Below are 72,089 nucleotides of genomic sequence, written 5' to 3'. Positions count from 1 at the left end.
ACAGAGCCAAGTGACTTGGTGTATAGGGAGAATAGGAGAGGGCCTAGAACTGAGCCCTGGGGGACACCAGTGGTGAGAGCACGTGGTGCGGAGACAGCTTCTCGCCACGCCACTTGGTAGGAGCGACCGGTCAGGTAGGACGCAATCCAAGAGTGAGCCGCGCCGGAGATGCCCAGCTCGGAGAGGGTGGAGAGGAGGATCTGATGGTTCACAGTATCAAAGGCAACAGACAGGTCTAGAAGGACAAGAGCAGAGGAGAGAGAGTTAGCTTTAGCAATGCGGAGAGCCTCCGTGACACAGAGAAGAGCAGTCTCAGTTGAATGACCAGTCTTGAAACCTGACTGGTTTGGATCAAGAAGGTCATTCTGAGAGAGATAGCAAGAGAGTTGGCTAAAGACGGCACGCTCAATAGTTTTGGAGAGAAAAGAAAGAAGGGATACTGGTCTGTAGTTGTTGACATCAGAGGGATCGAGTGTTGGTTTTTTGAGAAGGGGTGCAACTCTTGCTCTCTTGAAGAGCTAGAATAGTTAGCAAACTAGCTAGCCATTGCTTTCAGACAAAGAAGAACCCCTCCTTTCACGGCACGAACACACAGAGAGAGCCAAACTAACGTTAACTAGTCACCCATGTTCCGAATTCCTTGAACGACTCGGGCTATCAATATGTAAAAAACAAAACACAAATGTATGTTATGACTTACCCCTAGCAGCTACTGTTAGCTAGCCAAGTGCAAAACTAGCCACTGAATAGCCAGTTCGCATCTGTTCGCTCGGTCGTTCCAGCTATTGTTTACTAGTAGCTATCCAGGTAGCAACAAGCTAGCTAAATTTCAAGCACAGTAGCCACTTGCTACCTAACGTTAACGGTTCAGACAATGAGGTTAGAAAACAGCTGAATGGTAGGCAATTATTGTATGTAATTATTGTAGGCAGCCAGCTGGCGTAATTACAGGCACTCTCAGGCGTGAAACAACTATACCGTTGCTAATAGCTACTCGCCAGCTAGTCCAGGTGGTGAGTTAGCTAGCTAGCTAGCTTCGTGCTACACCCGGCACAGCCGAATACAATACTAACCTACAATAATTACATACAACAACCCACGATACCTACCTACAATACCTAACTACAATCTAAATACATAGTTTAAGCCTTACTCGACAAAGCCCAAGCTATGTATAAAGCCAAGCTTACCTGACGCCAAGCTTACCCGACGACCCCCCGACGATAACCTGCCTAAATGACTACCAACCCGTAGCACTGAAGTCTGTAGCCATGAAGTGCTTTGAAAGGCTGGTCATGGCTCACATCAACACCATTATCCCAGAAACCCTAGACCCACTCCAATTTGCATACCGCTCCAACAGATCCACAGATGATGCAACCTTTATTGCACTCCACACTGCCCTTTCCCACCTGGACAAGAGGAACACCTACGTGAGAATGCTATTCATTGACTACAGCTCAGCATTCAACACCATAGTGCCCTCAAAGCTCATCACTAAGCTAAGGATCCTGGGACTAAACACCTCCCTCTGCAACTGGATCCTGGACTTGCTGACGGGCCGCCCCCAGGTGGTAAGGGTAGGTAACAACACATCGGCCACACTGATCCTCAACACGGGGGCCCCTCAGGGGTGCGTGCTCAGTCCCCTCCTGTACTCCCTGTTCACCCATGACTGCATGGCCAGGCACGACTCCAACACCATCATTAAGTTTGCAGGCGAAACAACAGTGGTAGGCCTGATCACCGACAACGATGAGACAGCCTATAGGGAGGAGGTCAGAGACCTGGCCGTGTGGTGCCAGGATAACAACCTCTCCCTCAACGTGACCAAGACAAAGGAGATGATTGTGGACTACAGGAAAAAAAAGAGGACTGAGCACGCCCCCATTCTCATCGACGGGGCTGTAGTGGAACAGGTTGAGAGCTTCAAGTTCCTTGGTGTCCACATCACCAACGAACTATCATGGTCCAAACACACCAAGACAGTCGTGAAGAGGGCACGACAAAGCCTATTCCCCCTCAGGAGACTGAAAGGATTCGGCATGGGTCCTCAGATCCTCAAAAAATTATACAGCTGCACCGTCGAGAGCATCCTGACTGGTTGCCTCACCGCCTGGTATGGCAACTGCTTGGCATCCGACCGCAAGGCACTACAGAAGGTAGTGCGTACGGCCCAGTACATCACTGGGGCCAAGCTTCCTGCCATCCAGGACCTCTATACCAGGCGGTGTCAGAGGAAGGCCCTCAAAATTGTCAAAGACTCCAGCCACCCTAGTCATAGACTGTTCTCTCTGCTACCGCACGGCAAGCGGTACCGGAGTGCCAAGTCTAGGTCCAAAAGACTTCTCAACAGCTTCTACCCCCAAGCCATAAGACTCCTGAACAGCTAATCATGGCTACCCGGACTATTTGCACTGCCCCCCCACCCCACCTTTTTACGCTTCTGCTACTCTGTTAATTATTTATGCATAGTCACTTTAACTCTACCCACATGTACATATTCCTTCAACTACCTCAACTAGCCGGTGCCCCCGCACATTGACTCTGCACCGGTACCCCCCTGTATATATAGCCTCCCTACTGTTATTTTATTTTACTTCTGCTCTTTTTTTTCTCAACACTTTTTTGTTGTTGTTTTATTTTACTTTTTTATTTAAAATAAATGCACTGTTGGTTAAGGGCTGTAAGTAAGCATTTCACTGTAATGTCTGCACATGTTGTATTCGGCGCATGTGGCCAATAAAATTTCATTTGATTTGATCTGGAGCATCAGCAACCAAAATGGCCAGAAACAAATAACTTTCTTCTGAAACTCGTCAGTCTTCTTGTTCTGAGAAATGAACACCGGACTGATGGTTGCTGATAATGGGCCTCTGTACGCCTATGTAGATATTCCATTAAAAATCAGCCGTTTCCAGCTACAGTAGCCATTTACAACATGAACAATGTCTACACTGTATTTCTGATAAATTTGATGTTATTTTAATGGATAAAAAAATTGCTTTTCTTTCGAAAACAATGACATTTCTAAGTGACCCCAAACTTTTGAACGGTAGTGTATATATATATATATATATATATATATATATATATATATATATATATATATATATATATATATATATATATATATATATATATATATATATATATATATATATATATTTACATAAAACTAAATCAAGAAATGTCAGAACGAATTCAATTAACAACCCAAACAGCACTGTAACAGTAGTCCAAAATGAAATCTATACGTATGTAGACTGGATTAATTTACACAAGATGTAGGAAGAATCACTGTACAGGCCCGTCTGCAGTTTGCCAATGAACATCTGAATGATTCAGAGGAGAACTGGGTGAAAGTGTTGTGGCATCAAAGGGACGATGGACGGGGCCATGTACCGTCACATCTTGGGTGAGAACCTCCTTCCCTCAGCCAGAGCATTGAGAATGGGTCGTGGATGGGTATTCCAGCATGACAATGACCCAAAACACACGGCCAAGGCAACAAAGGAGTGGCTCAAGAAGAAGCACATTAAGGTCCTGGAGTGGCCTAGCCAGTCTCCAGACCTTAATCACATAGAAAATCTGTGGAGGGAGCTGAAGGTTCGAGTTGCCAAACGTCAGCCACGAAACCTTAATGACTTGGAGAAGATCTGCAAAGAGGAGTGGGAAAAAATCCCTCCTGAGATGTGTGCAAACCTGATGGCCAACTACAAGAAACGTCTGACCTCTGTGATTGCCAACAAGGGTTTTGCCACCAAGTAGTAAGTCATGTTTTGCAGAGGGGTCAAATACTTATTTCCCTCATTAAAATGCAAATCAAATCATACAATTTTTGACATGCGTTTTTCTGGATTTTGTTGTTGTTATTCTGTCTCTCACTCTTCAAATAAACCTACCATTACAATTATAGACTGATCATGTCTTTGTCAGTGGGAAAACGTACAAAATCAGCAGGGGATCAAATAGTTTTTTCCCTCACTGTATGTATGTATATATATATACATATACAGTGGGGGAAAAAAGTATTTAGTCAGCCACCAATTGTGCAAGTTCTCCCACTTAAAAAGATGAGAGAGGCCTGTAATTGTCATCATAGGTACACGTCAACTATGACAGACAAATTGAGAAAAAAAATCCAGAAAATCACATTGTAGGATTTTTTATGAATTTATTTGCAAATTATGGTGGAAAATAAGTATTTGGTCACCTACAAACAAGCAAGATTTCTGGCTCTCACAGACCTGTAACTTCTTCTTTAAGAGGCTCCTCTGTCCTCCACTCGTTACCTGTATTAATGGCACCTGTTTGAACTTGTTATCAGTATAAAAGACACCTGTCCACAACCTCAAACAGTCACACTCCAAACTCCACTATGGCCAAGACCAAAGAGCTGTCAAAGGACACCAGAAACAAAATTGTAGACCTGCACCAGGCTGGGAAGACTGAATCTGCAATAGGTAAGCAGCTTGGTTTGAAGAAATCAACTGTGGGAGCAATTATTAGGAAATGGAAGACATACAAGACCACTGATAATCACCCTCGATCTGGGGCTCCACGCAAGATCTCACCCCGTGGGGTCAAAATGATCACAAGAATGGTGAGCAAAAATCCCAGAACCACACGGGGGGACCTAGTGAATGACCTGCAGAGAGCTGGGACCAAAGTAACAAAGTCTACCATCAGTAACACACTACGCTGCCAGGGACTCAAATCCTGCAGTGCCAGACGTGTCCCCCTGCTTAAGCCAGTACATGTCCAGGCCCGTCTGAAGTTTGCTAGAGTGCATTTGGATGATCCAGAAGAGGATTGGGAGAATGTCATATGGTCAGATGAAACCAAAACAGAACCTTTTGGTAAAAACTCAACTCGTCGTGTTTGGAGGACAAAGAATGCTGAGTTGCATCCAAAGAACACCATACCTACTGTGAAGCATGGGGGTGGAAACATCATGCTTTGGGGCTGTTTTTCTGCAAAGGGACCAGGACGACTGATCCGTGTAAAGGAAAGAATGAATGGGGCCATGTATCGTGAGATTTTGAGTGAAAACCTCCTTCCATCAGCAAGGGCATTGAAGATGAAACGTGGCTGGGTCTTTCAGCATGACAATGATCCCAAACACACCGCCCGGCCAACGAAGGAGTGGCTTCGTAAGAAGCATTTCAAGGTCCTGGAGTAGCCTAGCCAGTCTCCAGATCTCAACCCCATAGAAAATCTTTGGAGGGAGTTGAAAGTCCGTGTTGCCCAGCGACAGCCCCAAAACATCACTGCTCTAGAGGAGATCTGCATGGAGGAATGGGCCAAAATACCAGCAACAGTGTGTGAAAACCTTGTGAAGACTTACAGAAAACGTTTGACCTGTGTCATTGCCAACAAAGGGTATATAACAAAGTATTGAGAAACTTTTGTTATTGACCAAATACTTATTTTCCACCATAATTTGCAAATAAATTCATTAAAAATCCTACAATGTGATTTTCTGGATTTTTTTTCCTCATTTTGTCTGTCATAGTTGACGTGTACCTATGATGAAGATTACAGGCCTCTTTCATCTTTTTAAGTGGGAGAACTTGCACAATTGGTGGCTGACTAAATACTTTTTTTCCCCACTGCATATATGTCAAAGAATACAGTATTTAAAAACACAGTACAAAACCCCATGGCAAAATTAGAGGTGAACAACTACTAGCGCATGTCAGAGGACATTACTCATATTGACACATCTGTATTTAAGAGGTTAACAGGAGAGTTTCTGCCTTCATGTAGCCTACCATATGTCGTGAGACGTATGTACAGGTACTTGAGAAGTGTTCTCCCTGTTTCATTGTTGTTTCAGTCGTAGTTAGTATTTCGTATTTATGCGGTCACCCTGTTTTTGGAGACTAATTTGCTCCTCCTTTATTTTATCGTGACAAGTCCGTTATTTTGTATCCTGGCTTTGGGACCACCAGTAAAGATCCTTGTTTCACCATCTCTGCCTACTGCCTACTGTCTATCCTGCACCGCACCTGGGTCACACCTCACACAAACCCTTACAGAGAATATTGGTTTATGATGTAAGTGGGCTGCCCAACACTGCCAACACTCCAGCCTTGAGGGAGAGATATCTGTCCCACTTGTGTACTTCACAACACAGCTGTAAAATAAATAATACTTTGCTCATAATGGGCGGTACTGGGTCAAAAGGTCCCTTAAACAAAACAAGGAACATTGCAGCAATAGCAATATGCTGTTGACAGCATGTTCCTTTGACCAAAGAGTACTCAAAATAGTATTCATCTGATTTTCTTTTTTTCTTTGTGTTTGGAAAAGGGGTGTTTATCTCCTCATCTCTGATTGGCCATTGCTGTTGAGAGAGACCATTTACTGTAAGTGTGTGATGTCATGTCTGGCATGACCCCATCTATTGACTACTGACGTATAGGCATATGCTGTTAATGCTATGGAATAATTGCTTTCTGAAATCAACATGCACTTACAGTGTCTTCAGAATGTATTCATACCCCTTGAATTATTCCACATGTTGTTGTTACAGCCTGAATTTAAAATACCCCATAATGACAAAGTGAAAACATGTTTTTGAAATGTTTGCTAATTTATTGAAAATTAAATAGAGAAATATCTAATTTACATAAGTATTCACACCCCTGAGTCAATACTTTGTGGAAACACCTTTGGCAGCGATTACAGCTGTGAGTCTTTCTAGGTAAGTCTCTAAGAGCATTCCACACTTGGATTGTGCAACACTTTTCAAAACTCTTCAAGCTCTGTCAAATTGGTTGTTGATCATTGCTTGACAACCATTTTCAGGTCTTGCCATAGATTTCCAAGTAGATTTAAGTCAAAACTAACTTGGCCACTCCGGAACATTCACTGTCTTCTATGCAAGCAACTCCAGTGTAGATTTGGCCTTGTGTTTTAGGTTATTTTCCTGCTGAAAGATGAATTCATCTCCCAGTGTCTGTTGGAAAGCAGACTGAACCAGGTTTTCTCTTGGATTTTGCCTGTGCTTAGTGTAACAGGGTTGGTTATGTTTCCGCTTGACACTGCAGAAATATGTATTTTATGTTTATGTATTCTAATTGGTTGATTCAAGTCAGATGTCAATAAGGTGTTATGCCATTGGTCATGCTTGTAGATAGGGGGAGATCGTGAACGTAATTCTTCCCAGTCTGATATTGACATGCAAGCGGTAGGTCACATACTGAAATACTGTATTCTATTTTCATATTTACAATGTGTATGAGTTCACTATGTACATATCCCAATGTGTCTATATATGTGTATGTTACCTGTTAGATATTGGAGGCATCCTGGGATGTGCTTTTGTATGTTATTGCTGTAAGAGCGAGTTAGCTAGCATGATCTAATTGTTATGGCCACATTAGCTCCCTGCTAATTCAGTTATTTCCATGCTAACAGACAAATCCCGAATCTACAGCCATAAACATACTGTTGTACTGCACATCTAATGTCCTTCCTTGTGTCTATCGTCAGAATAAACTCCAATCAACTGGGATCGCTTGCTGGACAGTCATTTCTTTAAAAACACAACGCAAGAAGTTACGAAGTACGATTACATCTGTTACACTGGTGCCGAGACCAGTGTACTTGTCTTCGCTGGACAGCTGTTACATTAGCTCCATTCCGTTTCTTTTTTATCCTGAAAAACTCACCAGTCCTTAATGATTACAGCATACCCATAACATGATGCAGCCACCACTATGCTTGAAAATATGGAGAGTGGTACTCAGTAATATGTTTGGGGTAAATCCAATACAACACAGCACTTTGTATTCAGGACAAAAAGTGAATTGCTTTGCCACATATTTTGCAGTATTACTTTATAATAATAATAATATGCCATTTAGCAGACGCTTTTATCCAAAGCGACTTACAGTCATGCGTGCATACATTTTTTTTTTTTTAGTGCCTTGTTGCAAACAGGATGCATGTTTTGGCATTTTTTAAAATTATGTACAGGCTTCCTTCTTTTCCCTCTGTCAATTGGGTTAGTATTGTGGAGTAACTACACAGCCATTCAACTCTGTAGCTGTTTTAAAGTCACCATTGGCCTCATGGTGAAATCCCTGAGCGGTTTTCTTCCTCTCGGCAACTGAGTTAGGGAGGACAATTGTATCTTTGTAGTGGCTGGGTGTATTGATACACCATCCAAAGTGTTCACCATGCTCAAAGGTATATTCAATGTTTGCTTTTTTTATTTTTACACATCTACCAATAGGTGCCCTTCTTTGCGAGGCAAAACCTCCCTGGTCTTTGTGGTTGAATCTGTGTTTGAAATTCACTGCTCAACTGAGGGACCTTACAGATAAGTGTATGTGTGGGTACAGAAATGAGGTAGTCATTAAAAAATCGTGTTAAACACTATTATTGCACATTGAGTGAGTCCATACAAATGTGACTTGTTAAGCAAATTCTTACTCCTGAGTTTATGTAGGCTTGCCATAACAATGGGGTTGAATACTTATTGGCTCAAGACACTTCAGCTGTACATTTTTAATTAATCTGAAAAAAGAATCGAAAAACATAATTCCACTTTGACATTATGGGGTATCGTGTGTAGGCCAGTAACAAAAACATCTCAATTTAATCAATTTTAAATTTTGGCAGTAACACAACAAAATGTGGAAAAAGTCAAGTGGTGCGAATACTTTTTGAAGGCACTGTATATGAATAAACATGACTGGCAGTGGGGGGAAATTGGAAACCATGACAAAGGGGAGAGGAGACAAAAATATTTAATTTGCTATGAAGTCTAGTTCATTAATCACTAGTTTGTTCTATGGAATGCTTTGTTGATCCAAATATAGTTCTGTCCAACACTAAGTGTGTACAAACGATTGGCATAATATTAAAAGCAGTTTGGTTCTGTACAATTCTTGACTTGTGAGTGAAGGACCACCACTGAGAATTACATCTCCTCTCCATTTAATTATGAATGAAATTGCCCTCCTCAGCATGAATGAATAATAATATGACAATCTTAAGGAATACATCCAGCATCCAGTTCATAGTTACATCCAGCATCTAGGGACAATACCTTTCAAATTGTCCCTAGGTGAGCCCCCCTTACCCTTACTCGATGAGTACACACACACACAAACAAATGTAGTGCATCACTATTAAATTGAACAAGGTGCAGTATGGCTGTGATGGTGACCCCTGTCGTGCCTGCCCCTCTGCCCCTCTTCAGAACGAGCCTGTGGAGGTGGCGAGGCTGCTATTGGACAGTGGGACACAGATCAACATGCCTGCTGACTCATTTGTGTCTCCGCTGACGCTAACGGCCTGTGGGGGACACAGAGCTGGCTGCCCTGCTGGAGGAGGTCAACGATGAGGGATACACTCCATTCATAGTCTTGCTCTCTCTCGCTCTTAATTAAACCAGTGCTTCCGTTCAGAGATTTTACCTACCATATTAACTGTCCAAGCTCAGTGTTGAGGCAAAATGCAAAACCTCTCTTTTGGAAAAATGATGAAGTGATATGATTATATTCTGATACCTTTTTAAGCTCGTGATCTTATTGAATTGATGCAAAACAAGTCATTTTTCTGAGGTCAATAACCAACAGTGGGAATAGATTAGTACTCCTTTAAAAATGTGTTCCCAGCAAAGCTATCTTGAATCCTCCCTCTGTTGTCTCTGTTTTCTGCAGGTGCCAACATCAATGCTCAGACAGAGGAGACGGCCCTGCTAGGGCCAACATCGAGCTGGGCTGCTCAACACCCTGAGCTGAATACCTGCTGGCTGCAGGTGAGCAGAACCTCTCCTAACTGGACAGCCTCTCTGTTTGGCTCTCAAACCAAACTTTACCAACCTCTATTTGAGATTCTCATCCTCAATTCATACATTATCGAAATTCACTTGGCTATCACCAAAACCAACATTTCCTCAAGTTTGTTATCTTGATCATACACACAAACCTCAGTATGTATTTTGACACCTGTGTTCTTGTCCTCAGCAGTAGTGGTGCGTGGGTAAAATGACTGGGGAAGCCAAAAAATACATATTTCAACCTATGTGTTTTGATAATTGCGTTGTTTGCTCTATAACCTGTTAATTAATATGCCTTGCGACCGTGATACTGTAAATAGGCCTAAAGGCCGAGACAATAAGAAGACAGTGGCAGAATAAATTCAACCACATATTTGTTTTATCACAAAACTGGATAGCAACCTCTGTCCAGTGGAGTCCACAAAACATATTGCATGTACAGTAACAGACAGTTACATGACCTACAGCATGGTCAAGCGAGTTAATGTTTCCGACATTTTCGGACCACTAAACAACTATTGCTTTAGAACCACAGAGAGTTACCGCAAGTTGCAAAGAAAACAGTAGCTGCCTCCACTATTCCAGGACCATTTCAACTTCATCCAATCACCTCTGCTAAGTCTAATACAGTGACAAAACAATTTAGTCCAATCAACGTAAGCTAAATATGATGTGGCTGTCCATGGTTCTGATTTCTGTGTGCGTGCGCGTTCGTGCAAGTAGAAAAACATGTTGACTCACATTTACATTTACATTTACGTCACCCTACTTGTAGCGAAACGCCAATGCCATCTTTCATGTTGATGAAATGGCCTATCACTCTGTCATATAGTGCACGCTTTTATTTTTTGTTGTCCTAGGGTACCTGGCTAAAATGCTTGCTCACTAGCCTAACTTCCATTCATGGGCTACGTTAGCTAGTTAACATCAGCCTTCTGCATCTAGCTATTGAACTTCCATCCTCTCAGGTCAGGGGCACAATAATGTATGAATTAATGGTTGGATCAGAATCGCTGTTATAATCATTGGCCAGTACGGAGAATTAAGTAAAACCACAAGTCGAAATCCCTATCTCCATCCATGGCTAATAAAGGACCAATTTTAGCTAGCTGGATACCTAGCCACCGGAGGACAGCAAAACAACGAGATGCAACAATTCAAGTTTTTCTGTCAATGACCTATGCTCTCAATGGGATTTGATAGGAGTGACACCAAATCCAAGCTGGCTTCCCTTGACACTTTTTTGGGGTGTGCCAAGACCATTCACAGTTGAGCTTGCTCCGTTTAGCTCAACGCTGATTGGCTAATTTTTTATACTTTTTTTGTCATGGGAGGCCAGATGCTCGCTTGCTTCCTTTGCCTTCAATGCTAAAGGCGGCAACAATGTCATACTCGTTTTGGAACAGACAGCATCAGATAGATGGCCTACACGTAGAGAGACAGAGGGGCGCTGTTTCGCTCGCTCGGATGCTTTCTCCTGTGAGATCCATTCAGCCTCTTGCGAATTGAAAGAAAATTACGAAACACAGAGAGACGAAAGATTCATTATTTGATTTATTAATTAATGTTTTTTGTCATTTTCTGGGGGGGAAGCCTGGCTTCCCTTGGCATCCATGAATACACACCACTGGTCCTCAGGAGCCAATGTCCACACCACCACGGCCACTGGAGACACGACGCTGACGTAGGCCTGTAAGAACAGACACAAGTGGCTGACGTGCTGCTGCAGACAGGGGGCTGACCTGGTGATACCTCACCCTCTGGCCTGGCCTCATCTCTGGGGAAACACAGTTCATGTCAATACACAGCCTTTTTGCATGAATTGTTCACACGTTTGCATAAGTGTGGGTGTGCTTCCCGAATGGCACCATATTCCCTTTATAGTGCACTACTTTTAAAAATGTCCCATAGGTCTCTGGACAAAGGTATTGCACTTTATATCGAATAGGGTGCCATTTTGGAAGCAGCCTGGGTGTTTCCATGTGTCCGTTTTACTCACTCCTGTCTTTCTGTTTGTCTTGCAGGAACATGAATCAGAGGGAGACAGAACCCCTCTAATGAAAGTCAAGAAGGACCAATGTTTAGTGATAATTTGCATCCGACTTTTGTGCTGTATAAGGAAATTCTGGTCAGTTTACAAATATTATAGTTTGATTTTTGCCCTGTCATACATGTTCTAGCCAAGGGCAATGTAAATAGGCATGTCTTTTAGCTTATACGGTCTTCTCATAATTGGTTAAATTTTTAGCTGATTTCGCATGCATTTAGATGTTTTTGCGTTGTTTTTCCAGTCACACTGTGGCAAGAAAGGAGATCCATTAAGTGAACATGTACAGCATCTCTAAGCCTGAGTTGTCATCGAGTAAAGGTAAGAGTGGCTCACCAAGGGAGCTCTACACTCACAAATCCACCTAGTTCAGGAACTAAATGGGCATTCTTATTGAGAAATCAAATGTCTTACTCAACTGAATTGAGATTAAATGTATCTGTAACCCAGGGTTGGATGGGGCTGTGCATTTCCTCAATCTCAAGGTGGTCTCTGACAGTTAGAAGATGAGTGAGATCTTAGAATGGTCCAGCTGCAACGAGGATGACACAGAAGGAAAGGAGAGTGAAGAGGACAAGGGTGATCAGACCATCGTGGTGTCCTACCCGCTCAACTACCCCAACAATATCCTGTCGGTCCACGCACCAGACCTATCTCAGCTCACACACCCCTCCCATGATACCTCTCAGGTAGGGACCACTGGTTTACTAACAGACAAACAACTGCTGTACTTCTACAAACATGTTTGTTTATTTGTCTGGATGGAGTTGTATTGACACCAAGTTGATAACAAATATTGATACTAAATATACTTTTGTAATATCTCCATACATCTTACCTAACCCAAACAAGCACGAAGAGTTCCTTTCCAAGCCCTGGCCATGGTGGTTCCTCCCAAAGAGCCAACAGAGTACCCTCCAACATCACAACACCTCCACCTGTCATCACAAAAGATCAGTCCAACAGTAAATATAAGTCTAACTTTGTTAATTCCCTGACCAAAAAGACAACTAGACACCAGTTGTCTGCACAAGGCATCAAAGCGTTATAGGTAATGATTAACGCAGTGTCCCCACCCTCCATGGCCCCCCTCTACCCCTCTGTGGACATCGATGCACATACGTCACACCACGTAGCTATATTTTTATATTTATGTCAATTTTTCTGGGAACTTGATACATTAAAAGTGGGAGTCTGTATCTGTGTATGTTGGTGTTGGAGAGTAATCTAACGGTTGCCCCCAGGTTTCACTCCTTTAAGCCTGGCTGCCACAGTGGGTCATGTTGGCGTGGTGGAGATCCTGCTGGATAAAGGAGGGGACATCGAAGCCCAGTCTGAGAGAACCCAGACTGAGAGAACCAAAAACACACCTCTCTCCCTGGCCTGCTCTGTTGGAAGACAAGAGGTGCTGCTCTTCACTAAACCAGATTTTCTTTCCTGAACACCACATCAGTGACTTTTTAACTTTTTGGTAAAACACTAGGGAAATTCCCCAAAGGTGTTTTGTGGATTGACTAACCTGTGGTCCATTCCTTCCAGGTGGTAAAGCTGTTGCTGCTGTGTGGGGCCAACAAGGAGCACTGTAACATTTCAGACTACACTCCTCTCATACTGGCTGCCTCAGGGGGCTGCATCAGCATCCTCCTAAATGCTGGCGCTGAAATCAACTCCAGGTACGGTAGTTTATCAACCCCTGAAACCCACAACCGTCCTTGTCAGTCACAAAGATTTGTCCCACTCTTAACTGTGTATAATCACCCCTGTCTACATGCTTCCCCCTCTGTTCCTCTCTCACTGTCAGGACTAGAAGTACACTGGGTATCTCTCCTCTGTTTTTTCTGCCTCTTTCACATCCAAACAGAGAGTTGGAGACCTGTTGTTTGAATACAGATTTATTTGGCGTAGGCTATGGTCAAACAGTAGCCTATGTGAGTTCTGGTTAATAAACAGTTCAATTCACAGGAGATTGGTGGCACCTTAATTGGGGAGGTGTTTGTGGTAATGGCTGGAGCGGAATAGGTGGAATGGTATCAAATACATCAAACAGTTGGTTTGTTGCCATTCCATTTGTACCGTTCCAGACATTATTATGAGTCGTCCTCCCCTCAGCATCTTCCATTGGTTCAATTCGAGAACTCGATCCTCAACTGCTGCTGGCTCACCATTATGACAGTTAATCGAAAGTGCTTTCCCTTAAATTTTTTAAAACAGGCCTAAAAACAGGTAATGCTAGCTGAAGTGGTTGGTGACTGCATTTGACCAGTAGTGAATAGATGTGTAAAGACAAAATACATGTCATGAAATCTCATTTTGTCTTAGCTTTTAACTTATAAAATAATAAACTTTATTTAATTTTGGATCACAGGTAAAATGCAGGAATTACATTAACTTTATTACTGATCAAGAGAAGGAAAGGAGGTAGGAGGAAAGGGAGTTCCGTCAACCAAACCCATCTAGACCCATCTATCCACTCTCTCCCCCCACGCCTACATCCTTCCATACAAGTGCCATTGTCAACTTTCAGTAAAAAACACACTTTAAGCCAATTTAAACATTGAATTAAACCAATTTAATCAAAGATCAGTTGAACATGAGTGAGTTTAGGATGAGGGGGATAAAGTAGTTTGCATTTGTATTTATTAGGATCCCTATTAGTTGCTGCCAAGACAGCAGTTACTGTTCCTGGGGTCCAGAAAGTTGACGGTCTTAGTTGGCAGCATGGGATTGGTGCCAACAGCAAAACCATTTCCCCTAATGTATCCTGGAGAGAAAGAGAGAGCGAAAGCATGGAGCAGTTGAGGGATCATTCAAATTCTGTGAGGGATGCAGTATTTAAACACACAGGTAACAAGTAAATAGCCTGATGTGGACAACCATTCACAGGAAAACAATTTGAAAGTGTCTAGGGGTCATCTATAGGTAACACCACACGACATGAGAGAGCTGGAGAGACACACCTTGAGAGCATCATGCCTAACAGGAAGAGTGAAGAAGGGGCTTTCCTTGAAGGACAGGGAAGGAGAGGAGGGTGTCAGCTGATGTCAAACCATTCACCCTCATCAGGGTGTTGTAGGAGGCGGTAGTGCAGGTCCTTGAGAGCATCATGTCCACACTGGATAGGGCTGAGTGACTGAACTGTGTGAATGGTCCTGTGTGTGTGTGTTTTAACTTAATGCATTGGCTGATGTAACTACATAAAGTTCATGATGATCTGCTCAGATGCCATACTGTGCCCTTCTCTTTTCATTTATGCCATTATTAGGTGGAGGGAAGGACCAGATATAGCTACCTACACCATATAGTGATGATAATAACTTCCTACTCACCTGATGGCAGAGGTAGAGTAATGGTCAAAACTTGGTAGATATGTCAAGCTGTGTTTGCGGAGTCTTGATCTATCGTTGGACAGTGTAAGTACAGACAGATGCACACGCACCTGTTTGGTATGATAGCTAGTTTCTATCTAAATTAGCTTTAGCCTTTAGCTCAATGCTTTTAATATAAGCTCTCTGTCTTGTCTGTCAGTAAAGGCACCAAGCATTGTAGGAAATCAGCTAGCTAGTTAGGAGGCGGTAGGACAGGCAAGACAGAAAGCTTATATTAAAAGCATTGAGCCAAAGGCTGAAGCGATCTAGCTATCATATCAAACAGGTGTGCGTGCATCTGTCTGTCTGTACGTACACTGTGTAGCTAACTTAATAACATTTCTTGTTGGTGGCCCTTATTACTAACCTCTCGAAGGCTAGCTAACTGGAGCGATGGTCAGGTAACGTTAGCTAGAGTCACACGGCTTTTACTTTAACAACCGCTAGCACACGTATCCTGTTGCAGCCCCTCCTATCAAAAATATATATCTGCGGACTGCAGTAACTATACGCCGCACCCACTACATGCCGCGCCCACTGCCATTGAGGGTACTTGTAACAGTACAATGCTCATTAGCATTACGTCACTACATGCCACACCCACTAGCATTACATCACTACAAGCATTACGTCAATACATACAATTTTTAGGGACTTCCTCTGGATGTCCTGGATGGCAAGGAGCTCGGCCCCAGAGATGTACTGGGCAATGTTCCCTTTAATTTTGTTTGGCACTGAGCAAATTTCAGGTCTGCTGAGCGCAAACTTGAACGTTGTGAAAATTCTGTGCAACTTCCAGCGCGGGTTTACTGTGAACATTGAGGCTGTACCCGCTTTAAGTTACAGTTTTAACAGTGGCCAAATAGGAAACTGTGGCTATTTGATCAAAATGTAGGCCTACCAGTGGCCTACCATCAAAAACAATGGAGCAAATGCATCCCATAACATTTTAACATGGAAATAGCTGTTCTACCATTCAGCCAACAGTAGCAGCCAATGTGTGGTGTTCAATGTAGGCCTACATTCCATGAGTCTTAAAAAAAAAAAAAATACATGCAGGGCTTGACATTAACCTGTCCTTCAGACAAGGAGGTGACTGAAAATGTTGTTCTGTTGTTTGATGCATGAAACCACTTCACAAAATAAAATGCATTATTATTCCCAAACCATTATTACAGAGAATCAGTCAAATTATGCTACCCTCTGCCTATTGGCTACTTAGTTTATTCAAGCATGTCTCAAAATACAACACTGCCTCTTTAAGACAAAAAAAAAGCACTTTACCTGACTTGTTTTTCAAAGATGTCCAGAAATGTACATGTTTTGTGCTCTTGTAGGAAGTAATCACTTCCCTATTGCTGACTACCAATGATCTATAACTGGGCTGATAATTCACTAACTAGCAAAGGATATAAACAAAATGTGCACACGTGGCTACATGCAGCTCTTGCTTTGATCTCAAAACAAGCATATCTACTCACGACCACAGCTGCCAACAAAGTCCAGTTCAAAGTAAATGGCACAGATCCATATATGGCAATGGTCTATTTGCATATAGGCCTATTGCAGCTCTGATTGGTTATGCCGCACCAGTATGTCTGTGTAGAGTTCGGCTGTCTTAGTCGTGCGCAATAGAATCCTACTCCAATGCGTTATGTCTACAACAAAATCTCTTGCATAGTTTGTTTTGTTTCGGTTTGTTGCATTGAAAGTGGCTAACGGCAGTCCGGGGAAGCTGCGTGGCATTCTTGGCTACTGCATGCCCGCCAACACGCATGTTGCTTGCCTCGAAGCGAGCATAGAAGGCATTTACCTCGTCTGGTAGGCTCGCGTCACTGGGCAGCTTGTGGCTGGGTTTCCCTTTGTAATCCGTGATAGTTCGCAAGCCCTGCCACATCCGATGAGTGCCCTGTGTCCTGATTAATTGTGTGTCTGAGGAACGGAGGAAGAGGGCAGCGGGCCTCACAAGAATTTAGTCACACGAAGTATCGTACTTCGAACTCCGGAGTAGGGCACCTGTTAAAGAGTAATATCCGGGGTGTCGATAACCTTGCGACAGGAATCCCAGGTGTTGTTAGTGCTGTTCGCTTGACCCGCATGGTGGATGGAAGAAAGTTTGTCGGTTTTATTGTTTTTTGATATTGAGCACCTCCCAACGCATGTAAAGCTGGGGTATATGAGGTACGCAGTAAGAGCTTTCGTCCCCAAACCATTACATTGTTAACATTTTAAAGGATTTGGCCATGTTTCATGTGTGTGCAGACGGTTGGAGGACTATACAGAAGATCAGAGTGAAGAAAGCAATTGTGGTGGGGATCATGACCCAGAGTTCGTGGAGTGCCCTGTAAGAGTGAAGGAGGTTGAGGTGGCAAAAGTTAGGAGATCCGATTGACCGCCCAATGTGGAGGCAATCAAAATAATTGAGAGAGCAAGTGAAGTTGAAGAAATGGTAATGTGCATCAATGCCCATAGTGAATAGGCCTATTTGTCAACCAAGAGAACCGGACATGCTGTATGTAAAGAAAGTGAATCTTGTGGTGTTCATTGCAACTATCATAAATGCACAGCTCAAGTGGAAAGGAAATCAAAGAAATTGGACATCATTGTAGCTGTGGCAGGAAAGTATATGGGGCTTCAGGAATTCACAGCGGAAGATTTACAAGGGTTATTGGTGATGAAAGATGTTCCGCCCTCCCAGGCTCCTGAGCCTGTGTAGGGATCAGACATGGATTATTGATGAAGCAAGGAGCATGTTGATGAGTGATTTTTTGGCTAGTCAGTATGAGTATTTTTATCCACATCAATTTAGTCTTTTGGGATCTTTTATTTTCATCCCGCACAGTTGGTGGCGACAATGACCTTTTTGCGTGTAGTTCGCCATAAAACCCAAAGAAGAAAAAGCTCCTCCACTCTGTTAGATTAGCTATCTAGCTAGCTTTTTTATTTAGCTATCTTACAATAGTTATTTCTAACATCACTGGCTAATAAACTTATTCACTTTATCAATTTTAGGTAATGCATCGCCTGGCCCAGGGCAAGGTCTGACAGGACCACCCAGAAGACAAATTAGTTTAAGAAGCAGCCGTAAGTATTAGGCTATAACAATGTATACTGTGTAATTTAAACCTCAACATACAGCTCCACACCACAAAGGGGGGTATGTGTTTATTGTTTATTCAATCTCCACAGGAAAAACATTCCCCTCAATAACAAATATTTTGTGTTTTCAGCATTCTGCCCTAGGTTGTCCAGCAGACTGACTCAGTACATTATTCAAGATCATATGGTTTCCCACTACAAAAAGGTGTATTCAGCTAATGGTAAAATAGCCTAACTCATGTGGGTCCCTTTCAATTTGAACCATAAGCTGACTTTGGTTATTAATATCATAATTGTCTTCCAATGTACAGTATTACAGTTGCCATTGATGCATCAGTACGCAAAAGTATGCTAAGCAGTGCAAAATGTAAGTTAATTTTTTACCATCTGAAATTGATCAAAAATCTGAAAAAATCGCACATGGGCTATATGACCTGATTTAGTTATTTATCGTTGTGTACATTCACAGACAATGACCAGTTAAGGTGGGAACAGTTGAGGAAAGATGCCAGCTCTGAGAGAAGTCCTCAATCAGCCCGCTCACATTCACAGAGGAGCAGCAGAACCAACACCAGGGCCTCCTGCCCATCACAAAATGCCAGTGTAAGAAGGCACTGCAGTGTTTTCTGCCCTATTACTGTTTGTCATGTAGTTATCTTATTCACCTAATTTTAAATAATTCTTGAAGTGTACACTGGCAGTCACACGTCATTATAAAAGGGTGCAATGCTACATAGAAATAGATGGTAAAGATGATTGTGTTGATTTTTAAGGATTTGTCTCTCTTGCCTTCCAGAGCAGGTGAAGAAGCTCTACCTGGGAAGCTCCATGATTTCCACTCCCAAGACTCAAACCTCCTTTCACGCCAAGCAAATAGTTTACCGTCCCAAACATTCGGTGAGTCTGGGAGCCCCCCACACTTCCTCCACTCTGCATCAGAGTACAGCTACAGGAGCCCAAACTTCCAGAGGCAGCAGTCAGCCCACTCCTGCGCCACCACAGGTACCCAGAGTGGCTACAGGGCCCTCCAGAACCCTGTCCAGAAGACCTACAGTGGCGACCTGAATCAGAAACATGCCCACAGCTTTACCCTGGACAAACCCTTCACTCCCAGGACCATGAAGTCAGACAGGAGAGGAGCAGCCTACCACGGCAGGAGACCTATCATGGAAGGTAACGTGTTGCCTAATCTTTCATAGCACAGGGGTCTTATTGAATGAGGTGAGAGAAAGGTTTAATTACTGATTTAAAAGCTTCTATAAATATAGGAGAAGATGGTAAAGTGTGAAATAGGCAGCTAAATATAATACATTCATGATCACTGCAGAACCCTAGCAGCTCCTAGCAGTCTCACCTACATAGTTTCCCTGTAAAGTAACCATTCCGGCTTACCATTATTTTCTCTACAGTGAGAAATAATTAATGTGCCTTGAATGTATTGCTAATGTAACAAATTAGATATTGTCCAGGGGTCTGTACTCTAACAGGGACACTACAAGACCAAATGTATGTGGACACCTGCTCGTCGAAGAAATCTCATTCCAATATCGTGGGCATTAATATGGAGTTGGTCCCCCCCTTGCTGCTATAACAGCCTCCACTCTTCTGGACTTTCCACTAGATGTTGTAACATTGCTGCAGGGACTTCCATTCAGCCACGAGCATTAGTGAGGTCGGGCACTAATGTTGGGCGATTAGGCCTGGCTCACAGTCTGCGTTCCAATTCATCCCAAAGGTGTTCGATGGGTTTGAGGTCAGGGCTCTGTGCAGGCCAGTCAAGTTCTTCAACACCGATCTCGTCAAACCATTTCTGTATGGACCTTGCTTTGTGCATGGGGGCATTGTCATGCTGAAACAGGAAAGGGCCTTCCCCAAACTGTTGCCACAAAGTTGGAAGCACAGAATCGTCTAGAATGTCATTGTATGCTGTAGCGTTACGATTTCCCTTCACTGGAACTAAGGAGCCTAGCCCAACCATGAAAAACAGCCCCAAACCATTATTCCTCCTCCACCAAACTTTACAGTTGGCACTATGCATTGGGGCAGGTACTGTTCTCCTGGCATCCGCCAAACCCAGATTTGTCCGTTGGACTGCCAGATGGTGAAGCGTGGTTCATCACTCCAGAGAAGGTGTTTCCACTGCTCCAGAGTCCAATGGCGGAGAGCTTTAGATTTGTACGCATTGCTCGCTTCAGCACTCGGCAGTCCCGTTCTGTGAGCTTTTGTGGCCTACCGCTTCGTGGCTGAGCCGTTGTTGCTCCTAGACGTTTCCACTTCACAATAACAGCACTTGCAGTTGACCGGGGCAGCTTTAGCAGGGCAGAAATCTGATGAACTGACTTGTTGGAAAGGTGGCATCCAGTGACGGTGCCATGTTGAAAGTCACTGAACTCTTCAGTAAGGCCATTCTACTGCCAATGTTTGTCTATGGAGATTGCATGGCTGTGTGCTCGATTTTATACACCTGTCAGCAACGGGTGTGACTGAAATAGCCGAATCCACTAATTTGAAGGGATGTCCACATACTCTTGTATATACAGTGCATTCGGAAAGTATTCAGACCCCTTGACTTTTTCCGTATTTTGTTATATTACAGCCTTATTCTAAAATGGATTCAATTGTTTTTTCCCCCCTCATCAATCTACATACAATACCCCATAATGACAAACCAAAAACAGGTTTTTAGAAATGTTTGCCCAATTTATACAAAAATAAAACAACTGAAATATGACATTTACATAACTATTCAGACCCTTTACTCAGTACTTTGTTGAAGCACCATTGGCAGCGATTACAGCCTCGAGCCTTCTTGGGTATGACGCTACCAGCTTGGCACACCTGTATTTGGGGAGTTTCTCCCGTTCTTCTCAGCAGATCCTCTCAAGCTCTGTCAGGTTGGGTGGGGAGGGTCGCTGCACAGCTATTTTCAGGTCTCTCCAGATGTGTTCGATCGGGTTCAAGTCCAGGCTCTGGCTGGGCCACTCAAGGACATTCAGAGACTTGTCCCAAAGCCACTCCTGCATTGTCTTGGCTGTGTGCTTAGGGTCGTTGTCCTGTTGGAAGGTGAACCTTCGCCACAGTCTGAGGTCCTGAGCGCTCTGGAGCAGGTTTTCATCAAGGATCTCTCTGTACTTTGCTCCGCTCATGTTTCCCTCGATCCTGACCAGTCCCTGCCGCTGAAAAACATCCCCACAGCATGATGCTGCCGCCACCATGCTTCACCGTAGGGATGGTGCCAGGTTTCCTCCAGATGTGACGCTTGGCATTCAGGCCAAAGAGTTCAATCTAGGTTTCATCATACCAGAGAATCTTGTTTCTCATGGTCTGAGAGTCCTTTAGGTGCCTTTTGGCAAACTCAAAGTGGGCTGTCATGTGCCTTTTACTGAGGAGTGGCTTCCGTCTGGCCACTCTACCATAAAGGCCTGATTGGTGGAGTACTGCAGAGATGGTTGTCCTTCTGGAAGGTTCTCCCATCTCCACAGAGGAGCTCTGTCAGAGTGACCATCGGGTTCTTGGTCACCTCCCTGACCAAGGCCCTTCTCCACCGAAAGCTCAGTTTGGCCGGGCGGTCAGCTCTAGGAAGAGTCTTGGTGGTTCCAAACTTCTTCCATTTAAGAATGACGGAGGCCACTGTTTTCTTGGGGACCTTCAAAGCTGCAGAAATGTTGTACCCTTCCCTAGATCTGATCCTCGACACAATCCTGTCTCTGAGCTCTACGGACAATTCCTTCGACCTCATGGCTTGGTTTTTGCTCTGAAATGCGCTGTCAACTGTGAGACCTTTATATAGACAGGTGTGTGCCTTTTCAAAATCATGTCCAATCAATTGAATTTACCGCAGGTGGACTCAAATGAAGTTGTAGAAACATCTCAAGGATGATCAATGGAAACAGGATGCACCCGAGCTCAATTTCAAGTCTCATAGTAAAGGGTCTGAATACTTATGTAAATAAGGTATTTCTGTTTTTTCTCGTTGTCATTATGGGGTATTGGGTGTAGATTGATGAGGAATTTTGATTGATTTAATCCATTTTAGAAAAAGGCGGTAACGTAATAAAATGTGGAAAAAGGGAAGGGGTCTGAATATTTTAACTGTTTTTCTCAGGACATGAGACCTTGTAGCCAGCACCTCATCTAGTATTAATGCTTGGCTATAAATCACAGGTGATGATCCTCGTAGTAATCCCACCTCATGAAACCTGTAATAGTTCTTTAAACAGGGGCATGATGATGTTGATTAACTTGTCTCTGTGTCCGTGTGAATCTGAATGTGTTGTTACCACGTGTAGGTATTGATACTAATTTCTTCTCGTTCCAAAGTGTCTTAGAGCGGGTGTTTGAACGTCATGTGGACAATAATAAACATGGATAAGATGAGTTGAGTGTCAACTTTACATGGGCATCTGCACTGGCTGCATTAATGTGTTGTTTTTTACACTCATGCTACATACAAAATGGCAAAAAGAAAATCAAACAAGCTGATATGTTCTGTACATGAAATTAGAGATCTGTCAGAGAATTACTTAGGGTCAATAAGTTTGGTTTGGTTCTTTTCAAGGACCAAATGCGCCATCTTCTGGAGACTCTGTGCAATGACTTGCAAAATCCAGCGAACACAGCTACCTGTAGTGCAGAGCCTCAGAGTGGTGAAGAGACAGAGATTGACCTTCTTCCTAGTCATCTGCAGTGTATGGAGTCTCTGGACGGAGGATCACCATCAGAAACCAAAGAGGACAATTACCTTTTTTGCTATGCATTGTTTAGTAACAAGGACAGTGGTGGGCTGGATAATGTCGATCAATTGTCAGTGTCCACACCGTTACATGGTAGCCCTCCTGAGAGGCCTGACTCTGTCGGTCTGTCTGTTGGTTCATCTGATGCTGATGAAGGTACAGAGGGCCTTGATGAGCAGGATCATGACAGGGAATATGGCTGTCCTCTTTCAGTTGGTGAAAATACCCCTCTGACCCTTGAGGAGGATCACAATCAACCTAGAAGACAATCATGGTGGACTGTCCAAAGAGCAGGCTGAGTCTTTGCATGTGTCCAATGCATCTGATTTCCCAGGGCCAGGAGTCACTGAGAATATAAACACACTAGCCTCTTTCAGCTCCTCCTGTAGCTCAATTGGTAGAGCATGGCGCTTGCAACGCCAGGGTTGTGGGTTTGTTTCCCACAGGGGGGCCAGTAGGAAAAATGTATGCACTCACTAACTGTAAGTCGCTCTGGATAAGAGCGTCTGCTAAATTACTAAAATGTAAAGTGTAATGATGAGTTCTGATTTTATTTGTATTTTAGGGATGAGTTTAAGGAGACTATTTTCGCTACGAGCAATTTGATATTGAGGTTTTTGCATCTCAAATGTGTTTTATAAATGGAAGGTGTATATTTCATACTTTTTGTAAATGCCCATTCCTGTTCTGGGCACTGTATTGTAGAGATTTACTGTACAAAGTTTTGACCAATATGTATTTGGATTATTGTTACACAATGATGAGAATGAACTAGACCAGAAATGTATTTTGATATATTTATCAGTGTATTGCTCACTATGTAGCCTATTGGTTTCCAATAACAGACTATCAGTGAATAATATAGGAAAAGCCTTTAATAAGAGGCACTGTGCTCTCTGCAACATGTAGCTTAGTTAACTGTGACCTTTGCTGTGACTGCCTGACAGTGTTTTTCATGTTTACAGGAAAATGTTTTGTTATGAACCGCCGCCTCTTTCATCATGCACTCTGCACAAAAGTCAACTTGTCTCAGCTCTGTCCTAGTGGGAGGGGAGGGGAGGGGAGGGGAGGGGGGGGTGTTTGTCTATTTTCATACAGCAGTATCACACAATATTTTACAGTAACCTCAGCTGGCATGAGTAAATTAAACGGACAGTTCACACATAAGTATAATATGAGCAGAAATATAGGTTTTCAGTGTACGGTGCTGAATAACGTAGTCGTAAACAGGGAGGCAGCTGTCTCATTCTTGGAATATTCCCTGCCTGGCATTCCAGCTGTCTGATGTCATTGCCTCAAAATCTGCCGTGTATCACGCCGCTGTTGAAGAACTACTCAACATTTTATAAAGAAATACAGCCGTTGAAACCCATACTGGACCTGAAGAAAATATATGTAATGTAAATGTTCATAGTTTTGCTTGTCTATGTAAATCAAAATAATAGGAAAACGGTTGTGTTAAAAAGAGTAGAATGTAGATCCGCGGATGTAGAGATTCATACACACTTGTTGCTCTTTCGGCAGGAAGTGAAGCACGTCGTTAGCTTAGTTGGATTTCGGCATGCAGCTTCCAAACTAAACCTTTTCGATATTTGACATAACTATCACCTATTATGACTGGCGGCAGATTTGGATATGCACAATTTACAAATGGACTAATTTGCTTTTGACATACATCAATAAGGTAAAGGTGCTAATGTCAGCTATTTGCAGGGATTTTGTTGTGATGGAGAGCCCATTTTGACGCTGACGACGTTAGCTATGCTATCCTGCAAGCTAATTAGCGAAAGTTATTGTACTGCAGGCTTTCACACACTTTGTCCTGGGCCCCCACTGCACTACACAGTTGATTGAAATAATCGACGTTTGATGATTAGAAGGGTAATTGAATCAGCTGTGTAGTGCTAGGGCAAAAACCAAAACGTGCACTGGGGGGGGGGGAAGGACTGAGTTTGGGAAACCCTGGTGTACTGGATAGTTCTATCAGAGTCCTTAAACATACTGTACTGTCTTTGGTTCTATTTTTTGGGGGGAGCTTCTCTGTTTTATAACCGTATAGCTAGCTTTGTCTAAAATAGTGTTTGTTTATTTTTCATGTAACCCGAAGTAACTTGTTGCTTCAACTTGATGGCGTTAGTGGGCTAACGTTAGCTAACTAAATTAGCAAGGCTAGTTAGCCAGCTAACCTGCTAACTGAGCTAGCTAACTTAACGTCAAAAAATATGCTAATTTCTGATGGAGACTGTCCGTCTCTACAATATAACCTGTATTGAACATTGTAATATAGTATGTTGGCTATTAGCAAGTAAAAGTCGTTGATGTCTTTGTAACAAACAACTTTAGTTTACTAGTTAAATCTGGACTGGAGCTCACTGCACTGTCTATCAACAATCAATTTTGATCTCTGTTAATCCAGTGTAATGGAAGTGTCCTACAGATAACTTTGGGATGGACCACCATTAGCAATTTCCTGGTACAGAGTTATTCGCAGCTCATTCAATAATCACTCGACTGACTGACTCTGATTTGCACCAAGAAATCAGATGCTCCCTGTCTAGCTAGCTAAATGGATTACCAATAAGATGTGTTGTTTCATAACGGGCATCTGTTTTATGTTCTGAGATTGGTTGCCTCTGCCAGTGGTCACTGGTGGTCAGGGATTGCAGGCTTTTGTTCCAGCCACGCACACTACATAACTGAATCAACTTATCAATGTTGAACTCTAAAATCAGGTGTGTATTAGTGTTGGGTTGGAACAAAAGCCTGCACACCCTGTTGTACTCCAGAACCAAAGTTGGTGATTCCAAATAACATGTTATATCGTATAATACTGTTTGCTATGTTGTTTGTCTGGAAATGTTATCTGGAAAATGTGTGTGACTTCATCAAATAATTTGTATTCTCTCATATTTTGTCTCTTTCTGTTTACGCAGGGATACATGTATCCAACTCATGGATTGCCTCTTGTCCACTACATTTTTGATGGGCAAAGTTTAGAGACAACGGGACACATTTTTCTGGATCAAGGAAGGACTCCTTGCCAAAGGACTTTGAAACATGCCCTTGCCATTCGGCTTAAAACTCAAAAGAACTCGAAGGTATACTGTCTCAAGCAAGAGCTGTCTGGTCACACGCATTCAGCTGCTCAATGGTGAATTTGTTGAGTTTACGCTTTCTGTGGAGAGCACCGGCCAGGAATGTTTGGAGGCAGTTGCACAGAGACTCGAGTTACGAGAGGTATGTATGCTCACGCAAAACGACTGAAACACTTATGGTTGTCGTTTTGTGTTTGTGATTACTCTTCTCAAATAGGTGGCCATTTAGGCTAAAGTTATCATGGTCTATGATCTGTTCTCCAACAGCCTACCTGATTGTTTTATAATGACAGGACTATCAGAAACCTAGAACGTATCCTATTGTCTTGAGGGTATGGAAAGAATAATTAGTTTCAGCCAAAGGCATTCCACATTGACCTAGTCATTCTTCAATCACTTAGGCCAAACATGCACCGCTCAAGTGGACCCACCTCTGCAATGAACACCACACAGTGGACACCTGTGCTGTGATTCGGTATGCATCTGAATCAGACTTGGTAGCTAGGTTTCCATCCAATTGGCAACAGATTTTCATGTGAATATTCTAGAATCCGCATAAAGAAAATATGTAAATTTTCCCACCAGTGGTGTGTTTCCACCAAATGGACTTGTTGCGGAGAAAAAACAGTGCCTGATGATTTAGTGCACACAAAATGTACTTCTTCGCTTAAGTTTTCATGTACCGAATAAAATCAATAATTCAGTGTATTTCCATCGCATTTTCAACTCTACTGATAGTTTTGTCACAAACTTTTGCATTAAATAGCAAATGTGACTACTATGGTCTTCACACATGCACTCTAGCCAACAGCTTGCAGATATAGTGCGGACAGGCTAGTCTACATGATGAGATTATTATGGATAAGGATATTATGAATATTTTTCTTTGTAAACGGCTACATCTCTAGTTAGGACCGTATGATTGTGTCGACAGAGAGGGCTGCCTCGCTTCTAGTCCTTAGGAAACTTTGCAGTATTTTGTTTTTTTATGTATTATTTCTTACATTGTTAGCCCAGAAAATCTTAAGTGTAATTACATACAGGCGGGGAGAACTATTGGATATCAGAGCGGCGTCAACTTACCAGCACTACGACCAGGAATACGACTTTCCTGAAGCGGATCCTTTGTTCGCACCACCCAGGGCATTTGAACTGATTCGAGAGGCCGACCCAAAACAACGCCGCCGGAGGAGAGGGAGCCGGAGCGGTCTCCTAGTCAGACTTAGGAGGCGCGCACTCCACCCATCGCTTCCAAGTATATTACTCGCTAATGTCCAGTCCCTAGACAACAAAGTGGACGAGATCAGGGCAAGGGTTGCTTTCCAGAGAGACATCAGGGATTGTAACATACTCTGTTTCATGGAAACATGGCTCTCTCGGGATATACTGTCCCCGTCCATACAGCCATCTGGGTTCTCAGTACATCGCGCCGACAGGAATAAACATCTCTTCGGGAAGAAGAGGGGTGGGGAGGTATGTTTCATGACTAAAGACTAATGGTGTAATTGTAACAACATACAGGAACTCAAGTCATTTTGTTCACCTGACCTAGAATTCCTCACAATCAAATGCAGACCGTATTGTCTCCCAAGAGAATTCTGTTTGGTTATTGTTACAGCCGTGTTTATCCCCCCTCAAGCTGATACCACGACGGTTCTCAAGGAACTCCACTGGACTTTATGCAAACTGGAAACCATATATCCTGAGGCTGCATTTTTTGTAGCTGGGGATTTTAACAAAGCAAATTTGAGAAAAGGGCTACCTAAATTCTATCAGCATATTGACTGTAGCACTCGCGCTGGAAAAACGCTGGACCATTGTTACACTCATTTCCGCTATGCATACATGGCCCTCCCCTGCCCTCCTTTAGGCAAATCTGACCACGACTACATTTTGTTCCTCTCTTCCTAAAGGCAGAAACTCAAACAGGAAGCACCCGTGCTTAGGACTATTCAACGCTGGTCTGACCAATCGGAATCCACACTACAAGATTGTTTTGATCATGCAGACTGGGATATGTTCCAGGTAGCCTCTGAGAATAATATAGACGTATATGCTGATTTGGTGAGTGGGTTTATAAGGAAGTGTATAGGAGATGTCGTACCTGTTATGACTATTAAAACCTACCCTAATCAGAAACCGTGGATAGATGCCAGCATTTGCGAAAAACTGAAAGCACGAACCACCGCATTTAACCATGGCAAGGTGACGGGGAATATAGCAGAATACAAACAGAGTGGTCGTTCCCTCCGCATGGCAATCAAACAGGCAAAACGTCAATATCGAGACAAAGTGGAGTCGCAATTCAACGGCTCAGAAACAAGACATATGTGGCAGGGTTTACAGACAATCACGGACTACAATAGGAAAACCAGCTCCGTCGCGGACACCAACGTTTAGCTTGTCTGGCGGCAAGACAAGTTCTTTGCACGCATTGAGGATAACAGCGTGCCACCGACGCGGCCAGCTACCAATGACTGTGGGCTCTCCTTCTCCACGGCGGACGTGAGTAAGACATTTAAACGTGTTAACCCTCGCAAGGCTGCCGGCCCAGACGGCATTCCTAGCCCCGTCCTCAGAGCATGCGCAGACCAGCTGGCTGGTGTGTTTACGGACATATTCAATCTCTCCCTATCTCAGTCTGCTGACCCCACATGCTTCAAGATGGCAACCATTGTTCCTGTACCCAAGAATGCAAAGGTAATTGAACTAAATGACTATCGCCCCGTAGCACTCACTTCTGTCATCATGAAGTGCTTTGAGAGACTAGTCAAGGATCATATCACCTCCACCTTACCTGTCACCCTAGACCCACTTCAATTTGCATACTGCCCCAATAGGTCCACAGACGATGCAATCACACTGCACACTGCCCTATCCCATCTGGACAAGAGGAATACCTATGTAAGAAAGCTGTTCATTGACTAGCTCAGCATTCAACACCATAGTACCCTCCAAGCTCATCATCAAGCTTGAGGCCGTGGGTCTCAACCCCGCCCTGTGCAATTGGGTCCTGGGCTTCCTGACGGGCCGCCCACAGGTGGTGAAGGTAGGAAACAACATCTCCACTTCGCTGATCCTCAACACTGGGGCCCTACAAGGGTGTGTGCTCAGCCCCCTCCTGTACTCCCTGTTCACGCATGACTGCGTAGCAATGCACGCCTCCAACTCAATCATCAAGTATGCAGACGACACAACAGTAGTAGGCTTGATTACCAACAACCATGACAGCCTACAGGGAGGAGGTGAGGGCTCTTGGAGTGTGGTGTCAGGAAAATAACCTCTCACTCAACGTCAAAAAAACAAAGGAGATGATCGTGGATTTCAGGAAACAGCAGAGGGAGTACCCCCATATCCACATCAACGGGACAGCAGTGGAGAATGTGGAAAGTTTTAAGTTCCTCAGCGTACATATCACTGACAAACTGAAATGGTCCACCCACACAGACAGTGTGGTGAAGAAGGCGCAACAGCATCTCTTCAACCTTAGGAGGCTGAAGAAATTTGGCCTGTCACCTAAAACCCTCACAAACTTTTACAGATGCACAATTGAGAGCATCCTGTCGGGCTGTATCACCGCCTGGTACGGCAACTGCACCGCCCACAACCGCAGGGCTCTCCAGAGGGTGGTGCGGTCTGCACAATGCATCACCGGGGGCAAACTACCTGCCCTCCAGGTGACCTACAGCACCCGATGTCACAGGAAGGCCAAAAAGATAATCAAGGACAACTACCACCCGAACCACTGCCTGTCACTCCGCTATCATCCAGAAGGCGGGGACAGTACAGGTGCATCAAAGATGGGACAGAGAGACTGAAAAACAGCTTCTATCTCAAGGCTATCAGACTGTTAAACAGCCATCACTAGCACAGAGAGGCTGCGGCCTACATATAGACTAGAAAATCACTGGCCACTTTAATCAATGGAACACTAGTCACTTTAATAATGCCACTTTAATGTTTACATATCTTGCATTACCCATCTCATATGTAAACTAAGCAAAAAAAAGAAACGTCCCCTTTTCAGGACCCTGTCTTTCAAAGATAATCCAAATAATCAAAAAATGGTTTAAACACTGTTTCCCATGCTTGTTCAATGAAACATAAACAGTTAATGAACATGCACCTGTGGAACGGTCGTTAAGACACTAACAGCTTACAGACGGTAGGCAATTAAGGTCACAGTTATGAAAACGTAAGACACTAAAGAGGCCTTTCTACTGACTCTGAAAAACAAAAGAAAGATGCCCAGGGTCCCTGCTCATCTGCGTGAACGAGCCTTAGGCATGCTGCAAGGAGGCATGAGGACTGCAGATGTGGCCAGGGCAATAAATTGCAATGTCCGTACTGTGAGACGCCTAAGACAGCGCTACAGGGAGACAGGACGGACAGCTGATCGTCCTCGCAGTTGCAGACCACATGTAACAACACCTGCACAGGATCGGTACATCCGAACATCACACCTGCGGGACAGGTACAGGATGGCAACAACAACTTCCCGAGTTGCACCAGGAATGCACAATCCCTCCATCAGTGCTCAGACTGTCCGCAATAGGCTGAGAGGGGCTGGACTGAGGGCTTGTAGGCCTGTTGTAAGGCAGGTCCTCACCAGACATCACCGGCAACAACGTCGCCTATTGGCACAAACCCACCGTCACTGGACCGGGCATAACGTGCTCTTCCCTGACGAGTCGCAGTTTTGTCTCACCAGGGGTGATGGTCAGATTCGCGTTTATCGTTGAAGGAATGAGCGTTACACCGATGCCTGTACTCTGGAGCGGGATCGATTTGGAGGTGGAGGGTCCGTCATGGTCTGGGGCGGTGTGTCACAGCCTCATCGGACTAAGCTTGTTGTCATTGCAGGCAATCTCAACGCTGTGCGTTACAGGGAAGACATCCTCCTCCCTCATGTGATACCCTTCCTGCAGGCTCATCCTGACATGACCCTCCAGCATGACAATTCCACCAGTCATACTGCTCGTTCTGTGTGTGATTTCCTGCAAGACAGGAATGTCAGTGTTCTGCCATGGCCAGCGAAGAGCCCGGATATCAATCCCATTGAGCACGTCTGGGACCTGTTGGATCGGAGGGTGAGGGCTAGGGCCATTCCCCCCAGAAATGTCTGGGAATTTGCAGGTGCCTTGGTGGAAGAGTGGGGTAACATCTCACAGCAAGAACTGGCAAATCAGGTGCAGTCCATGATGAGGAGATGCACTGCAGTACTTAATGCAGCTGGTGGTCACACCAGATACTGACTGTTACATTTTGACCCCCCCTTTGTTCAGGGACACATTATTCAATTTCTGTTAGTCACATGTCTGTGGAACTTGTTCAGTTTGTCTCAGTTGTTGAATCTTGTTATGGGCATACAAATATTTACACATGTTACGTTTGCTGAAAATAAACGCAGTTGGCAGTGAGAGGACATTTCTTTTTATGCTGAGTTTATATACTGTATTCTATACTATCTATTGCATCTTAGTCTGGCACTGATAAGGATAATGACATTGCTCATATATTTATATATTCTTATTCCATTCCTTTACTTATTAGATTTGTGAGTATTAGATTTTTGTTGCGTAACTGTTAGATATTACTTGCTAGACATTGCTGCACTGTCAGAACTAGAAGCACAAGCATTTCACTACACTCGCAATAACATCTGTTAACCATGTGTATGTGACCAATACATTTGATTTGATTTGAAGCATCGATCATCATGTCACCAAAATAAGACCCTCGATTTTAATTGGAAAGGAGCATCAAGATCACCGTACACTTTCACAATCCTGTGCGGTTCATCATAACTTATTTAATCTGTAGCCTAATAAACTGTGTGCTCTCCCAAGTCGTAGTGGGAGGACCACACACCATATCATCGCGTGACTCCCAAGTTTACGTCGATATGATGGTTATTTAATTAATATTTGTGCATAAAGGTGCTTCCACCATCATTTATTGCCAAATTAATTTTACAGACACAAAAAGACCCTACCATGTCGAACGAATAAATGATCTGTCGGCATTTATACAATTGTATTGAACCTTCCTGTTTCCATTCCAGCAGTTATTTTTATGCGGAAGGACTTTACTTGCGTAAAAACTGTGAATTGAAACGTGGTTAATGGCTTCTTCATTCATTTGGTATTTTTTTTGCAAACTGTAAAGCCTAGAGGATAACCTTGCTTGTCCCTAACTCCCTGGTATGGAGGCCTTAGGGTAAAGACAGAAAGGCTATAGGTAGGGCCTAATCACGGAATCCAGACATTAAAATGGAATTCAACAATATTCCAAAATGTATTGAACTTAGTAGGAAATCAAGTAAATGTATTGAACTTATTAGAAAATGCATTAATTTGCCCAAGTTAATCATAAGACATGAACAAAATGCATGAGTTATTCGTATTTTCCTGCAGCTTTCTGAAACGGCACAGGAATGCCCCTGTGTGTGCGTGTGTGATGCTTGCGTATGTCTAAACTTTGTGTAGCCGTTAGCGATGATGCTAATGATAACCATCATCTGGTAATGATGGAAAGGCTTTCCCAAAAACCTTGCTCAATTAAATGTTAACTTGGTTATGGTTTCTGTTAATGCATTCAATTTATTATTATTATTATTATTATTATTACTGTTGTTTACCATTCTCATTGTCGGAATGGACACATTGTATGCAGAGCGCACAACTTATGCTACACTTGTGAGAAATAAGGTTTTGGTTTATTGCATTCCATTTACGAGTTCTGTCAATTTATTCATTGTCTTTTGTTTGGAGCGCTCCTGTCAATATTGAGTAAGGACGCGCACCTGATTACGCATAGAAGTAGACCTAGACTAATTGGCCTGCATGCAAATGTAGGCCTATACATGTGCCCATTTGGGGATCTGATAGTATTTCTGATTGTCTTAACTCACCACAACTATTGAGCTGTGGAGCATCTCAAAGTAAACAGTCTGGTTTTACATCCATTGACAATAGTTCCTCAATGTAGCCTATTTGAAAAATCTTTACAACTCAATAACCACTCTGCAAAAAATAAAATAATAATAATTCTCTGATCCAGTGGAAACTTCATAAAATAGGCCTAACTGATTACTACTTATTCCTTTCTCAAGTAGCCTACAGCTGTGTCTGTTCACAGGAAACTCTGAGGGCCCAGAATATTTTATACAATGTTGCTAGTTTGCTAGCACCCGGACCAAGTTGATAGTTGATGCAATGTTTCAAGTTCCTTGCAGACAGGCCTTGCGTAGCCAATGTGATTTATAGGATATTTTCTACCTGCAGGCTGCAATGTTTTTATTTTATTGGCTTTATTTAGGATATTTTTACATAGTTGGCAATAGAAGTTACTTTTAGATTTATAACATTTTCATGCAAATAGCCCGGGTAGCCATGATTAGCTGATTAGGTGTCTTATGGCTTGGGGGTAGAAGCTGTTGAGAAGTCTTTTGGACCTAGACTTGGCACTCCGGTACCGCTTGCCGTGCGGTAGCAGAGAGAACAGTCTATGACTAGGGTGGCTGGAGTCTTTGACAATTTTGAGGGCCTTCCTCTGACACCGCCTGGTATAGAGGTCCTGGATGGCAGGAAGCTAACTCTACCTACATATACATATTACCTCATTTACCTTGACTAACTGGTGCCCCCGCACATTGACTCGGTATCGGTACCCTCTGTATATAGCCTCGCTATTGATATTTTTACTGCTGCTCTTTATTATTTTTGACTTTTATTTCGTATTATTTTATATATATATATATTTTATATATATATATATTTTGTGTAATTTTTTGTTTGTTGGTATTCTTTCTTAAAACTGTTGTTTAAGGGCTTGTAAGTAAGCATTTCACTGTAAGGTCTACACCTGTTGTATTCGGCGCATGTGACAAATAACATTTGATTTGATCGGTAGAAATGGTAAGATAAATTGGCACTCGACATGAAACAGGTTGCTGACCCCTGGTGAAGCCTACCGGCAATTTCCGGAGCATAATGGCAGAATCTGCGAAGGCCAGTAGGAGCGGGAGGAGGATGGTCGATTTGGGTACAGTTTTTTTTCTTCTGGTTATCTTGATCTCTGGCTCCCTCGTGAGTCATTTGTGTCTTAATTATTTCATCAAACAGTGCCCTTAAAGCATCGCTCAGTGCATATAGTTGATTTTATTAAAACACATAGGGTGTGTCTATATATGGAAAATACACGTAAAATACATTTGACCGATTGATTGATTGAAAGAACAGATGACTTTCGGTCGACCAAGATTCTTTTTTTTTGTCGGGGACAGCCCTACGTTTGTATAGTAAACTCTGCAATCACATGAGTGCAACAGTAACATCTCTGGGTAACTACACCCAAAAATCTAAATAAAAAACGAAAACCTGGAAAGACAAAACAGAGAGAACTGAATTTTGGGGAAAAACTGAATCAATAAAACAGGTTTTATAGGGCTCTATATAGGAAAGTGGCAGGACACTGAAATAAATCTATGGTTGAAGGATCTGTTACCATGCAATATATAGGAAGATATGGCTATTTGAAATAGAAATCCTTTCATAATCTGTAGGCTAGTAGCCTATGTTTTGGCCTGACTATTTTGCCATCAGAGAATCTCTAGAATAGGCTCTTTGTTGGAATGTCAGGTTGTTTCTCTCACAGACGTTGATGATGTTTACCATGAACTTTGTGTGAACTGTTTGTAACAGGGGATGGTTTAAATGGCCTAGCAGTGATTTCGGATATATATTCCAACACTCCAAATAGACATAATTCATATGTTGTAAATAGGTTAGTAATGGTATAATTGTAGTCAGAGCAATCACACTGTGAGCCTTGTGGCCAGACTCCCTTCATCATAAACAATACAGGTCAAATCCAGAACCACTGTTCATTGTGTGATGCACACTGCTCCACCCCAGCAGACAGTCACAAGACTGAACAGGGAGTGGCAGCAGCACAGCAGCTTGTAACTTTACTTTGGGCTTGTGGGTCAAGATTCATGTTTCAGATGAAAACAAGCTATGTTATGATGAAGAAGGAAGCACAAACATGTTAAGTCTTCTAGAATTTAGCGTAGGAAATGCAACAAGCTATTGTCATTGTAAACCAAAATATACCATATACCATATTACTTTCATTTCAATAACAAGTAACGATTTCACAATCACCTCATCTTTCAAAAGAGTCTCTGCTTCCTGTTTCCTCCATTAACGGCCCACATTTCCTTTCCTCCCCCCACCAGATAACGTACTTCAGCCTATGGTACTTCAACAAGCAGAACCAGCAGCGATGGATCGACCTGGAGAAGCCCCTGAAGAAGCAGCTAGACAAGTACGGCCTGGAGCCCACCGTCTACTTCGGAGTGGTCTTCTACGTGCCCACCGTGGGCCAGCTGCAGCAGGAGATCACCAGGTCAGATATACGCTTAACACAGAGGGACACTAGACACTCATTCAGGTTGCTTCTCAGGCCAAAATGTTGTCTCATTCATGAATTTCTTGGTTAACTCTAAGCCACATAGTTCCCACCATATTGATTTAATCTATCCATTCCTATTGGATCAGTCAAAAGTAGTGAGTGAGGGGAGAAGGGAGTTTGGAATGTAATGCATGTGTGTCCTACATGACAGAGGATTTGCCATACTCGGTACTACCTTATCAGATAATTCCTCTATTGCCTAAGTAACTCCTTAGTATCATCTTAGTAACACTTACTGAACATTGAGCAACTCAGTCCAGTAACCACTATGGATTTTTCTGTGTTGTCACCCACTACAGTATGACATCACATCTCTCACTGACCGATTGAATGGAGGGGTCAAACTAAGTCATGTTTGTCTTCTGTCCACACCTTGAGAGTAACCAACTTTCCTCTACCTCCCTACAGATATCAGTATTATCTCCAGTTGAAGAAGGATGTTCTCGAAGGCAGAATCCCTTGCTCCATAGAACAGGCCATCCGCCTGGCAGGCTTGGCAGTGCAAGGTAATGTGAATACTGAACACCGGCTCTGAATGTGATAAAGGGAAATTAAACTCAGTACACACTAATCTACTGATAGGGTAACTGAGGATCGCCACCTGTTCAAACTGTGGTGACAGGTCAGGTCCTGCCATGGGTGGCCACAGCAAGTGTTTTGCACCACACTCACAAACTGTCATGCTGTCATGACCTGTTGTTGTAAATTCCACAGCTCATGCTTTATTGAACCTAAAGCTGTTGATGGTCCACCAATGCAAAAGGAGTGAAGTCGTTAGAGTATGGTCTCAAGGATCATTACTGAATTTCAACTCGGGACTCGTCGGAAGTCTCATGATTTCAAAGCATAGCTAGGGAAATGTGAACTTTAAACTTGAATATTTTCAGTTGGTATTCAAGAGAACATTGTTGTTGTATTGTACAATTTAAGGCCTTTTTCTACTATCCTAAGTAACCTTGTTTGTATAAAAGCTGAGTCAAGCACTTTTATTTAGGGTTTATTGAGCTTTTCACAAGTCTGTTAATGTAGGACACTTAACAAGCACCATCATGCCCAAACCAACCTATAAACTGGCCAGGCCCAGGGAGTGTAAACTCCCTTTGCATGAGTCTCCAGCTTGACATTTCTGGACTCCCAATTTTGCCCAGCCAGAAGAATCTCAAACACTACTGGCAAAGTTATATCAGGCAGTGCAAGTTACTGGCCTAGGTGTTAACATAGCACAGCAACTGAGATCACTTACTGGTGCAACCCAGGTCCAAACTCTTACTTCTCAATCTGCATAGCAAGCTAGAACAAAATAGCATCTCAGTAATACTGAAAGCTTTAAGAAACCTCAAGTATTTGCTGACTTAAAAAAAGCCCTTCTAAGTTTGCTTTTGGTTTTTGCTTGGAAGATGTTGGACATTGTCTATTTTTACCTAGCTGCTGAGGTTAGGGCTTGTGGGGGCTTGGCCTGTAGGGCCGTAGCTAGCATGGATAATGCCTGGGATACTGAACATAGCTGTGAACATAGCTGGCGTGCAGACAGAGATTGCTGTTAACGTTGGACCACTATGATTTCAGACGTTAAAGCAATCCTGTGCCATAACACACGGGTCCCCTGCTTTTCTAAAATAAGCATCACGCCATTCTGAAAATCCATGGATGCTTTCAGTCTGCCTCACACTAACTGCAGAAATAGCCACATTACAGACTTTAACTATTTAAATAAACGTTTTTTAAGTCAGGTTTTCACTTGTATTCACTGCTAGGAAAAATATTACTGTACTGTTATTTACATGTATTCATCCTGTGTACAAAAATTAAGATTGTATTTGATTATTTTCTGTGTTTCAGCTGACTTTGGAGACTTCAATCGTTACGATTCGCAGGAGTTTCTTCAGAAGTTTGTGCTCTTTCCTATCGTAAGCAGTTTCTTTCTTTTCTCAATGACTTTGCATCTCAAAGTTCTTGTTTTACATCCTATAGTCATCTGTTCATGAATGTGCACAATGTAATATAGGTTTCCCCATCTCTTCATAGGGCTGGATCCAGGATGAGCGAGTACTGGAAGAGGCCACTCAGAAAGTGGCTCTGCTTTACCAGAACTACAGGTGAGAAATCTTCAGATGTTCCTCCATCAGATTTTCCATCTGTGGAAAAGAAGACATGCCTTTCATTCTCCACAGGAACCCCCCTTCACATCTCCTGAGGCTGACATACTCAGTGCCTTTTAATTGAGTCCAGGTTCGATCCATGCAGTGGGCCAGTCCATGGTGCTTCTATCTCATCTGGCCTCAGTTAGCAGGCCGAAAATAAACCCATCTGACCAGGGGTCCTCAGCTGTAATTTACAGTCGGGCAGCTGGATGAAAAACCCAGAGCCGGGGCCGGCCTGGCACCAAGCCTCCTCACTCCTCCAGTCCAAGGCCAGCTGGTTTTCATCCCCCCCATCCGTCCATCCCAACCTGCAGGTTTCCAGCCTTCTGCTCATCCCTGATATGATCTGGATAGATAGATAGCTGGAAAGAGTTGTTAAGATAAAGCCCAGATAACATCCCTGGGAATAGTTGTCATACTTTGGGCCCCAGCTACAGGGGAGGGAGGTGTCAGGTTGGGGTGGGTTCTGTAGGTGAGGTGAGGACTTGATGCTTGCCTCGATGTTGGTGTGTATGAAATGGTTTCACTGCTTTGTGTGTGTCAAACGAAGTGCAGTGACACAGATGAACAGAAGATGGAGGTGATGGGGGATAGCACATAGCAGCAGCTAATCATGTTGGTGGTTGAACTAGACTGACACTATTTCAGTTTGTTGAGATAAGGGTTGTCAGGGCTCCAGACTGCGACCATTTAGTTGCATTTTGCTACCCTTTGACTTGGCTGTGCGAGTAAATGTTTTAATTGGTCGCATGGGTGTGAGCTGCACATTCTACATTAGTATTTGGATTTATTATGCATCCCCATTATTTCCTGCCAAGGCAGCAGCTTCTCTTCCTGGGGTCCAGCAAAATTAAGGCAGTTATGCAATTTTTAAAATATTAAAATACATTTCACAACACATTAAGTGTGTGCCCTCGGGCCACTACTCTACTACCACATACAGACATTTACATTTACATTTTAGTCATTTAGCAGACGCTCTTATCCAGAGCGACTTACAGGAGCAATTAGGGTTAAGTGCCTCGCTTAAGGGCACTTCGACAGATTTTTCACCTAGTCAGCTTGGGGATTAGAACCAGCGACCTTTCGGTTACTGGCACAACGCTCTTACCCACTAAGCTACTGCCGCCCCCAGTATCTACAACACAAAATCAATGTGTACATGTGTGTATAGTGCGTATGTTATCGTGTGTGTATGCATGCGTCTGTCTGTGTGGGTGTCTCTTCACAGTCCCCGCTGTTCCATAAGGTGTCTTTTTATCTGTTTTTGCATGGGTGTCCGAGCTATGTGCTAGTAGTTTAAACAGACAGCTCGATGCATTCAACGTCAATACTTCTCATAAGTACAAGTAGTGATGAAGTCGATCTCTCCTTTACTTTGAGCCAGGAGAGATTGACATGTTAGCTCTCCGTGTATATTTAAGTGCCAGACGTGCTGCCCTGTTCTGGGCCAATTGTCATTTTCTTAAGTCCATCTTTGTGGCTCCTGATCATAAGACTGGACAGTAGTCGAGGTGTGACAAAACTAGGGCTTGTAGGACCTGCCTTGTTGATAGAGTTGTTAAGAAGGAAGAACAGTGCTTTATTATGGACAAACCTCTCCCCATTTTAGCTACTGTTGCATCAATATGTTTTGACAATGACAGTCCTCAACTTGCTCAATTTCCACATTATTCATTACAATATTTAGTTGAGGTTTAAGGTTTAGTGAATAATTTGTCCCAAATACAATGCTTTTAGTTTTTGAAATATTTAGGATTAATTTATTGATAATCTCACTCCGAACTTCCTACTTTTTCAGGAGGCTGTCTGAGTGGACTGATCCATTGTGGAGGCTGTGGGGATGGCACAGTCCATCAGTCTAAGACGTGCCACTGAAATTGTATAAGGTTATATTATGTAAGAACAATGGTGCAACACAAATAAAAATAATATTATTTTATAACAAATGCACTTTCTCCCGTGTTGGATAGTGGTCGTTGTCCGCGGTTTTGAAACACATTAGTGCGCTGTTGAATTGGCACCTTTTCCTAGACCATGTTGCTATGTGCATAATAACAAAGTTAACCAGCATATTGGTGTTGAGAACAATGCAGTGGAGTTATGAGAAAAGATAACAGCCCTTACCTTAATTGTCTAAGAAAAGTGAGGAGAGAGGAAACCCCAACTTAATTAGGTCTATAATCAATAGCCTAACTGTTAAATGTGCCTGGCTTTATAAATCATCCATATACAGTACCAGTCAAAAGTTTGGACACATCTACTCATTCAAGGGTTTTTCTTTATTTGTACTATTTTCTACATTGTAGAATAATAGTGAAGACATCAAAACTATGAAATAACACATATTGAATCATGTAGTAACCAAAGAAGTGTTAAATCAAAATATATTTTATATTTGAGATTCTTCAAAGTAGCCACCCTTTGCCTTGATGACAGCTTTGCACACACTTGGCATTCTCTCTACCAGCTTCATGAGGTAGTCACCTGGAATGCATTTCAATTAACAGGTGTGCCTTGTTAAAAGTTAATTTGTTTAATTTCTTTCCTTAATGCGTTTGAGCCAATCAGTTGTATTGTGACAAGGTAGGGGTGGTATACAGAAGACAGCCCTATTTGGTGAAAAACCAAGTCCATATTATGGCAAGAATAGCTCAAATAAGCAGAGAAACGACAGTCCATCATTACTTTAAGACATGAAGGTCAGTCAGTCCGGAAAATGTCAAGAACTTTGAAAGTTTATTCAAATGCAGTCGCAAAAACTATCAAGCACTATGATGAAACTGGCTCTCATGAGGACCACCACAGGAAAGGAAAACCCAGAGTTACATCTGCTGCAGAGGATAAGTTCATTAGAATACCTGCACCTCAGATTGCAGCCCAAATAAATGCTTAACAGAGTTCAAGTAACAGACATCTCAACATCAACTGTTCAGAGGAGACTGCGTGAATCAGGCCTTCATGGTCGAATTGCTGCAAAGAAACCACTACTAAAGGACACCAATAATAAGAAGAGACTTGCTTGGGCCAAGAAACACAAGCAATGGACATTAGACCAGTGGAAATCTGTCCTTTGGTCTGATGAGTCCAAATGTGAGATTTTTGGTTCCAACCGCCGTGTCTTTGTGAGACGCTGAGTAGGTGAACGGATGATCTCCGCATGTTTGGATCCCACCGTGGAACATGGAGGAGGTGGTGTGGGGGTGCTTTGCTGGTGACACTGTCAGTGATTTATTTAGAATTCAAGGCACACTTAACCAGCATGGCTACCACAGCATTCTGCAGCGATACGCCATCCCATCTGGTTGGCGCTTTGTGGGACTATCATTTGTTTTTCAACAGAACAATGACCCAAAACACACCTCCAGGCTGTGTAAGGGCTGTTTGACCAAGAAGGAGAGTGATGGAGTCCTGCATCAGATGACCTGGCCTCCACAATCACCCGACCTCAACCCAATTGAGATGGTTTGGGATGAGTTGGACCACAGAGTGAAGGAAAAGCAGCCAACAAGTGCTCAGCATATGTGGGAACTCCTTCAAGACAGTTGGAAAAGCATTCCTGGTGAAGCTGGTTGAGAGAATGCCAAGAGTGTGCAAAGCTGTCATCAAGGCAAAGGGTGGCTATTTGAAGAATCTCAAATATAAAATATATTTGGATTTGTTTAACACTTTTTTGGTTACTACATGATTCCATATGTGTTATTTCATAGTTTTGATGTCTTCACTATTATTCTACAATGTAGAAAATAGTAACAAATAAAGAAAAACCCTTGAATGAGTAGGTGTCCTAAAACTTTCGACCAGTAGTGTATATATTTGTTTATCTCAAAATGTTGCTCTATCGCAAGATATTTGATATGGCTTTGGGATATGGCACACGAGAAATGTGCATCAGCCATTGCAAGTGCATGGGACTCCATTGAGTAGTAGGCTACCACAACAACGTTGTTTTTAATACATGGCTACCAGCAGTGGGTATTATGTTTAGAGTTAGAGGTCTAGCTAAAAGACAGGGTTAAGCTATGGGCCCACTGTGCCACCATCATGAAACATTGGACACATTGCCCTAAGACGAGTTACTTCTGCACTGTTTACCACACTTGCCAAATATCAGATCTCAAAATCAAACTGATCATGCGTTAAAATATGCTTTTGATGTATTTTGTACCATTTTCAATTATGTGTACTACTTTAAAAAGTATTCTTCTACAGCACCGCTGGACTGATCGGCACCAAATTTGATATATAGTATCTATAGATGCACATCTTCAAACTCAATATTTTTCAAGACTCTCGCTCAAACATTATGCTCGCTATTAGCCAATGATCTTGCATGAATGATTGTTCCTGTCCAACAGCACCACCATGCGGCTAAACTGAACCATACTTAACAGGTTAACTATAGTCATATCCCTGAGTATGTGTGCCAAATTTCATCACTCGGAGTCAAACCGATCAACAGTATAAACATGTGCCCATTATAGCGCTACTGTGTGGTCGAGCTGAATGTGCTTAGATATCTTGAGTCTTGACAGTGTTTGTTACAATGCAAATATCTGTGTCGGAGTTAAATGCATTTGTGCCAGACCACGCCCACATTATTGTTTATTGGTCAGTAGCGGCCATGTTGTTTGAGATGCTATCCTGGGAAAACCTAATTTGTGAGCGCTTGCTCCATAGATGCCATGTTTTGTGCCAGAGAAGTAGTGTTTTAAGTAAGTGTTTTTCACAAAAATCTAAATGGTGGAAAAGCCATCATGGCGGACATCATGGGTCCTTGAGGCACATTTGTTCCTTGTGAGGAGAGGGACCTATATACCGAATTTCAGGACTCTAGCTCAAACGGGGTGAGGGCTGTGAGATTTAAAAGTGTGCATATTCAATCGCTTGTTATAGCGCGACCATGTGGCCATTTGGCATGGCATTGCATTGCATGATAGGATGTGGCCCTTGCTCCTTTACCATCATGCAAAGTTGCAACCTCCTAGGCTTTACCATCTCACGGAAATTTGCATTTTTTTCACAAATCGGCAGAAGAAGGGAAAATTATAATCAACGGCAACAAATACAATAGGGTTTCACCAGCTTTGCTGCTGAACCCTTACAAATTCTGGTGCCCTATTTTAACAGTAAAATATAACGATAACCTAATTATCAGCCCAACATTCATGACAATGCATTATTCCTGCATAGACATGTTAGATGAAACAACTTATTTCTTGAATACCATCTCATGATCTCAGACAGTAGTCTAGTACACCTTTTTAATGAAGCACTTTGAATGACTTTATAAGATGATGGTCCTCTGTAGCTCAATTGGTAGAGCATGGCGCTTGTAACGCCAGGGTAGTGGGTTCGATCCCCGGGACCACCCATACGTAAAAATTTATGCACACTTGACTGTAAGTAGCTTTGGATAAAAGCGTCTGCTAAATGGCTTATTATTATGATTATTATTATTATTATTATTCCTTATTTCTTCTATTGTGTTACGGCGCCAAAATCATGGGCTGGTGCTACCAGGGGAAAATGTTTGTCTGGAGCCCTGGGTGTGATGATGTCATGAATCCTGTTTCGGAATGTGACCAAAGTATGTGTGGGTGTGTCTGTGTACTCTCTGTCTATGCTGGTTAATGGATGTTGGTGTCTCCATGTGTCTGTTTGTCTGCTTTGGACATGTGTATTGTTTATGTTAACTCACATTGCCATATATATGTGTGTGTTTCTCTCAGGGGGTTGCCTGCCCCAGAGGCTGAGATGTTGTACATGCAGGAGGTGGAGAAGATGGAGGGCTATGGCCAGGAGAGTACCCCAGCCAAGGTGAACACAGCTACACCAACCTACAGTACCTGCTCCACCAAAGCCTTACTGCACACTGCACTACTACATTGCTATCCAGTCCTATTGACTTTCTGTCAATACCTCTATTTGTCAATATTATGTATGTGTGAAGGCATTAATTAAGGGACAGATGGTTTTTCAGTTCAAAATGCAGCAGATGCAGGTGCTGATCTCCCAGAATATATTCATAGAAGGATAAATGTAGGCTGCCCATCACACACAGAACAAAAAAACAAATTAGCTATAGTTCTTCCTTTTAATCCTGTTCTCTCTTCCCATCCCCACAGGACAGCCAAGGCACTGATATCCTCCTTGGGGCCTGTCTGGACGGCATCTTTGTCAAGCACAAAAACGGCAGGCCACCCCTCGTATTCAAGTAAGACTGGAAATAATGTATTTTTATTTTTTGAATATAAATTTTTTACAGTAATAACCCAGGCCTGCAATATGTTCTGCTTCTAAATATGAGCTGTCTGAATAAAAGCCTGTCTGCTATTTGTGTACCTGAAACAGTAATTGTGTTAGATCCAATGACTCAGCATATTGAGTCTGGTTCAGTCCACAGCTAGCTACTATTCTAAGATGGCATGGTCGTCTGTCTATTTTGGATCTGATGGGATGTTTATATAGTTGCGGACAGTAGTTTTTCCTGACCATGTGACCTGGCAAGGAGAAACTCTAGGCCTCAGATCAGGTCTCCTTCAATTTACTAAATTGTGTAGAATATCACTGTCTAAATGCTACTAAGAGTGTTGAATGTAGACACTTCTCTAACTATTGACTCAGATATGGTTTCTGTTAACGTCACTCGCCTCCCACAGCAGGCTGCAGAAATTGAGGTTTTGTGACCACTGACACTGCCTCTGCCTCATGCTCTCGCCCCCCTATGTTTTAATGTTCTGTGTAGGTGGAATGAAATTAACAACATGACTCACAATAAGTCCTTCTTTGCCCTGGAGCTGACCAACAAAGAGGAGAGCGTGCAGTTCCAGACCGTGAGTCTCAAACCACCATCACCACACACCGCAATTATCCTCTTCCCATTATACACATTGTCCCACACATACACTGGAGTACTATGCTCACACAGTGCATGCTGTGTGAATGTGTATTGACCTTTCTAGATAAACGTGTTCTTGTGTATGTGTGCTGTATGGCGGTAACTAAGCCACATGCGTATAGGGTCAACAACCGCTGGCTAAAGCCCCATGCAGTTGTATTTGGGTTGGTGAATGAGTAGAACACCACCACCACCAGTCCAGTGTATTGAATGTCTAACGCTGTGAATGTTTTCTTTGCCTTCTACAGGAAGACTTGGAAACCTCCAAATATGTGTGCCGGATGTGTCTGGCCAGGCACAAGTTTTATAAGATTAACAAGAGCAGCCTGTAAGTGTCTCTCTTAACGATTCTAGCCCTGTTCCTGTGTGCGTCTGCTCTCCTCACTGCTGTCCCCTCTTCTCCTCTCTCCAGAGAGGAGTCTGACCCCCCTTCGCCTTCTGAGGGCTCCCAGAAGTCCATTCTCACTCTTTCCTTTCCTCGCTTTCCTTTTCTGCCTTCTAACAAGGGGTGAGCAACGCTGTCCGCAGCCACCCGCCTACAGTACAGGTCTCCTCAGAGAGCCAACACCCTCCCCTAAAACCAACCAGAGCCCTACAAAACACCCTAGCTACATTTAAATGACACCAATCCCCTCGTCACCACCTTTTTATGTTTTGGGTGTTTGGGCGAAGAAAGATGATGTATACAAAAAAAATCTTACTAAAAGGAGTTCTCTCCTGGATATTGCTCTCATCTTTCACTGCGATAAAGGGATATTTAATTTAACAGAGAAGAGCCTCCCTAAAACCACTTCCCTGAGTCCCTTTCAACTTGAAAGAAAGCCTTTTTGTTTTTACTACCTGTTTGTTTCGTTTTTATGTTCCTGTTCTCAGCCAAACCCAGCCTACCGCTGTGAACCCAGTGAGACGGCGATCCTCCACCAGGATGTCTCTGGTACGCTGCCAGTGAACACACACACACACAAAAAAAACACGATTTCTGTCTCAAACACACACAGTTTCCCTCTAAGCTATGGCCTGTGGAATGCAGCACATGACAAACGTCACAGACCCTGGCCAGTGCTTCAGCACACTATTACATTTGTGTGGACAGTGCCTTGCAAAAGTATTCATCCCCCTTGGCGTTTTTTCCTATTTTGTTGCGTTACAACCTGTAATTTAAATGGATTTTATTTGGATTTCATGTACTGGACATACACAAAATAGTCCAAATTGGTGAAGTGAAAGGAAAAAAATGACTTGTTTCAAAAAAATAAATAACGGAAAAGTGGTGCGTGCATATGTATTCACTATGAAGCCCCTAAATAAGATCTGGTTCAACCAATTACCTTCAGAAGTCACATAATTAGTTAAATAAAGTCCACCTGTGTGCAATCTAAGTGTCACATGATCTGTCACATGATCTCAGTATTTATACACCTGTTCTGAAAGGCCCCAGAGTCTGCAACACCACTAAGCAAGGGGCACCACCAAGCAAGCGGCACCATGAAGACCAAGGAGCTCTCCAAACAGGTCAGGGACAAAGTTGTGGAGAAGTACAGATCAGGGTTGGGTTATAAAAAAATATCCGAAACTTTGAACATCCCACGGAGCACCATTAAATCCATTATTAAAAAATTGAAAGAATATGGCACCACAACAAACCTGCCAAGAGTGGGCCGCCCACCAAAACTCAAGGACCAGGCAAGGAGGGCATTAATCAGAGAGGCAACAAAGAGACCAAAGATAACCCTGAAGGAGCTGCAAAGCTCCACAGCGGAGATTGGAGTATCTGTCCATAGGACCACTTTAAGCCATACACTCCACAGAGCTGGGCTTTATGAAAGAGTGGCCAGAAAAAAGCCATTGCTTAAAGAAAAAAATAAGGAAACACGTTTGGTGTTCGCCAAAAGGCATGTGGGAGACTCCCCAAACATATGGAAGAAGGTACTCTGGTCAGATGAGACTAAAATTGAGCTTTTTGGCCATCAAGAAAACCCAACACCTCTCATCACCCGAGAACACCATCCCCACAGTGAAGCAGGTGGTGGCAGCATCATGCTGTGGGATGTTTTTCATCGGCAGGGACTGGGAAACTGGTCAGAATTGAAGGAATGATGGATGGCGCTAAATACAGGGAAATTCTTGAGGGAAACCTGTTTCAGTCTTCCAGAGATTTGAGACTGGGACGGAGGTTCACCTTCCAGCAGGACAATGACCCTAAGCATTCTCCTAAAGCAACACTCGAGTGGTTTAAGGGGAGACATTTAAATGTCTTGGAATGGCCTAGTCAAAGCCCAGACCTCATTCCAATTGAGAATCTGTGGTATGACTTAAAGATTGCTGTACACCAGCGGAACCAATCCAACTTGAAGGAGCTGGAGCAGTTTTGCGTTGAAGAATGGGCAAAAATCCCAGTGGCTAGATGTGCCAAGCTTATAGAGACATACCCCAAGAGACTTGCAGCTGTAATTGCTGCAAAAATGTGGCTCTCCAAAGTATTGACTTTGGGGGGGTGAATAGTTATGCAAGCTCAAGTTCAGTTTTTTTGTCTTATTTCTTGTTTGTTTCACAATAACAAATCATTTGCATCTTCAAATTGGTATGCATGTTGTGTGAATCAAATTATACAAACCCCCAAAAATCAATTTTAATTCCAGGGTGTAAGGCAACAAAATAGGAAAAATGCCAAGGGGGTGAATACTTTCGCAAGCCACTGTAATTCCATGCTGTTGGGCTGCGTGAAGATCATGTGTGCCTTAACTAAATCGTGTTGTTGGTTGATCTCTCTCTGTGCAGCCAAAGTCCCCGCCCTACATGTTGCCCCCGCCACAGATGCACTACAATGGCCACTTCACTGAGCCTTACACATCTTCACAAGGTACTTATAAAGTTAGGCCTGACCTTACCATGATCACTGGTGTTTCATCTCTATTTTTAACCACCATCATGCACCATGTATCTATCTGAGCCCTGTTAATGAACAAAGAGATGAAGGTGAATGTCCGCTCACTGTTTAATCATGCTTAGTCATGCAACAATGCTTAGATTAAAGGGTTATTTTAATGGGTATGTCCTTCCTATGACTGTAGTTCTAACAAGACCTTTGTCTTATCTTTGTTCTATCTCTCAGACAACCTGTACATGAACAGTCAGAATGGCTACTACTACCACTCCCAGACCAGCCTGGACCGCTCACCACTCGAGTACGGCAACAGCGGCGGTGGGAACGGGCGGCTGCGTAACGGCAGCGTGTACAGTGCCCACAGCACCAGCTCCCTCACCAACCCCCAGCACTACATGCAGCCCTCGCCCATGTCCTCCAACCCCTCCATCACAGGAAGTGACATCACCCGGCCCGACTATGTGCCCTCGCACCGCCACAGTGCCCTCATCCCCCCCTCCTACCGCGCCACCCCGGACTACGAGACGGTCATGAGGCAGAAGAACCGGGGAGGTGGAGGGGGGATGGTGCATGCCTACGAGCACCGCCAGAGCCACTCCATGAGGAACCTGAACATTGGGAACTCGTACGCCTACAGCAGGCCGGACCCCCTGGTCTACAGCCAGCCAGAGATCAGAGGAGAGCATGGTGGAGGAGGAGCGCACCACCACTACCCCTTCCATCTCAACTCTAGCTTCCACAGCCCCTCCCCGTACCCCTACCCCACGGAGAGGAGGCCGGTGGTGGGGGCGGTCAGTGTGCCCGAGCTGACAAACGTCCAGCTGCAGCAGGCGCAGGAGTACCCTGCGGCCAATATCATGAGGACCCAAGTGTACCGCCCTCCACCCCCCTACCCATACGGGGCCCACCCACGTCCCGCCAACAGCACGCCAGACCTTTCTCGCCACCTGTACGTGAGCAGCAGCAACCCGGACCTGATCATCACACGGCGCGTGCACCACTCAGTCCAGACCTTCCAGGAGGACAGTTTGCCTGTAGCCCACTCCCTGCAGGAGGTATCCGAGCCCCTGTTCCTGGCTGGACCCCCACAACACCAACCTCACCAGCACAACGCACACAAACGCAACTCCATCGAGATTGCAGGCCTGGCCTACAGCCTGGAGGGTATGAGGGTCAAGGAAAGGACTGTATCTGCCTCAGCCACAGACGCCCCGCATGGTCCCTCCTCAGGCTCCCAGCTCAACGTGTTCCTGGAGCGGACCAAGTCAGAGGACGGGGGGGAGGGGAAGGAGGACGTTCGCTACGGCCACAAGAAGTCCCTGTCAGACGCCACCATGCTGGTGCACAGCAGCGAGGAAGAGGAGTTTGAGGACGAGAGCGGACGCCACACCCCCCAATCCGACGATGCACTATTGTCCGGGCCTGACTCGCAGCAGCTTCTAACCAATCTGGGCCAGATTCCCCTGGAGCCCCCGCCCGCATATCCCATTGGCTCCTCCCTTGACCCTGCCTTGTCTGACCTTCAAGCCTATCAGGTGCACCCACTGATCCAGGAGGCGGAGTCGCTGTACCTGTTTGAGGGTGGGCAGACTGGCAGGATTGTGCCCTCGATGTCGGACAGTGACATCAGTGGGCAGAACAAACAGAAGGCCAAGAAGGATTTCATCAAGAAGAGGCCTGTGTCAGACGTTCCTGCTGGGAAGAAACCCATTGATGGCCTGCCTCCTGCCGTGAGTCTTACAACCTCTCCTCCGCCATAGTAGCCTATGTCCCACCATAGTAGCCCCAGTCTCCACTGCCTTACTCGCTGCCCAAACATGTCTGTGTTTTTAGCATCATTTTAAAAAAAGTACATTTGACTACTAAGTTTGACTAGAGGTGTCAGTGTCTCTTTCATTGTTCAAGGAACAGCTGTTGCCCAATCTTAATGTCTTGGAGATTATTTTTAATTTCTCTGTCAGTTAAGATAAGCTTTTCCTCTTAGCTAAGATGTCTGACATTTGAATGAATATATCATTCACATCACGAAGTGTCACACAACACAATAGTGGAATATCCCGAAGGCCAGAAGTGGCCAATGTTCATTTCAACCAATAACAAACTCTATATGTTGGTCAGGTGACTAAACCTGTGACATCACAATCACTCCTAAACTCACTGACCCACCAATGCAGGGGTATTCTGGGTAGTTTCATGGTAGTTGGGAGACCAATTCACAATGACACCTTGTCCACCTGTAGCTGAAAGGAATGTTGCAAGGCGACCTCAGTAGCTAGTTCGGCGGCATTCCATAGGAAAACACGTCACCCAACCAGGCTGTGCCGTAACTGTCCCTCCCCGAACTTCCTCAGACATTCCATCAACTTCAGCCACACTCACACTTTTTCTCTCCCTTCTACCTCTCTCTCTGTCCTCCGTCACAACAGGGCATGAAGAAGCGGGCTGAGCTGAAGAAGATGGGTCCTTTGAAGGTGGCGGCCCTCAATGGCCTGACCCTGTCTAGGCTGCCCCTGCACGAGGGGGGCAAGGACGAACCTGAGAAGGCCTCCAACGACGAGAGGGTAGGAACTTGCAGTGGGCAATGTTGTAGACTGGTGTTGTCCCTTTAAAGGCGCCCACCAGAGGACAATTTCGGCGTAATTCCGTGGGGGGGGGGGGAACATTGTGGTGATTTCCACGTTGAGTGGAGAAACATCAACAGATAGGGAGCTGACAGCTGTCAGTGTAGCTAGCTAGTATGCTAACCTTATTTAGCTAGCTAATGTTATTTGTTGTTGCCATTTATTTTTTGCTATACCATATTCAAAAGATTAGCCAGCTGGCTAGGCTGGTTCTGGAGCTGGATTTGTCATAAGCATTTAGGGAAAACTTAGCTACAGATGGAAACCAATATTTTTGACTTTGCCATCTATTGTTATCTTCAATAAGAGCCATGCATTTTTCTACATTGTAATGGACACGGTGCAACCTTTGGTAGGTAGGCTGCTGGCAGGCTTCGGCTGCGGTACTGCAAAGCCAAGTCAGCCCGTGCTCATGGTGCTCACAGAAGTGGAATGATAGGCTACAACAGTGGTCACCAACCGGTCGATCTCCAAGGCATTCCTAGTCAATCGGCAAACATCTCTGTAAAAAACTGAACCATTAGCTTTGCGTTCTTGTTTTTATTTATTTGTCTTGCGCTGTTGGCGGTAGGTGCACCCGATTCAGCTGCCCTGCGCGCCGTGTAGGCGAAGTCTTCCCATTTCATGTGTCTGAAGGTACAAACTCTGCCTTCCCGGCGGGCCTGGAGAGCAAATCAAGTGTACTATACGTCTACCGCTGGCCAATCGGATGGCTCAGATTACAGTGTCTGCAGTAGCATAGCAGGCGTAAAAGAAAGCTAAAGCATAGTTGACTAGAGAGAAACTGACAACGAATACAGCAAAGAGCTGCTGTTTTTATGAGTGAGTTCACATTTAAGTTCTTCTCAGCACTGTCAACACTTTTTATTCAACAGTTTTATAAGCCATAAAATGTGTGTTCCTCCTTCTACCACTGGCGCTACAACCAGCACTGCAGCTGTAATGAATGAGTAGTAAAGTGGATCGATAGACTTCCATTATTATAAGCGGCTTATGTATTTTTTTATATCTAGAAATATTTAACGTTCTCTGTTCATAGGAGTAAAACATGAATTTGTGCATGAGGCAGAAATAATGCGGTGCGACTCGTTTCACTATCAGCTGGAAGACGGTGTCCCTTTTTGGTCAGTGTCAGTGGAGGAAAGGGAGAGCGGAGGGATGTTGAGAGGTGGACCCCCAGTCTGCTGCTCTCTCCCTCCACTGAGACTGACCATCAGATGCAGGCACCATCAGACCAGTACAATAAAAAGCTAATTATTTAAATTTTTGCTCACTCAGCTGTGCCTCAAGTAATACAAAAACTGATATATTACCAGTGTGATCATATAGCCTACCTCCAATTTTTTGAAATATAATTGTTTTAAATGGTCTGAACAACAGTGCATTGGCAGGGCAATTCAAGCATAGCCAATATGCAGTGATAATGTATTGGGCCTATAGCCTACTGCACAAACCACATTGCTACAGTACTGTTTTAATAGGTTAATGTTGCATAGGCTTACGTTTTTTAAGTCATGTTAAAAATAAATCTTCTGAGCGGTAGATCTCGGCTTACATTTTGACACACAAAGTGATCTTGACTCAGAAAAGGTTGGTGACCACTGGGCTACAATGACTTTGCTCATGATGCACATTGCAAATTATATGTAACACCCTGAGCGCATCAGACAAATATAACATCAGTACAACAAAATAGATAAGTTCCTTGAATTTTCTTTTGCGGGTGCCTTTTCATTAAAGGATAGACACTTGTGGTTTAGCTGCACCAATTTAAAGCAGTGAAGCGTGTAGTGAAGCAAGACTTTAGTGGTCAAAGCCATTCAGCTTGGGGCGACGGGGGGAACAGGGTTGCAAAATGCAATCATATCAAGCAATTATCATACCATTTATAAAATAGTAATGTGTACAAAACATTAGGAACACCTTCCTCATATTGCGTTGCACCCCCTTTTGCCCTCAGAACAGCCTTAATTTGTCTGGGCATGGAATCAACAAGGTGTCAAAAGCATTGCAGTTCTTGACACCTACTACCATACCCCGTTCAAAGGCACTTAAATATTTTGTCTTGCCCATTAACACGCTGAATAGCACACATACACAATCCATATCTTAATTGTTTCAAGGCTTTAAAATCCTTCTTTAACCATACTCCTCCCCTTCATCTACACTGATTTGAAGTGCATTTAACAGGTGACATCAATAAGGGATCATAGCTTTCACCTGGTCAGTCTGTCATGAAAAAGCTGGTGTTCCTAATGTTTTGTACACTGTGTCTATATATATTGTTAATACAGACTAGCTCAGAAATAAGTGAAAATGACACATTTTCACCCCCTATTTTGCTCCATGGCTCAGGCGGCCAAGTGTAGGCTAAGGTGAAAAGCTGTTTGGCTCAGTCGCGACTCTGAACTTTGTAGGTGTTTCTGATTAATAAACAATGCCATGCTTATGGGTGGTAACGTTCAAATAAAACCCAGCCCTGAAAAGAAACAGACATGGCTCCTCACTGCTCCACATTTGCATAGTTTAGTTAGGATGTGTAAGGGGTTTTGATTACCAGATTATCAAGCAGGCAGAGTAAATGTTGTCTAAAATAATTGCTGTTGGGTGTTTTCTAACATCTATTGTACATCCAGGTCACCTGTATTCAAAGGGGTGTGTTTTACATCATGCATTATATAAGACTTTGTTTATGGAGATCCAAAGAGTACAGTAGTTTAAACAGAACAAAGGTGTTGAATGATACTGGTGACGTACAGTGGGGAGAACAAGTATTTGATACACTGCCGATTTTGCAGGTTTTCCTACTTACAAAGCATGTAGAGGTCTGTAATTTTTATCATAGGTACACTTCAACTGTGAGAGACGGAATCTAAAACAAAAATCCAGAAAATCACATTGTATGATTTGTAAGTTATTAATTTGCATTTTATTGCATGACATAAGTATTTGATACATCAGAAAAGCAGAACTTAATATTTGGTACAGAAACCTTTGTTTGCAATTACAGAGATCATACGTTTCCTGTAGGTCTTGACCAGGTTTGCACACACTGCAGCAGGGATTTTGGCCCACTCCATACAGACCTTCTCCAGATCCTTCAGGTTTCGGGGCTGTCGCTGGGCAAAACGGACTTTCAGCTCCCTCCAAAGATTTTCTATTGGGTTCAGGTCTGGAGACTGGCTAGGCCACTATAGGACCATGAGATGCTTCTTACGGAGCCACTCCTTAGTTGCCCTGGCTGTGTGTTTCGGGTCGTTGTCATGCTGGAAGACCCAGCCACGACCCATCTTCAATGCTCTTACTGAGGGAAGGAGGTTGTTGGCCGAGATCTCGCGATACATGGCCCCATCCATCCTCCCCTCAATACAGTGCAGTCGTCCTGTCTCCTTTGCAGAAAAGCATCCCCAAAGAATGATGTTTCCAGCTCCATGCTTCACGGTTGGGATGGTGTTCTTGGGGTTGTACTCATCCTTCTTCTTCCGCCAAACACGGCGAGTGGAGTTTAGACCAAAAAGCTCTATTTTTGTCTCATCAGACCACATGACCTTCTCCCATTCCTCCTCTGGATCATCCAGATGGTCATTGGCAAACTTCAGACGGGCCTGGACATGCGCTGGCTTGAGCAGGGGGACCTTGCGTGCGCTGCAGGATTTTAATCCATGACGGCGTAGTGTGTTACTAATGGTTTTCTTTGAGACTGTGGTCCCAGCTCTCTTCAGGTCATTGACCAGGTCCTGCCGTGTAGTTCTGGGCTGATCCCTCACCTTCCTAATGATCATTGATGCCCCACGAGGTGAGATCTTGCATGGAGCCCCAGACCGGGGGTGATTGACCGTCATCTTGAACTTCTTCCATTTTCTAATTATTGCGCCAACAGTTGTTGCCTTCTCACCAAGCTGTTTGCCGATTGTCCTGTAGCCCATCCCAGCCTTGTGCAGGTCTACAATTTTATCCCTGATGTCCTTACACAGCTCTCTGGTCTTGGCCATTGTGGAGAGGTTGGCGTCTGTTTGATTGAGTGTGTGGACAGGTGTCTTTTATACAGGTAACGAGTTCAAACAGGTGCAGTTAATACAGGTAATGAGTGGAGAACAGGAGGGCTTCTTAAAGAAGAACTAACAGGTCTGTGAGAGCTGGAATTCTTACTGGTTGGTAGGTGATCAAATACTTATGTCATGCAATAAAATGCAAATTAATTACTTAAAAATCATACAATGTGATTTTCTGGATTTTTGTTTTAGATTCCGTCTCTCACAGTTGAAGTGTACCTATGATAAAAATTACATACATCTACATGCTTTGTAAGTAGGAAAACCTGCAAAATCGGCAGTGTATCAAATACTGTAAATGCGTAGGAGAGCAGGTCTACCAGGTAAATCTTGATCTTGTCCTACTTTATCTGTTTTAGTAGAAACTCTTGCATGTGTTAGTGTATCAGTGGCTATCTAAAAGAAGATGTACTGTAGGGCTTTTTAAGTCTCAATCATATTTGACCAATGGCTGATATGTGTTTCTCATGCACAACAGATACTGCTACTACATGTTTCTAACATCAGGAAAATGTACTTCTTGCATACTTACAAAACTGTAGCTTTTCAACTCCATACCCGTTTCATATCTAGAAGCTGATCAATCCAGTGTGTCTTATTCTGTCTTTCAGTGTAAGGTACTTGAGCAGCTTATGGAGCAGGGCATGGTGTTCACGGAGTACGAGCAGGTGGCCAAGCGGCGTCCGGCAGGCGACTGCAGCATCGCCCAGCTGCCGGAGAGCGGCGAGAGGAACCGCTTCCAGGATGTGCTGCCCTACGACGACACGCGTGTGGAGCTGGTGCCCACCAAGGAGAACAACACAGGCTACATCAACGCCTCGCACATCAGGGTAATGTTAGACACAGACTAAATACACCATACGCTTAAATATATTCTCTACAATGTTTATTTCAAACAGAATTTTGACCTTAATCACAACATAATGTAATATAAACTGAACCAAACTACATTTAATGTGTCTCATAAAAACAAGTGTGAATGTCATGAGACTGAACAAGACATTCATATTAATGTGCATGCAAATGTATGACTGAACGCACAAACATAAGCCATTTAAATCAAGAGCAACTTGGTTGAAAAGCAAAAATAGCTTTTTAATGTTGTCAATATTTTCCATATAGAGTACATTACCCAGTCATATTAATGAACTTAGGCTAAAGTAGAATGTGTGGAAAACATCCCACATAGGTCAATATGGAAGTAGAGGTGTAAGGCCTACGTTTGGTTTGGTGCCGTAGCCCTTCAGGCTCTGGGGTAATTATCTTCTTATCATCCGTTCTTGTACCAGGTGTAGGTGGCGTTGGTAATGTCAGTCAGAGTGCAGGTGGTGCTACAGGTCAGTGTCACTATCTGATCCTTGTTCACTTTGGCAGGAGCTCCGTTCCCCAGCAGAACTGAATGAAAACCGCTCTGACACAGAAAACATATTGCAGCCACTTCAGGAGAGTGGAGATCTCTGTGGCATTTTATAGCAGAGGAGTAACTGTCTGTGGAGTGGGGCCTGATCTAGAGGTTGTCTGTTCTTGTACCAGGTGTAGGTGGCGTTGGTAATGTCAGTCAGAGTGCAGGTGCTGCTACATGTCAGTGTCACCTTCCCTCCCTCTGTGGCAGGAGTCACCTTCACCTGCAGGTCTGTGACGGACACACTGACTCCAGGGGCACCTGAATATTTCTCTCTTGGTTGATCTGTTATTAGTCTGAACTCATGAGCGTCGCTTTCTCTCAGCTCTGTGATTATCAGGATGCAGTCACTCTTGTTATCCCTACAGTTCTCCACGCGACCTGCATATGCTGGGTCCTTGCTCAGATCTACAGGATTGCTCAAACGCTCCAATCCATTAAACCAGAATACTCTGGTGACCTTAAGACCACTGGGACATGTGTAAGTGCAAGACCGGTCCACTGTTGAGTCCTTCAAGGCACATATGCATGGGTGTCACACTCCAGTCGCTCTGACCTTGTATATCACTGCAACACACACAGATTATAACAACATTGAATGTAGTATTGTAAGACCTATTGGCTCATACTGACAGTAGGATTTTTTGTCCACACATTTTAGTAGTTGCTGAGTGTGAATGACAACCAAAGATAAGCGTCACTCAGTGAGGTGTGAAAGATGACTACTAAAATGACCAAGAAGTTTAACAGACGATGTCACTGAATACACCAGACCAGAAGAAGCTTCGGAGTAATCTTATCTTTATTTTATACAGTTTTATTAATGTCTGTAGAATAGGTTGAATAACAACAAGTTACTTGTTGTTATTCAATAAGGGCTACTGCAAAGCTAAGAATGAGACAACAGGCTACCTGCAAGAGATGAGAAAGATCACCAACATACTTCCGTGCTGTTCTCAAGGCCATGTTGCATCTCTCACCCTGCAGTTTTAGAAACAGTTGGACAACAAAAACGGAATATCACTTCTATTCATTACTTTATTTCATGCTGACTTATGAGTCCAACCAAAGGATATAGCCCCTTAATCAAGTGTTTTCAACAATGCATTATACCATTGGAACTTCATTTGAAAAGGACCTTGTAACCAAAACATTGATATTTAAAGAAAAGTATATTTTATCCCTTTGCCCTAGTTTTTCTACTCTGTTACAGCAACACAAAACACCATGTAGAAGAGCATTACATTGAATAGCATTACTGCACCCAGTAATTTAAGTCCATATTTTCAGCTATTATCAAGTATACTTAGTGAGAATGTAAGGTCTTTTCAGGGTCTTGTATGTTAACTTACTGACGGTGCATGGGAACAGAAAGGAGGTTATGTGGTGTAGGGTTGACGCATCAGGGGCCAAAAATATACTGAACATGCAACAATTTCAAAGAGTTTACTGAGTTACAGTTCATATAAGGAAATCAGTCAATTTAAATAAATTCATGAGGCCCTAATCTATGGATTTTACATGACTGGGCAGGGGTGCAGCCATGGGTGGGCCTGGGAGGGCATATGCCCACCCACTTGGCAGCCAGACCCACCCACTGGGGAGCCAGGCCCAGCCAATCAGAATTAGTTTTTCCACACAAAAGGGCTTCATTACAGACAGAAATACTCCTCAGCACAGTAATAATTGCTGGATATTAATTCACTACCTCCAACTGTTGACTGTCATGTCCTAAAAAAACAACTCTTGTGTTATTTTCAGCTTCCTAGAAATGCTCTTCATTCCAGATGACTGTTGATGGCTCTGGCATCTGTGCAGTCATTGTCTCCTTGATAATCATTCCTTCCCCAGGGCTGGGTAGGGTAATGATCGGCATGCCATGCATACATACCTGCTGTGGCTTTAGATGGAGAACACAGATAGTGCCTTTATTACTTAATGAGGTCAATAACCGTATCTCTCCTCTGGCTTTTCCTAGATTACGGTGGGCGGAGACGAGTGGAGCTACATCGCCTCCCAGGGCCCTCTTTCCAACACCTGTCTGGACTTCTGGCAAATGGTGTGGGAGCAGGGTGTGGCCATCATTGCCATGGTTACAGCTGAAGAGGTGTGTGTGTGTTTATTAAACTGATCTTTATTATGTCAGTAGTGTAAGTTGACATTTTTATTGAATGTCCTCAGATCTAGACGTACACAATGACTTGTTAGTATTAACATGACCCTTTGATTACCAATCTGTAGCAGGTTTCTCAGCTCTATCCCTCTGGCTAACCTTTAACCTTTGTCATCCAACCCCCTTTGCAGGAGGGTGGCAGGGAGAAGAGTTTCCGCTACTGGCCACGGCTGGGCTCTCGCCACAACACGGTGACATACGGACGCTTTAAGATCACCACGCGCTTCAGGACGGACTCAGGCTGCTATGCCACCACAGGCCTGAAGATCAAACACCTGCTGACGGGCCAGGAGCGCACCGTATGGCACCTGCAGTACACAGACTGGCCTGACCACGGCTGCCCCGAGGACTTCAAGGGCTTCCTCTGTGAGTGGATCGGTTGAAATTTAGATGTAACGTGTAATCAAACCAGGAAGGCCCTTTAAGATTGTAAATCTCTATTCCAAGGGAGAGGTCAAGAAGGCAGTTCCAGTCTAATTTAAAGGGGTGATAACTTGGCATTTTGTGTTGTAAAATCCTCTTTTCATTAAGAGTTTGGTTAATATGTAAAATCCTCTTTTCATTAAGAGTTTGGTTAATATAGGTTGAGAGCTTTTGTGAAAGAGCACAGTTAGAAAGATATGGCATATAGAAGCAAACCGGATGGACATCATGAAAATGATCGGAGAGGTTGAGGGTAGAGAAAGTTCAGGAGTAAAAACAAACAAAATATAATTATTGTAAAATTGACTTGTGTCCAAAAAATTTATATAGTATGTATAAGCTGGAAGTAGAGGCCTAAGCATTGTTGTTCACTAGTATACTCCAATTAGGGAAGGGGTGGTGGGGTTGGAAAGTAATAAAGGGAAATATATATTTTTTAAAGGATATGTGTGTGTGTGTGTGTGTGTGTGTGTGTGTATGTATATATATAAAATCCTTTTTTTAAATATATATTTTCTTAAATCAGCATCTCTACATGTATGACAGCCATTCCATTCCAGTGTCTGTTGAATTCCAACACAGGCACACCTCATTCTACTGAATTAGGAACTGATTAGGTGATCACCTGAACCAAATCTTATTTAATGAGGAAAAGTATAAACACCAGTGCTGTGGTCATCACTATCCTCTTGCAATAGGACCAGCTGGATGGCAAAAACTGTGCTAAAAGTACTTCAAAAGTAATATTAATCAAAAAATAACTATTGACCATGCCAAAAGAGTTGAAAAGGAAAGTTTTGAGTGAGGAAAAGAAGGGTTCAATTCTGGCTTTACTGGCAGAGGGATACATTGAGCGTCAGGTTGCTTCCATCCTTAAAACTTAAAAGACGGCGGTTCATAAGAACAAGGACAAGCAGCAGACATTGGGGACAACAAAGCTACAGACCGGCAGAGGGCGAAAATGACTCTCTACTGACCGGGATGACCGCCAACTCATTCGAATGTCACTCAACAACCGTAGGATGACATCAAGTGACCTACAAAAAGAATGGCAAACGGCAGCTGGGTTGAAGTGCACGGGGTTGAAGTGCACGGCGGGGACGGTTCGAAACAGGCTCCTAGGGGCAGGGCTGAAGTCGTGCAAAGCTAGAAAAAAGCCCTTCATCAATGAGAAGCAAAGAAGAGCCAGGCTGAGGTTTGCAAAAGACCATAAGGATTGGACCGTAGAGGACTGGAGTAAGGTCTTCTCTGATGAGTCCAATTTTCAGCTTTGCCCAACACCTGGTCGTCTAATGGTTAGACGGAGACCTGGAGAGGCCTACAAGCCACAGTGTCTCGCATCCACTGTGAAATTTGGTGGAGGATCGGTGATGATCTGGGGGTGCTTCAGCAAGGCTGGAATCGGGCAGATTTGTCTTTGCATGAATCAAGCCATGTACAAGGTTGTCCTGGAAGAAAACTTGCTTCTTTTTGCTCTGACATTGTTTCCCAACTCTGAGGATTGGTTTTTCCAGCAGGACAATGTGCCATGCCACACAGCCAGGTCAATCAAGGTGTGGATGGAGGACCACCAGATCAAGACCCTGTCATGGCCAGCCCAATCTCCAGACGTGAAGTCCATTGAAAACTTCTGGAATGTGATCAAGAGGAAGATGGATGGTTACAAGCCATCAAACAAAGCCGAGCTGCTTGAATGTTTGCGCCAGGAGTGGCATAAAGTCACCCAACATCAATGTGAAAGACTGGTGGAGAGCATGCCAAGACGCATGAAAGCTGTGATTGAAGATCAGGGTTATTCCACCAAATATTGATTTCTGAACTCTAGTGTTGTTTAAAAATGAACATGAACTTATTTTCTTTGCATTATTCGGGGTCTGACAACACTGCATATTTTTTATTATTTTGACCAGTTGTCATTTTCTGCAAATAAATGCTCTTTACAATATTTTTATCTGGAATTTGGGAGAAATGTTGTCAATAGTTTATAGAATAAAACAAGAAAAACGATTTTACCCAAACACATACCTATAAATAGTAAAACCAGAGAAACTGATAATTTTGCAGTGGTCTCTTAATTTTTTCCAGAGCTATATATATATATATATATATATATATATATATATATATATATATATATATATATATATATATATATATATATATATATATATATATATATATATATATATATGTATATATATATATATATATATATATATATATATATATATATATATATATATATATATATATATGTATGTGTGTGTGTGTGTGTGTGTGTGTGTGTGTATATATATGTATGTATGTATGTATGTATGTATGTATGTATGTATGTATGTATGTATGTATGTATGTATGTATGTATGTATGTATGTATGTATGTATGTGTATGTATGCAAGAAACAAAAACATATGGGGGATTGGAAGGGATGCAGACAATTACAATCTATCTGCAATATTAAAGCTGATCTACCCCCTAAAATTTAAAAAATAAATAAAAGTTTGGTTCATATAATAAATCATCATTTTATTTATATATATATATATATATATATATATATATATATATATATATATATTATATATATTTATTATTTTCCAGCATACCTGGAGGAGATCCAGTCAGTGAGGAGACACACCAACAGCACCAGCGACCCAAAGAATACCAACCTACCTGTGCTGGTCCACTGTAGCGCTGGAGTGGGCCGCACCGGGGTGGTCATACTCACTGAGATTATGATCGCCTGTCTGGAACACAACGAGGTAAAAAACGAACTAATGTCTACATGTACAGTGGGGAAAAAAAGTATTTAGTCAGCCACCAATTGTGCAAGTTCTCCCACTTAAATAGATGAGAGAGGCCTGTAATTTTCATCATAGGTACACGTCAACTATGACTGACAAATTGCGGGGAAAAAAATCCAGAAAATCACATTGTAGGATTTTTTATGAATTTATTTGCAAATTATGGTGGAAAATAAGTATTTGGTCACCTACAAACAAGCAAGATTTCTGGCTCTCACAGACCTGTAACAACTTTTTTAAGAGGCTCCTCTGTCCTCCACTCGTTACCTGTATTAATGGCACCTGTTTGAACTTGTTATCAGTATAAAAGACACCTGTCCACAACCTCAAACAGTCACACTCCAAACTCCACTATGGCCAAGACCAAAGAGCTGTCAATGGACACCAGAAACAAAATTGTAGACCTGCACCAGGCTGGGAAGACTGAATCTGCAATAGGTAAGCAGCTTGGTTTGAAGAAATCAACTGTGGGAGCAATTATTAGGAAATGGAAGACATACAAGACCACTGATAATCTCCCTCGATCTGGGGCTCCACGCAAGATCTCACCCCGTGGGGTCAAAATGATCACAGGAACGGTGAGCAAAAATCCCAGAACCACACGGGGGGACCTAGTGAATGACCTGCAGAGAGCTGGGACCAAAGTAACAAAGCCTACCATCAGTAACACACTACGCCGCCAGGGACTCAAATCCTGCAGTGCCAGACGTGTCCCCCTGCTTAAGCCAGTACATGTCCAGGCCCGTCTGAAGTTTGCTAGAGTGCATTTGGATGATCCAGAAGAGGATTGGGAGAATGTCAAATGGTCAGATGAAACCAAAATAGAACTTTTTGGTAAAAACTCAACTCGTCGTGTTTGGAGGACAAAGAATGCTGAGTTGCATCCAAAGAACACCATACCTACTGTGAAGCATGGGGGTGGAAACATCATGCTTTGGGGCTGTTTTTCTGCAAAGGGACCAGGACGACTGATCCGTGTAAAGGAAAGAATGAATGGGGCCATGTATCGTGAGATTTTGAGTGAAAACCTCCTTCCATCAGCAAGGGCATTGAAGATGAAACGTGGCTGGGTCTTTCAGCAAACACACCGCCCGGGCAACGAAGGAGTGGCTTCGTAAGAAGCATTTCAAGGTCCTGGAGTGGCCTAGCCAGTCTCCAGATCTCAACCCCATAGAAAATCTTTGGAGGGAGTTGAAAGTCCGTGTTGCCCAGTGACAGCCCCAAAACATCACTGCTCTAGAGGAGATCTGCATGGAGGAATGGGCCAAAATACCAGCAACAGTGTGTGAAAACCTTGTGAAGACTTACAGAAAACGTTTGACCTGTGTAAATTGCCAACAAAGGGTATATAACAAAGTATTGAGAAACTTTTGTTATTGACCAAATACTTATTTTCCGCCATAATTTGCAAATAAATTCATTAAAAATCCTACAATGTGATTTTCAGGATTTTTTTTTCTCATTTTGTCTGTCATAGTTGACGTGTACCTATGATGAAAATTACAGGCCTCTCTCATCTTTTTAAGTGGGAGAACTTGCACAATTGGTGGCTGACTAAATACTTTTTTCCCCCACTGTACATAAGTATTCACACCCTTTGCTATGAGACTCGAAATTGAGCTCAGGTGCATCCTGTTTCCATAGATCGTCCTTGAAATGTTTCTACTACTTGATTGGAGTCCAACTGTGATGAATTAAATTGATTGGACATCATTTGGAAAGGCACACACCTGTCTATATAAGGTCCCACAGTTAAGGCACAGATCTGGGGAAGGGTACCAAAAAATGTGTGCAGCATTGAAGAACACAGTGGCCTCCATCATTCTTAAATGGAAGAAGTTTGGAACCACCAAGACTCTTCGTAGAGCTTGCTGTCCGGCAAAACTGAGCAATCAGGGGAGAAGGGCCTTGGTCAGGGAGGTGACCAAGAACCCGATGGTCACTCTGACAGAGCTCCAGAGTTCCTCTGTGGAGAAGGACAACCATCTCTGCAGTACTCCGCCAATCAGGCCTTTATGGTAGAGTGGCCAGACGGAAGCCACTCCTCAGTAAAAGGCACATGACTGCCCGCTTGGAGTTTGCCAAAAGGCACCTAAAGGATTCAGACCATGAGAAACAAGGTTACTCCCGAGTGGCGCAGTGGTCTAAGGCACTGCATCGCAGTGCTAGCTGTGCCACTAGAGATCCTGGTTCGAATCCAGGCTCTGTCGTAGCCGGCCGCGACCGGGAGACCCATGGGGCGGCGCACAATTGGCCCAGCGTCGTCCAGGGTAGGGGAGGGAATGGCCGGCAGGGATGTAGCTCAGTTGGTAGAGCATGGCATTTGCAACGCCAGGGTTGTGGGTTCGATTCCCACGGGGGACCAGTATGAAAAATAAAAAAATAATGTATGCACTCACTAACTGTAAGTCGCTCTGGATAAGAGCGTCTGCTAAATGACTAAAATGTAAATGTAAGGGAGGTGACCAAGAACCCGATGGTCACTCTGACAGAGCTCCAGATGGGAGAACCTTCCAGAAGGACAACCATCTCTGCAGCACTCCACCAATCAGGCCTTTATGGTAGAGTGGCCAGACGGAAGCCACTCCTCAGTTAAAGGCACATGACAGCCCGCTTGGAGTTTGCCAAAAGGCACCTTAAGGACTCTCAGACCATGAAAACAAGATTCTCTGGTCTGATGAAACCAAGATTGAACTCTTTGGCCTGAATGCCAAGCGTCACGTCTGGAGGAAACCTGGCACCATCCCTACAGTGAAGCATGGTGGTGGCAGCATCATGCTGGGGGGATGTTTTTCAGCGGCAGGGACTGGGAAACTAGTCAGGATCGAGGGAAAGATGAACGGAGCAAAGTACAGAGAGATCCTTGATGAAAACCTGCTCCAGGGTGCTCAGGAACTCAGACTGGGGCGAAGGTTCACCTTCCAACAGGACAACGACCCTAAGCACACGCAACAAGTATCTGAATGTCCTTGAGTGGCCCAGCCAGAACCCAGACTTTAACCCGATCGAACATCTCTTGAGAGACCTGAAAATAGCTGTGCAGCGACGCTCCACATCCAACCAGACAGAACTTGAGAAGATCTACAGAGAAGAATGGGAGAAACTCCCCAAATACAGGTGTGCCAAGCTTGTAGTATCATACCCAAGAAGACTCGAGGCTGTAATCGCTGCCAAAGGCGCTTCAACAAAGTACTGAGTAAAGGGTCTGAATAGTTATGTAAATTTAATATTTCCGTTTTATTTTAAATACATTTGCTAACATTTCTAAAAACTTATTTTTGCTTTGTCGTTATTGGGTATTGAGGAGGGGAAAAAACGATTTAATCAATTTTAGAATAATGCTGTAACGTAACAAAATGTGGAAAAAGTCAAGGGGTCTGAATACTTTCGAATGCACTGTAGAATGCCTAAAAACATGATTCTGTAAAGGTTCATGCATCTCTTTGTTTTATGTTAGGACAGCGTGAATCATGTCGCCATGATTGAATCCTAGTCTATTCCATCAGTAATGCAGGCATTTATCACACCGCACCGCAGTTTAGATCAGGGATGGGCAACTGGCGGTCCGCGGGCCCCCCTTTTGAAGGCCCTCGGATCAATTTCCCCCCCAAACAACTACTACTAATACTTTTTTTAGGAACTCAGTCGGGGTTTCAACTTACTGTTGCGAGTTAGACTAGTAAAATACACAAAGTGCAATTTCAAAATGTGGTTTTGCATCAGCAGTTTATCTCTTATGTCAGCAGTCACTGATAGTCAGTCAATTAGCCCATGTCGGCTAACAATTTTTAGATTGCTAAATTAGTTTAGCGGCCAGCAATCTAAACTTGTTATCTTGGTCGAATTACCGGCCGGGGGGCCCCCACTGATTTTGTTAGTCTCACTTAGATATATTAAAAACTAAAAACATTTCTCTACACCCTATGGCAAAATGTGTAGAATTACAGGAAATTAGCTGTAAAACAGCTAATTTTCCTCTCCGCCCCATGGCAAAATGTATAGAATTGCAGCAAACTTGCCTTAAAACTGCTACATTTTTCTACACCCCATGGCACAATGTGTAGAATTGTACGAAATTAGACCTACACATTCATTCGAAATTCTCTCCCCTGTCAAGAGGCGGGCCACTAAAATGTTTTGCTCGCAATGGGGGGGTGGGCAACTGCGGCCCCTCATGATGAGTTCAGATTTTTGGTGGTTCCCACCCCCATCAAAGTTGCCCATCCCTGGTTTAGATCAATAGGCCCCTGAACCAATCCAATAACGTACTACTTTTTTAACGTGTCTGTGTCCTGTTTCCCCCTCTTTCCTCCAGATGCTGGACGTCCCGACCGTTCTGAACATGCTCCGGCAGCAGCGTATGATGATGGTGCAGACCATCTCACAATACACCTTCATTTACAAAGTCCTTATCCAGTTCCTCCGCAACTCCAGGCTCATCTAAGTGCAAACCTCAGCACCCCCCCAAACGTTTGTGTCGGACACGAGGAGCCGAGATTATCCAGTTTCCTCAACGCTCTTGCAAACTGCAGTGCGTTGGAGCAACTGTGGCCTTTAGCTCCAAAATGGCAGTGCTGGCAGATGGCCCTTTTTCAAAGTGTTAATGGAGGCGAGACTGCAATGAAACCTGACAATGAAAGGATCGCATGACTTTGTGTGTGTGTGTGTTTCCCTCTTGAACAGTATTATTGAGATTTCACTGTAAGGTTTCTACACTATATGATTACTGACATGAAACCCAGCACTTTTACAGTACAGTACCTTGCTCTATATAGCAAAACCATGTTGAAGCTGCAGTTAAAATCTATATCTGATTATTGTATATCAATATCATTAATTACAGATCTATTTTTATCACAGATTTTTGAGTTTTTACGATGTGTGTGCTAGATGATGATGGTCTTTATAAAGAAGGACTTGACTAATGTTTTGATTGAGAATACTGTTTGTTGTCTGCTTGACCGTGGAAGATGAGAATGGTCACTTTTTTTAATGAAGGGCATCTTTGTGGCACTGCACTTGCATCTAAGGAGTGTAGAAGTGTTACCATGTCCCTACTGTGGTGGTTTAGGATTTCTCCTTTGCTCTTCTATTTGACCGAGCAATAGGCCTGACACTAAGACCATGTTTCGATTTAAAAGGGAGTTAATTTTATTTTACCCACATTGTTCCACAAACCCCACTTTGGGGAAACCTGGGTATTTGTATCCAAAGAGCTAAAGTCATTCAATAGCTACACACATCATGTTGTGTTAGACAGGTGTCTACCAAAGAATCTTTACTGTTAAATACATACAACTTCTTGAGTTATTAGTGAGGCTAGAATATCTAACTAAGATAAATCATGTGAAAGAATACACACACACCCATTGAGGTGTTTGGACATACCTGGAATTGATGGAATTGTCCACCTACCAATGCTTATCCAAGATGTTATACTGAACATTCGGCTTTTAAAAAAATATATCCTTAAAAGGAACGGTCCCTTCAACATATTGAAATTGTTTTTGTCACAAACTGCAAATTATTAATACTTCCCCCCCCCCATCTATCTCTCCCATATAGTACTATACCAGACGTGGCTCACACAATGTGCAATCCGCAGTTGAAATAATAACAAAGCGTTTTCTCTGCCACTGTTGCGTTAAAAAGCTGAGGAATGGGGCTGGAGAAATGTAACCACTCTCAAATTCATAGACAGAGCTATGGATGCAAGGACTGACCATCCATGATATCAAAATTATAGTTTGAACCATGTTTTGAGGCTATACAGTGTTTGTTTACATTGGCTTTTACATTTACTTTGTTTACAAACATTGGAGTAAAACAAGCTTATATTTTAAGTTCTGATGGGATACGACAGTTGAACTAAGCTCATGATGCATTTATACGTTTTATATTCTTCAAGAATCATTGGGCACATATTAATTTAAGTTTTTAAAAATGATGTAGCAACTGCATATTGCCCCTTTAAGTGCATTCCATTCTAGCTGATGTGTGCCTAAATGGCTGAGGGACTCTGGGATAAGACAGTTTCGATTGAGCAAGGACATAGGTCAGAAAGCAGTTGTGTTTGTAAGGAGGCAGGTATTGAGACAGGGCCAATGATTGCTCAGTCAGATTCATGTGTATGAGATGGAAAAAGGATTGAGAAATGAGGCGGAAAGGTTTGGTTTGTAGTGGATGATGATTTACATATTTAGCCGTTCAGCTATTTTCTAAGACTGAACGCTGCTGATCCATACTAACTAATTTAAACACACAGAATGATGTTTAAAATGAGTGCCATAAGTATTGTTGAGGAAATACCCCTTTACAGCGAGCTTTCTTTATATCCGGAAAAAAAATGCCTACATATTTTTTAAGTGTATAAATCTGCATTGGGAAGGCTTTATGTATTGCATATATGAAGGAAACAACACTGATGGAATTTGTGTTGTGAATGACAATCTTTTTAAATTGCCATGTTTTTTTTTCTTGCATTGTTCGTATCAGTTTCTTTCTTTTGACATAGTACCGTGAAGTAGTCTGTGTTCTACTAATCTAATGGAGAAACATCTGTGACGTGTTCTATGGCCCTCTTCTCTAAGGCAACGTCCCAATAGTAACAAATAGCTTCCTTTCCTTGTCTCCTTTCCTTCATGAGTGCTGATATTTAAAGAACTTGATAGGTGACGTTAAAAAGATCTAACCCTATGTTGACGGCCATGATCGAAAAGAGGCAAGGAAAAGCAATTATTTGATGAGAATTCAGACCTACACATTCATTGGAAAGCACTAATCAGATTTTGTCATCTTGTTCACTAGTAGTGCTTGGTTTGTTGAGCTAAGTGCCATGCTCATTAGTGTGAGGAGGTATGTGTCAGGGCTGTATTACAGAGGGGGTTAGTGGACTCTGATTGGTTCAGAGCATCACTGGCAGCAGTTATCCTGGGCACAGGGCTTGTTTTCACCCCAGTGAGACATTTGTCCCTCCTCTGCTACAGAGAGAGACACATCCTGTAGTTAAAACAGGCATTCTAACCACAGTGACAACCAATACATGCTGGACCAGAGTTAAGACACTACCCAGGTCAAATTGGTTCCCAAATGGCACCCTATTCCCTACTATTCCATTTACTACTATTGACAAGGGCGCATAGGGGCTCTTTTCAAAAGTAGTGCACTAGGGAATAGGGACATAGGGTGCCATTTTTGGACTGTGAACTATTTTCTAGCCTGTAGCCACAGTACCTGTATAGTAACAGTAAGGGGATGGTTTTTTGAAGGTGCAATTGAAATGAATTGCATTCAGAATTTCAGAAAGTAAATTGACTGTCATTTATATCCTTATGAGGACTATCTGGTCAAAGCAGTCTATCAGGAATGATGATTCCTAAAGCAGGTTCCAACATCGCAACCAGAAGATTTTGACAAAAGAGTACTATTCTCTTCCAGAAAGGTGGGTTTGATAAGGCTTGCTTTAGAATGAGAATTTAATTTGCTTGTTTAGGTGTGAAAATGTTTAAACTTTGACCATATTTATTAGAACTGGAAAAAACTGAGTGGACATTGGTTGGCTTAGAACAGAACTGGATTTGGAAGGCCCTTGTACATGCTGCTTCAAGTTTTTGTGTTTTTTAAAAATGTTTTAAGATCATGCTGATTATTATTATTGATTTGAGTCTTATTACAGTGTGGAAGTGGTTACAAAATAGAACTCATTTGTGACTGAGGCTACAGTTTTGCCCATATCTGATCTCTAAGAATGTTATGTTGTATTGTGGATTTTTATGCTGTACACATTGTAAAATCCTCAGCTTTAAAGCACTGTTGTTACTTATAAACTATTTAGGCCTATTACCTGTATAAATGAACAAAATGAGTTATTCCATTGTTTTAAAACATTTTTATTTAAAGGATTGATTTCTGTTAAGATTAAGTATTTGAAAGTATGATGATATTGAGTCTTTTTGTAAACAAAAGCTGAATGGAATCACTGTCACATACATGTACAGTGAGGGGAAAAAAGTATTTGAACCCCTGCTGATTTTGTACGTTTGCCCACTGACAAAGAAATTATCAGTCTATAATTTTAATGGTAGGTTTATTTGAACAGTGAGAGACAGAATAACCAAAAAATCCAGAAAAACGCATGTCAGATATGTTATAAATTGATTTGAATTTTAATGAGGGAAATAAGTATTTGACCCTTCTGCAAAACATGATTTAGTACTTGGTGGCAAAACCCTTGTTGGCAATTACAGAGGTCAGACGTTTCTTGTAGTTGGCCACCAGGTTTGCACACATCTCAGGAGGGATTTTGTCCCACTCCTCTTTGCAGATCTTCTCCAAGTCATTAAGGTTTCGAGGCTGACGTTTAGCAACTCGAACCTTCAGCTCCCTCCACAGATTTTCTATGGGATTAAGGTCTGGAGACTGGCTAGGCCACTCCAGGACCTTAATGTGCTTCTTCTTGAGCCACTCCTTTGTTGCCTTGGCCGTTCTCACCCAAGATTTGATGGTACATGGCCCCGTCCATCGTCCCTTTGATGCTGTGAAGTTGTCCTGTCCCCTTAGCAGAAAAACACCCCCAAAGCATAATGTTTCCACCTCCATGTTTGACGGTGGGGATGGTGTTCTTGGGGTCATAGGCAGCATTCCTCCTCCTCCTCCAAACACGGCGAGTTGAGTTGATGCCAAAGCGCTCCATTTTGGTCTCATCTGACCACAACACTTTCACCCAGTTCTCCTCTGAATCATTCAGATGTTCATTGGCAAACTTCAGACGGGCATGTATATGTGCTTTCTTGAGCAGGGGGACCTTGCGGGCGCTGCAGGATTTCAGTCCTTCACAGCGTAGTGTGTCACCAATTGTTTTCTTGGTGACTATGGTCCCAGCTGCCTTGAGATCATTGACAAGATCCTCCCGTGTAGTTCTGGGCTGATTCCTCACCGTTCTCATGATCATTGCAACTCCACGAGGTGAGATCTTGCATGGAGCCCCAGGCCGAGGGAGATTGACAGTTATTTTGTGTTTCTTCCATTTGCGAATAATCACACCAACTGTTGTCACCTTCTCACCAAGCTGCTTGGCGATGGTCTTGTAGCCCATTCCAGCCTTGTGTAGGTCTACAATCTTGTCCCTGACATCCTTGGAGAGCTCTTTGGTCTTGGCCATGGTGGAGAGTTTGGAATCTGATTGATTGATTGCTTCTGTGGACAGGTGTCTTTTATACAGGTAACAAGCTGAGATTAGGAGCACTCCCTTTAAGAGTGTGCTCCTAATCTCAGCTCATTACCTGTATAAAAGACACCTGGGAGCCAGAAATCTTTCTGATTGAGAGGGGGTCAAATACTTATTTCCCTCATTAAAATGCAAATCAATTTATAACATTTTTGACATGCGTTTTTCTGGATTTTTTGGTTGTTATTCTGTCTCACTGTTCAAATAAACCTACCATTAAAATTATAGACTGATAATTTCTTTGTCAGTGGGCAAACATACAAAATCAGCAGGGGATCAAATACTTGTTTTCCCTCACTGTAGGCCTACGATATTTTGTTTTTGTCTTCTCTGAAACAGACCATGTACATCCTGCCACCGGCTGGACATATAGGAAAGTGCATTTCGCATCATCAGGGTCACATCAGCACCAGATGGAAGACTGTACCGTCAGTTACGCTACACACCATATCACTTTTATGCCATATACAATGCATGGAAATGTAGCTACTTTGTTATTCCAAATGCTATGAATAGCCTAAGTAAATAAATCCAATTTTTCTTAGATTAAAACAATACCTATTTATTGAACATTTAGGGAGAGAGGGAGGGATAGGCCTAGTGAACTGAATGGAGACTGCATTCACGGTAAAAGCTGCATATGTCAGCTCAATCAGAAATGACCTTCAATTTCTATCGCAGAATCTGTAACACTTCAGCTTTATAGATTGACTAGAGTTTGCCCTAGTTCAAATACCGCACTATCGCCGCACCGAATTTTAAAAAATTTCACTTTCTCTTTGAAAGAGCGGGGATAGAGTGCCATCTGAAACCATTAAGTGCACCTTATCAGACTTTTGACAATAGTTTGGCACGCAGCCACCCTCTGGCACTCAGACGAGTAAGCGGCCAGTACGTTGCAATTAACTTTAGTGAACTATTAACAGAATATATTTACAAAATAATACATATAGAAGCAGTCAGCATAGTACATCAGGACCAGTGGAGGCTCCTCAGAGGAGGAAAGGGAGGACTATCCTCAATGAATTTAATAAAATAAATATTTTTAAACATTTCAAAAAGTTAACCTTTTCAGATAAAACTATACTAAATATAATCACGTCACCAAATAATTTATTAAAACACTATTTTGCAAAGGTCTACATTAGCCTCCACAGCACTCTGTCGGGTAGCACCATGGTGTAGCCGGAGGACAGCTAGCTTCCGTCCTCCTCTGTGTACATTGACTTCAATACAAAACCTAGGAGGCTCATGGTTCTCACCCCCTTCCATAGACTTACACATTAATTATGACAACTTCTGGAGGATGTTCTCCAACCAATCAGAGCTCTTGCAGCATGAACTGACATGTTGTCTACCCAATCAAAGGATCAGAGAATTAATGTAGAACTGAAAGCATAAACTACAGCTAGCACTGCAGTGCATAAAATGTGGTAAGTAGTTGACTCCAAGAGAGAGAAAGACAATAGTTGAACAGTTTTCAACAAATTCATTTCTTCCAAAATGAAGGAGAAGCAAGAGAGAAATAGAAAGAGAGAGAGAGTGATTTAGTCTGCTTTTTGTTCACTTTCAGTTTCACTTACTTAGCTAGCAAATGCAGCTAGCTAGTTCAGCCTACTGAAACACCCTGCTCAAACAGAGGGATGCTATGTTAGCTAGCTGGCTATGACTATCCCAACACAACACTGGAACTCCTCCAAGTCAAGGTAAGCTTTTAGTTTGACTAATTTATTGCCACTGGGCCACCAGTGTAACTGCTTACTGACTTTACACTGTAAGGTTACTGCATGATTGTTGCGGGTTTACTAACGTGTTAGTTCTATTAGCTATGCTGACTATGACG

At 43.1% G+C, this 72,089-nt stretch overlaps 1 protein-coding gene and 1 pseudogene across 4 annotated transcripts; both read left to right on the top strand.

Moving 5' to 3' along the window:
• The first annotated feature begins 14,228 nt into the window (after nucleotides 1-14,228).
• LOC311145625 lies at nucleotides 14,229-23,526 on the top strand (annotated as a pseudogene). The gene is made up of 8 exons (XR_014615598.1): nucleotides 14,229-15,187; nucleotides 18,227-18,298; nucleotides 18,445-18,534; nucleotides 18,633-18,680; nucleotides 18,783-18,914; nucleotides 19,110-19,486; nucleotides 22,603-22,661; nucleotides 22,872-23,526. The product of XR_014615598.1 is annotated as an uncharacterized misc_RNA (transcript).
• Nucleotides 23,527-24,585: 1,059 nt separating this feature from the next.
• On the top strand, nucleotides 24,586-68,888 carry LOC311145901 (tyrosine-protein phosphatase non-receptor type 21-like). 3 transcript variants are annotated; one of them, XM_084182277.1, is made up of 19 exons: nucleotides 24,586-24,730; nucleotides 25,980-26,283; nucleotides 35,383-35,552; nucleotides 36,027-36,124; nucleotides 37,458-37,525; nucleotides 37,644-37,714; nucleotides 43,492-43,579; nucleotides 43,888-43,976; nucleotides 44,508-44,595; nucleotides 44,909-44,988; nucleotides 45,534-45,594; nucleotides 47,439-47,520; nucleotides 47,773-49,274; nucleotides 49,971-50,105; nucleotides 54,829-55,047; nucleotides 57,598-57,726; nucleotides 57,924-58,158; nucleotides 60,818-60,978; nucleotides 65,336-68,888. In XM_084182277.1, exons 2-19 carry the CDS (start codon nucleotides 26,104-26,106, stop codon nucleotides 65,462-65,464), a joined length of 3,585 nt encoding a protein of 1,194 aa, XP_084038403.1. In that variant the 5' UTR covers nucleotides 24,586-24,730; nucleotides 25,980-26,103; the 3' UTR covers nucleotides 65,465-68,888. The 3 variants fall into 3 exon arrangements, with proteins under 3 accessions (XP_084038403.1, XP_084038405.1, XP_084038404.1); XM_084182279.1 differs by lacking the exons at nucleotides 57,924-58,158; nucleotides 60,818-60,978; nucleotides 65,336-68,888 and adding an exon at nucleotides 55,507-55,554 and having other exon boundaries at nucleotides 57,598-57,636; XM_084182278.1 differs by lacking the exons at nucleotides 24,586-24,730; nucleotides 25,980-26,283; nucleotides 35,383-35,552; ... (1 more) ...; nucleotides 37,458-37,525; nucleotides 37,644-37,714 and adding an exon at nucleotides 39,582-39,658.
• Nucleotides 68,889-72,089: the final 3,201 nt, after the last annotated feature.

This window comes from Coregonus lavaretus, assembly GCF_964263955.1.
Source record: "Coregonus lavaretus genome assembly, chromosome: 18".
NCBI classification, from domain to species: domain Eukaryota; kingdom Metazoa; phylum Chordata; class Actinopteri; order Salmoniformes; family Salmonidae; genus Coregonus; species Coregonus lavaretus.
Note: the sequence above shows the minus strand (reverse complement) of the source record. Positions and strands in the feature narration are given on the sequence as shown.

Bases quoted from the DNA above. Each gene is read 5' to 3' on its own strand.
- LOC311145901 (XM_084182277.1), top strand. From the start codon at position 26,104: ATGCCCTTGCCATTCGGCTTAAAACTCAAAAGAACTCGAAGGTATACT. The intron at 35,553-36,026 runs GTCAGATATACG...ACCTCCCTACAG, and splicing joins CTGCAGCAGGAGATCACCAG to ATATCAGTATTATCTCCAGT. The intron at 36,125-37,457 runs GTAATGTGAATA...TCTGTGTTTCAG, and splicing joins GGCAGGCTTGGCAGTGCAAG to CTGACTTTGGAGACTTCAAT.